We start from the raw sequence: 72,089 nt of genomic DNA on the forward strand, positions 1-72,089 counted from the left end.
CTTATATCTACTGAGATCTTTATTGCCCCCAGGATCTAATCCTGTGAAGAGGGATAATAACAAGAGCAACCATTAAGTTGCTGGGAATTAAGCAAGAGAATACATGTGAAATGCTTTGCAGAGTGTCTGGCATAAAACACATGCCTAATAAATACAAAGTATTGCCTGATAGCAGATGTTGGAGCTTTTGATTGTAAATGACGGTTAACCTACATGGTCTAAACCTACCTTTATACAGTTCCTACCAAACACCTTCATTTTCTTGTTTGTTTCTGTGAACAGACTACAAACAACTGTATCTGTCCTCTTTGGAATCTTGCTTGCTAGAGCTCTCTTACCCATGTCTAGAACATTCACCACTTTTTTAGTTAATGGCTGAATTTGCTTGACTTGTTAACTTAAGCAGTCTTCTCCTTAGCAAAGTATGCTTTACATGGAGCCTTAATTCCTCTGCCCTTCTCTCTGAAATGGATCCAATTTCAGGAATCCTTATCAGAATAGGTTGCTGATGAGCCATAAGATAACAAGATGACTCAATGGTTGTGTTCTTGATATTCTTACAGGTACAAGTTAGAGCTTGCATATATTTTTCTCTTTCTTTTTAGTATGTCTGTATTACCCAGAGCATTGATACCTTCCATAGTAATTTTGTCAATTATGTTATAGTTATCAGGTAACTTCTAAGTCATTTTGAAAACTGAGAACCAGTTTTGAAGCACAAATATTAACATCTTCTGAGGGTGTGCCTATGCAAACTTAGTGGCTGATAAAGACCAGAGCATTTCTGATTCTCATAGCATCTATTGTATCTATTTTTAAGGTTAAAAAATGATCTTAACTGTTCTAGTAGGCTATGAGCTTCTTTATTTTTAAAGGTATTTTCTTTTCCTTTAATATCTCTCCACACAACTTTTCCATAACTGGCACACTATTATGTTGTCAAATTCGGCTAGAAAAATAATTTTCTTGATAATTCAATGATTTTTCCTAATCCCATTTACTAAATGCATTTCATTATCCCTGTCTTAGTATCATGGAATAGAAAACCCTTTTCCCTATGATATGAATGGACTGTATTTTTATGAGTTCAGTTCAGTTTATTATCTCTAGAGTAAATTTGAATATTGTTTTAAGAAATATAATACTTGATACTTAGTAATATTTGATACCTCACATAAATGATGCATCTGGGATTTTATTCAACACTTAGCTCAATATTTGCATCTTTTATGGGCTGTGCTTCTTGCATGTTCCTAAATAATTCTCCTAACATTTCAAGAAAAATACTTGCTTTATTTCCTAAGTGATGAAATTGAAGAATAGAGAAGTTGTTCCTATCATCTTAGATGGACTCAATACTTAGAGCAGGGATTCACGCTTAGGACTCCTGATTTGCCTTGTTCTTTGTACTAGACACACAAAACTTATAAAAATGACATTTATGTTGCTGGTGCTAATCTACAGAATCTTAAATGAAATGATTGACTTTGAACATGCACTTTCATTAAAGTTGGCCTTTCCTATCACTATCACTGATCCTGGGAGAATGTCTTTTATGTGCCCAGGCATATAACGATGTCACTTCTAAATGATAGTAATGTTAAAAATAACATTTTTCAGCAATGTCATTCCAGGAACTAATCTATGGCGTAATAACAATCTTTAGTTTGATGCTTTCTGAGCTCTGAAGAGAAAGTGCAGGATTTAATATATCATGATGTCCCCTTTACTCATTTCTTTCAACTTTTGGTTTAGTGCTTATAAATAACCTATAGTGGATTTGCGAGTGATGCTTTAGTCATCAAATTTGGTGGCATGATCTAGGAGCCTGCTGAAAGATTTTATAGAATGTTTTACATGCTGAAGAGTTCTGGTTGTGGATGTCTTTATGTGTCTATAAACCTTGTAACCTGGTGCCCCTTATAACACTGGCATTTAAAGATAGGGCTAATTCATATTTTGTTGGCTACCTATGTTACCAAGGTTCTATTTTATATAAACCTTGAAACCTACTAGTTTTGGCTGGGTAGTTAATAACAACTTGGTCTTTTGAAGCCCTGTGATAACAAATTTAAAATAACTTGTGTATTAGGGTATAACAGAAAAACAGATCTCTAACAGGATGTGTGTATATACATTCATATATATATATATATATATATATATGAATTATATATATGAATATTGTGTGTGTGTGTGAATGACGCACACAAACACACACACACACACATATACACACATGCACACACACTGATTGTCTTTAAAAGAAATTGGCTCACATGATTTAGGGAGTGAGCAAGTACCAAACCAGTAGTGTAGGCTGGAAACAAAGCAGATGTTGATGTTGTAGTCTTTAGCCTGAAGGCAGAATCCTTCTTTGAAGGGACCTCAGTTATTTTCTCTTCAACTGATTGGATGAGGCCCATCTGGTCTCATGATTTAAATTCAACTACATTTAAGAAAGTTCTTTATAGCAACATGTAGACTGGTGTTTGAATATTTAGGAATTCTAACCTACCCAAGTCAACACATAAATTAACCATCACAACTGGGTTCTAACTTCTTGTTTATTTTTTAAAATTATTTTTAGTTATATAAAACACTAGTTTACATTTGACATAATTACAAATGCATGGAACACAATTTGCTCTAATTCAGTCCCCAGCACTTCCCCCTCCCTCTTCCTCCCCCTTCCACCACCCTTCTCCCATCTCTCTACTGATATTTCTGCAATTTATCTTTTTAAATTAGTGTATAATGGATATACTTTATGTTGTTATGCACTGTGATATTTCATGTATGTATATAAGAAAGTTTGGTCAGATTGACTCTAACTTCTTATTTTGATTTCTTGTAATAACTGGTACCATTGATTTTCAAAGTTTTCCTGTGGTATATAAAAATTTCAAAGGTTTTTGTGGTATATATACAGGTTAATACAATTTAATATAAAATTAGATATTTTGATTTGGAAGTACACCTCTTTTCACAGTGGTATTCTCTATTTGAATTCTTTTAGGTTAGTGATAATAAGATATCATTAAGCCTTTTTCTTTAACTTTTGCTAGTACTATAGCTAATTAGTTCAAAGTTCAAAACTTGATATCCTTCTACAGTAATAGGAAGGGAAAGTAGTCTTTGTTGAATAAATATTTAATAGTATTTCTAGAAACTTGAACCTGAATTTTCATTGAAAATATCCTCAATATTCTCATTTAGGAATTTCTCTTAATGAAAACACCATTATTTGTTAAAAAAAAAAGAAAAAGAAAAAAGAAAACGAAAAATTTTGTAGTTGTAGATAGACAGAATGCCTTTTTTATTTTTATTTTTATATGGTGCTGAGGATTGAGCCCAGTGCCTCATATGTGCTAGGCAAGCACTTTGCCACTGAGCTACAACCCTAGCTTAACACCATCATTTTTGTGTTTGGAAAGTTCTTGAATCTTTACATTTTATTGCATTCTGGCTAGTAAACATTCAGTAAATATTATGTATTTTTCTTATAGTAAAAATTGAAATTCTACTAATAATAGAATATTTTGATGTGAATAATTCAAATTATTTGGGAGAATATTCTTATCTATTTATTTATTTATTTTGAGATAGGGTGTTGCTATGTGTTTAGGCTGGCTTCAAATTTCTGGGCTCAAATAATCCTACTACCTCAGTCTCCTGAGTAGCTTAGAATAGAGACATTTGCCATCTATCCTAGCCTCTGGGTAATTTGTTTTTAAACTTCCTTATGTTCTAATGCTTCATATATTTAACATGTTTTAATTAAATCAGAAGAGCAGATCCTGCAAAAAGGACAGTGTGTCATAGCCCTGTGACTACTGATTCTGTCAAGTCAGGATAAGTCAGATAGACTAAATTGTTACATATGCAAAAACTACAGAACCTCAGTGGCTTAATAAACCAAGGGCTTGCTTCCTATTTCTACATGTTCAACATGGGTCAATCTGGGAGCTCTGCCTCATCACAGTAGCTGAGACTTGATCTGCACATGTTGACCTTTGGTCATTGTGCCAGAGAAGGGACACATGCAGGAGCCAGCATATACTACTACTGAAATCTTCCACCCACTTCTGGTAACCCATCCCACTTCTGTTCACATTTGTTAACCAGTGTATCTAATTGTACAGTAGGGGTGGAAGTTTAATTTGATTATGAATTTGAAACAAGGGGAGCAGGATACTTATAAATAGTCCTGGCAGCCACAAGCAGGCACTGTATCAGGTGTGGCTTTGTATCATGAATAATTTCAGCTTTAGTATATGTTCAAGTATGGCTAGTAAAAACATTCAATTGTTTTTCATGATGAGTGCATAGTTAAGCAGTCTCCAAGTTGGCGTAGGAATTCAATAGTGATATAAAGGGTCAGACTTTTTACCTATTTTTGTTCTGCTTTTGCTAGACTCATGGATTTTTGTCCTTAACCAGACTACCTTTTGGCTTCAGGAAGACTTCCATAACCATAAATTTCATAACCTCACATGCATGCCCTCAAATCAGGGAGGAGGGAATATATTTTCTCTCTACTATTTTGTTTTATTTGTTCTTTGGTCAGAAGGAAATTCTTCTTTAGAGAAAACCACTATGTTTTCTTAGTAGACTTTCTCTTCTTTTTCATTAGTCAGAACCCTGTCACCTGGCAACTCTTAGCTGGGAAGAAAGCTTAGAACCCCATCTGAAGAAGGGAACAAAAGAGAAGTATAACTTGTTTAGAAGATTACCATGGCTTTACCATCTTCCTGTTTTGGGGGCCGGGCACATGCATCTTGAACAAAATGCAATATTTAAAAAAAAAAAAACAAACAGAACATAGAACATGAGTATCTTACACACACACACACACACACACACACACACAACACAACACATACACACAAAGAAAAAAAAGAGAGAAAGAAAGAAGTCACCATAGGAGGGCAAGATTATTTCATCCAGGGGTTCAGGTTAGTAGGAAGGTAGCAATATATGAGCAGATCCTTCAGAAACCAGGATTTCAATATAGAAAAGACATTCCAGATGGAAAACATTAAAGACAAGGAGTCAGGAATATGATAATGCAGAGAAATAAGAAGGGATTAAATAATATAGAGTTATAAATGTTACACAAGACCTTGGACTCTTGAAGTCTTCTAACACTGGGTCATTGTGATCTGGTAGCAAAGAACAATTGCTCTAGACTTGGACAATCTCTTTTTTCACCACAGTTCTCTCACTTAGTACTTGTGAAATATTGAACAAGCTCGGTAACATCTCTAAGCCCCATTTCCTATTGGTTAATAAAAGGGAATAAAAAATGACATGTATGTTAAAATTAATAAGGACAAATGTAAGGGCTGAAATAAAATTGTAGTTATTTCTTGTTCATATAACAAGGTCATGGACTAACTCTACTCCCTATGATTCAAGTTACCAGGCTGAGAATAGCTTTGTCATTTTCAATATTTGCTTTCTACAGTCTCTCCATGATAGTTCTTCAGAAAACTTCAGTGGGTTCTAGGGACCATGACATGCTATAATGCACATTAAGCACCTAGCACAGCATAGCATCTGACACAGAGTAAGTAATAAATGAATAAATGTTACTGTTCTTTCTAAGCCATAGCTTAGAAGAAAACTTCATAGCAGAACCAAAACAAGTCTTAATCCACAAAAGAATATTCTATTTATTAATTTGCTGGGGAGTTTAAAAAAGGGAGCAGGTTGGGAAATAGAAGGTAGAATTTATAAAACAAAGGCCAGATGGAGCAGTCATACTTGCAATGATCAGGAATTTTCTGTACTGCTTGATCCTTAAATGTGAGCCTTTGTAGCAACATTAATGATAACTTTGGGGCATGAAGCTACCTTCATGTTATTAATATAAAACCATAATATACCCTTCCTTTTCTTGCTGGAGGTCTATGTCTTGAGGATTGTGTAAGCCTTTGGCTATGAAGCCTGTCTCAGAAGTCATAAGCTTCATGGCAGATCTTGTCTTGAGCTATTTCTATGAGAAAAGGGTTTTCCAGCACACTAAGAAGGAACCAAATTAAACCTCACAAACCAAATTGAAATAATTGACATAGTAACTACATCATACATTCGTTGCAAAAGGACAGGTTTATCATTTTTTTACATCCAGGGGTTCTGAAACTTTTTAAAAAACTTGCTGGTGGAAGAAGAATGAAAGGCCTGAGATTCTGCATAACAATACAACCAGCCTGGGTACCACAAACTGAGCAGGAATGCCCTCTACCATGTTGGCCCCAGGGTTAAAACATTGGCTTATGTTTTACTGGTGAAAACTGAATTGGGGCATCTAAAATTCAGTGTGTTTTAACCAGAATATTCTGACATGACGTTTGTGTGTGTGTGTGTGTGTGTGTGTGTGTGTGTGTGTGTGATGTTATTTTATAACTCAGAGTATTATGAATAGGCCTTAGTCACCTGTGTAATAAACTTCAGATATGTACAGATGAGAGTTAAAGTTTATTTCAAACAGTAAAATGTTTATTTCAACACATTCTGTCTTCCTATATCATAAAAGAAATCATAGATTTGTAGGCCACATGCCCGGGGCTGAGATTCAGCTGGATCACCACCCTGATAGCAAGGCTGGCTTCCACGTACACTGGGTGGGATGCTGCCTGATGGGGAGATGCCTTTACCTTCTCTGACGCTGAATAGTTTGACCACCCTCCCTGAGAGTTTCCTGAGGGCAGTGCATCAGTATAGCTTCCTTTCCTGTGCTCAGTGAGCTCAGCAATTTTCACAGTTGGCACTCCAGAACTTTGGGATTACATAGGAACCAAGATATTTGAATACATTGCATTGGGTTATATAGCCCAAGGATTCCTGTGAAATAGCATGGCTCAGTTTTTTCCTTACCTAGAACTCAAGAGATCCAACATCCCTAGGTAGATATGGCAGCCATTTTCCTCAGAGTTTAAGTCACTTTCTCAAAACACTGAGAAGGATGGGAGAAGAATATGCAGAATTTTCTCCTGGGGTTGTGGAAACTTCTCCTGTCCCCCCGCACCCCTCTCTCTCTTAAGAAAGATCTCTTTTCAGGGACACCAAATGTAATCTCCTCAATTAGTTGGGCTTTCCCCAATATAGGGAGATGAATTGTTTTCAGGAAGTCTGCTTTCAACATGCAACTCTACCTAAAAAACAATAACAACAAAAATACTCAAAAAAAGAAAGGTGGCCTGGAGGCTCTGGATGATGCTAGGGAGAAGAAAAACATAGTTCCATATCACAGTAAGGTATCTAGCCACATCTTTTTGGCACTCCTCTTTTGACACATACACCCCATGCTCCCATCCTGGGGAGGATACCTGTGACTTCTGACTGGTAGCTTCCCTTTCATTTTCCCTCCCGTAGTTGAGATCCTGAGGTATCATTAATGTCCCAATTGCCTAAAAATAAGTTTCCACATGTGCCCTGCATGCTAAGTGGTTCCTGCTTTCACTTATTTGATCCATGCTGGTTTCCTGATTGAATCCCTGACTCCCTTCTCTATGACATTATATGAATTTCTCTATGTCTTATTCAGAAGGAGAATTATTTTCATCCCTTCTTTACTGGGTAAAAGAATTGGATATTTGCCTTCTTGGTACTTCTTGTTGTTGAGAACTGCTTTTAAGATGCACAGTGAATCCTGTGTTAAGGCTGAAATCCTGGGATCTTTCATGCATACCCCCTGGAGGCGGGGGCCCTGAAGGTATTCCATAACCTACTTCTAGTTTTAAGAAATTCTTTATTTTTCTATATTTCTTTATCTTGTTTAATGTGTAATTCGAACACTTCCTCCCCTGACACTCACACTGGACCTTATAAAAGTCCTTAGTTCCATTACTATAGTACCTGAGAGAGAACTTTTTTTTTTCTTTTCTTTATTGACCCCCCAAACCAGAACTACAAAACAGATCACAGTTTTCTTGGATTTTTCCTACCAACTCTTCCATCTTGATTGTGGATCTTCCCTCCCTTTTAGAAAACACTACAACTTTGTTTAAAAAATCTGTCACAAATGATGCAGCTATAGATACCAACCCTCCTAGGTTCTCTACTCCTGGCATCTGCCCTGGGAAGTCTGCAGAGCTTATTTTTACATATTTTTATACAAGGCATGGTGCCAATAGTCTGCTTTTAAATGGCACATCCTCCCAGCACCTCTAGTGCCAAGAATACCACTGTCTCCAACATGTTCCTCTCCTTCTGTGAGGGGATTCTGAGCACCGATTACTGCTCATTTCCTGTCTACAACTGTCTGTAGGCAGCTTGTTCCTTGACTCAGCCTGGTGCCTCACTTTGAATCAGGCACAGCCTTCCTTTATTCTGTAGAAATACCTCTGCATCCCCAATCTCAAAGGCTAGCCCTAGTACAATGTCTTAACTGGTATCTAGGGTGGCACTGAGCCCTAGTACAATGTCTTAACTAGTAGTTGAGGTGGCACTGTTGAACATTTATATCTGCCAGCCAAGTGCCTAAACAGAGCACAAGATAACCGTTATTTGGGGTTTGAGTGGTCTCTACCAACCCACGTCCTTAGGAAGTGGTTCTCTTAGAGTACTTCTCCCATCATGTTTCAGAGTGTCTCGAGATCCTCAGCTGGCCTTATCCTTACCCTCTTAGGTCTTGGAGTCTGAGTCTGTAGTCAACTTGTGAATTCAAAAAGCTCTCTTTAAAATGATAGATTTTCTTTAAAAAAAAAATCCTCCCCCATTCCTTTCTTATATAGCCTAATTTTTAATTTGCCAATTTACCTTTCCCTCTGCCACAGGTTTTCTCCCAGTGTCTCCATGTTGATCGTGCTAGGATATCCCAGGTGCTTTCCCTCATTTGAAATTGTAGTTACAAATGCCCTGTTTTATTAGTTGGAGTTTAACAAGTGCTAGGATCAAGGAAGAGAAATGGAATACTTTATAGTTCTGATAATAAGGATAAAAAAGTTCTGGAAAAAAGTTTACCCTGGTACATGTACAATGCCTGCCCATAATAGTACTTAATATATTTTTAAGTGTTATGGTTTGGATATGAGGAATCCTCCAAAATTTTATGTGTTAATGTAGGAATATTCAGAGGAAAATGATTAGATTATAAGAGCTATAACCTACTAATCAGTCCATTACAATTGGAATGTACTAACTGAATGATAACTGTAGGGAAGTGGGGCATGGCTGAAGGAGGTGGGTCACTGTGCATGCTCCCTAGAAAGGTGCATCTTCCCTGTGCCCACTCCTCCCTTTGCTCACTGACAGCCATGAAGTTGGAAACTTCTCTCCTCTACAGACTTCCGCCATGATGTTCTGCCTTATCCTGGGCCTAGAGGAATGGAGTTGGCCTATCATGGACAGAACCTCTGAAACCATGAGCCAAAATAAGATTTCCTCTTCTAAGTTGTTCTTGTTGGGTATTTGGTAGCAGCAATGAAAAAACTGACTAAAACATCAAGATACTTCTAATTTTGAATAATGACATATGTAGCAAAGTGCACATATAAGCATATAGCTCAATGAATTTCTATAAAAGGAGTACATTCCAGTAGCCACCAACTGGAATGACAAATTAGAGATCACAAGTAACCCAAAACTCTTACTTTTGCCCACCCTAAGACTCTTTCCCCCAAAGTAGTTACTAGTCAGACATAAGGCATTTAACACCAGAGATTGATTTGCCTTGTTTTCAAACTTCACAAATGGGATCATGAAGTATGTGATCTACTGCGTCTGATTTCGCTTTCTTGGCTTCACGTTTATGAGAGTTATCTATACTGTTGCATGTAATTTGCTCTGTTTCATTGTATAAAAATACCATAATTTACTTAATTATTCTACAGTAACTAGACATTTGGGTTGTTCTTATTTGGGGACCATTATGAATAGTGTTGCTATGTGAATATATTTGTTTTTTGGTGAACATATACATGTATTTCAAAATTCAAATTATTGGAAGGTAGGATTTATGTTGAACATTACTAGATACTCATGTATTTAAAAGTCATTGTATTTATATTCTCATAAGCAGTATTTGAAAGTTCAGTTTCTTCACATTTCCCCAAACACTTTGTATTATTAATCTTTTCCTTTTAATATTTATAGTGTAAATGTGATGGTATTTTATTAGTTTTGTTTTACATTTTATTGACGGTTATTATAATTGAAATAATTTCATATGCTTACTGGCCATTTTTCAATGTACCCTTTCAAGCCCCGTGTCCATGTTTGTTAGTTATCTTTATTTTCCCTAAATATTCTTGATCTAAGCCCTTGTTCTATTTGCAAATGTTTAAATATTTTCTTCCACTCAGTGTCTTAATTTTACATTTCCTATGGCTGTATCTTAATGAACCTTGTTTTTAAATTCAATGTAGTTGACTTGTCAATATTTTTCTTTTATGTTTAATGATTTTGTGTGTCTGGGTCCTGTGTAATATAAGTTTGGGCATCTCAAGGTGGATAAGATTTTCTCTTGTGTTACGTTCAAAAAAGTTCATTGTAATTCCTTTTTCTTTTTTTAAATAAAAAGTCTATCAGGAATTCATTTATTTATGATATGAAGTATAAAAAATGATAATTTTCCCTGTGTGAGTATTTCACTGACCCAGCACAATTTGTTGAAAAGAGCATCTTGTTCATCTTCCATTGTACAACAGCATTTGAAATACATTGATCATCTAGATAGATGCCAGTTTGCTTATGAAATCTCTATTCTATTCCTTTGGCCTGTCTATAGTTTTGTGATTACCACTTGGTCTGAATAATTAGTTATGTAATATATCTTGAGAGTTGATTATATAATCATCTAGCTTTGATCTTTGATATCAGATTGGTTATTTGACTTATTCAACATGTCAGTTTTCACCAAAATTGCTTACTGTGACTGGAAAATAACTGATCCATTTGGGCAAAATTGACATCATTACAACATTGAGTTTCCAATCTATGTACATTATACCTTTCACCATTTGTCTACTCTTTTTATTTCATCTTTTATTTTACAGTAATGATTACAGATTGTGTCTATTACTTACACCACTCTTTACGTTTATCATTGATTCTTTGATTTTATTGTTGCCATTATACATTGTATCATTTGTTAAGCTTCATTTTCCTGATATATCCAAATATAATTGAAGTTAATATTTTAATGTTGAATTCCTATATAAAACCTTGCCAAATTCCCTCATCAATTTTAATAGTTTCTGTACATTCTTTTAGGTTAATTATGTATAAAATCATGTCATTTGCAAATCTTCACATGATCAGAGTTTTATAACTTTGTATCATTTTTTTTCTGAGCCTGCATTTTCTTTTTTCTCTGTTGGCTTATTACACTGGCTAGAGTTTACAGTGAAATATTGAATAAAAGCCAAGGAAATCATTGTCTCATTACTAATGGCAGAGGGAAGGATTTTAATACTTTATCAAATAGGATATTTGCTCCATATATATTTTATAGATGTCCATTGTCAGTGTAAGGATGCTCTTTTATTTCTAGTTTACCAAGAGTTCATTTTTTTTCTGTAACAGGTGTTCAATTTTATCAAATGTTTTTTCCGTATTCATTGGAATGATCATATGGTTTTTCTCTATTAGTGATATTCATTGATTGATTTTTATATAGATAAACTAATCTTGCATTTGTGAAATATGTTTTGATATATTCTCACCTCTGTGTATCACTATACTTAGCTTGCTGCAATTTTGTTTAGAAATGCTATATCTATGTTCATAAAAGTGATTGGGATGTAGTTTACTTGAAACCTTCATGTCTGTTTTTCAGGATAAGTATTCTACTGACTTCAATAGCTGAACTGCAGTAGGCTCCCTCCTTTCCTATTTATGGAAATGTTTGTGTTTGCTTTGCTTTATCTTGAACTAGATTATCCTATTGAAGAAGATTTCTAGTTATGGATTTTATTTCCTTAACAAGTCTGAGAAAATTTGTCTTTTATGTGGGCAGTTTTGGAAAGTTGTTTTTCTAATGAATGCCTGATTTATTAGTTTCTACTTTTTTTCCCTCAGCTTAATTTGCTCTTCTTTTTGAGATTAGTTAATAAAGTTTCAGATTTTCAGCATTTTATTTCTCATTTACACGTCTATACATTTACCACCAAATATTGCTTTAGTTTAATATGGATTTTGATGTTGTGTTGTTATACCATTCAAAACACTTTATTTCCATTATAATCTCTTATTTCCTCTTTCATTATTTAGAAGTTTGTTACTTGCTTTCTGACAAATTGGAGATTTTCCCTTTTTATTTTTCTAATTTAGTGTCAAAATGGTCAGTAAGCAAATTTAATTTTAACTTTTTTTTGAGACACATAATGCTTTGTTTTCCCTCTTTAATGCTTTATACTTCCTTGGAAAGAATGTATTCTTAACAGTTGATGTAACAATCATTTCTACTATGTGTAATTTGATATTAAATTCATCTACTGAGTTCTTAATATCCATAATATTTTTTTTTCAGTTCTCAAATTTCAACTTAGAACCTTTTCTAGATTCCTATTTTATGGTATATTCTCCTTAGCCATTTTATTAAAAGTATTAACCACAAATATTTTAAAGTATATTTCTGATAAATTTGATATCTGAATTAAGAGTTCCATTGTTTGTTTTTCTCTTGGATTTGGTCTTTTTTCCTGTTTCCTGGCATGCACAGTAATTTCCCTGAATGTGTGTCTAGAAATCACACAGATGATGTGAGTTCCAGTTGGTGTTCTCTTCCTTTCAGGATTCTAACTCAAAGTCCAGAGTATGTTTCATGGATGTTGTTCCTTGGTTGGCCCTTGACTACAATTTTCATGTTCTTTACTCAACGAGATGTGAAAAGCTTGTCTCATCTTAATAGCTGCAGAATTTGGGGTTCACCACACTAATCTTCCCCTCCGCTCAAGTGTCTTGGCCTCTAATCTGGGCTGTTTTGAAAGTTCCAAACTCGAAATTTGGGCTTCTGCATCCCTTTGAGAGTGGAATACTTCAGATTTTTAGGCTTTCAGCTATAAATCTCTACTCAACCTTTTCACTTCTTGGTCTTATTCCACTTACCAATCAGCAAATGCTATGAGATGAGGTAAAAATCACCACTAAATACAAGATTCTTCTCATCATACTTTCCCATTCTCAGAGATCTTGGACTTTCAAGTCCTGGCTACTTTTTGATATTTTCAAACATTTTTTTAAATTTAATTTTGTAAAGATTTTCAACTTTTCCCCATAGTAACATCAGAAAGAGAAGGTGCTCAATACATTTAAATTTCCGTTTTATTTATTTTTTTTTTGTAAAATAAGGTCATAATGCCTTATTTACCTCAAATACATGTTCATCCAGCCTTAAATAATGTGATTATTTTTTGTATTATAAAACATGAAAATTCAAAAATCACTATCTTCTTGAATATCTTCTTGAATTAATATTCTTTTTTTTTTTTAAAAAAAGTTTTAAACTCCTTTTCTCCCTCATGGCTAATTTCTTATAAGAGCCATTTTTTTTTCTGGATTTAATATAGGATTTTAAGGTAACATTTTGACATTCATATCTTAAGTGACATATCATGATTTTCATCCTGAAAACAAAGAAATGGAGAGGTTACAGTATTTCTCTTGTCCACATTATGTTCCATTGAATAAACACAGGTAAGTCATGGGAAATGAAAATTTCTCCCTTTATTTTCTTTCCATTTCTTTTGTTCCCCCTTGAATACAAAAGGCTGTTTCCCTGACTCTTGCTGTCATTTGTTTTCTGTGTAAAGTAATGAATTTTTCTATTGAAGCCCACCACATTCACACTATTTTATAGGACCTGAGAATATGCTCTCTGCACCTGAAAAATCACAATTTCCTCACTGTTTTCCAGACCTGGCATGTTTTAATGAAACTGCTTGCACAGAAGCCGGCACGTTACCTTGCTTCACGCCTTTCATGACATTGACGCTTGCCTGCTCCATTTCCTAGGTCCTCCCTCTTCTTTCTGCTTCTCATGACTCTGTTACCTTTTCTGTCAGTTATTGCAGACATTGGCCTAATCATCATTTGATAATCAGTAACTTGTAACATTTGAAATATAAATAACCCAGGAGGATTGTCATGGTCAACAAAGTCCTGGAATGAGCACCCTCTGAAGGTGTGGCACGTAGGTCCTGCATTAGGTGTCCCTGGAAACACTGCATCCACCACCAGATTTAGGTCACATCACTGGATCTTGTAATCTGAGTTTCTCAGAGAGTGAGAGTTTGTGATTCCATAGAAAGCCAGAAAAGTGAAGTTAAGCATCTGAGAACTGCTCCTGCTCAGTTGTATTTATGTTGATACCTTTGTGTTTTTCTACCTTGCCCTGGCCCTCTCAGACCTCTTCCTGATGGATTCTATTATACTTCATATACACATTTATTTTGATTTTTACTATTTAGATTGTAAATGATTGCTAAAAGGTCCAACTTCCACCTTAAAATGTGAGTGCCCTCGGGGATCAGCATAGTGTCATATTTATCTTTATCCTGTAAACACTTAAAATATGTTTATTGAATGATTAAAATGAAAAAGCTAAATGGGATGTTCATTAAACAAATCATGAGGTGCTTCTGTGACATGCTTTGGAAAATGTAATAATTATTATAATTACATAATACTGAATTATTTGTCTCTTTCCTCTCTTCAATTTCAGGACACATCTTTAGTACATCAGAAACTTAGAAGATCCTTTAAATTCTGGGTACTGAGACTGTATGTGGCAAGGTATTGAAATTCTGCATTTTGTGCTACTATTAACAAAATCATTATATTTTTTCTCTGTAGGCATCCTCAAATAAGTAAAAGGTAGAATAAATAAATGTGCTGCACATATCTTACATGTTCCTGAATAGCTCTGTGCAAAATGTCTTCTTTTCATGAATCTTTTTGGCTCATTTATAAATTCCTTTGTTCTTAACCTACACGTAAGGGAGTAAATATTGACCTATTTTTGTTTTAAGTGTGTATATTTTATACTTAAACACAGCAGTGTGTGTGTGTGTGTGTGTGTGTGTGTGTGTGTGTTGGTGACTATGATATTTTTCCTATGTTTTGGGGGAGAAGAATGTGACTCCCTTTCATAGAAGTTATTATTTCTTCCAACTTACAAAATTTTAGTATTTTTAGTAGAACATTTCTTATCCTAATGTGAGGTTGAAACATTCTGGTCATGGTGGATATTTGATGACTTTTCCAGAGGCATTCATCAGTGCTAACAGCCCAAGATCATCCCATTGCTCATATTTCTGGAAAGCAGATATTCCTCAGGTCAGAGAATACCTTATAAGTTCAGCAAATTTCTGGGCTTGAGCTTAGGTTGTAATTCTTATTGCTAGTTTTCATTTTTAATTTTCTAACTCGAGATGAAAACTAATGCAAATATAGATAAGAATTATTGTGGTGGGGCACAGTGGCCCACGCCTATAGTCCCAGCAACTTTGGAGGCTGGGGTAGGAGGATGGTGAGTTTAAAGCCAGCCTCAGCCTCTTAGTGAGGCACTTAGCAACTTGGCAAGACCCTGTCTCTAAATAAAATGCAAAAAAGGGATGGGGATGTGGCTCAGTGGTTAAGCACCTCTGGGTGTAATCCCCAGTACCACAGACACACACATACAAAAATTATTGTACTAAGCAGTAAAGTTTGTTGGCAACTAATTGATAAGTTGAAGGGAATTTAAAAAAAAATTAAATAGATAATTAAAAAATTGGAATACAGATATTTTATTAACAGTGAGATCTCAAAGCTATAACGGAAGAGTATATGTACTTGGGCAACTTACCTATTCGAGTTTCTGTGTCCTAAACTATTAGAGCCAAACATAATATTCAGAAATTTGTTCTTTTAGTTAAACTAAAATTAATATCTTCAATAATTAGGTACCTCCCAAAAAGGGTCATATTGCTTTACTTTGTATTTTCTCACTTGCTTATATTGTCATGCAAATTAAAAAATGAACAAGGGACCAATTAGTTGTTAATATTGGAAATATTAATAATAATTGTATCACTAATTTGGTTTCATGCATTATGCAACACAATATGCGTTGCAAATGCTTGTAACCACTGTGGCTTGATAGGCTGAGGCAGGTGGATCGCTGAGTTCAAAGTCAGCCTCAGCAATTTAGCAAGGCCCTAGGTAACTCAGCAAGAGCCTGTCTCTACATAAAATATAAAAAAGGGCTGGCGATGTGCTCAGTGTTTAAGACCCCTGAGTTCAATTCCTGGTACAAAAAAAAAATTAGAATTAGTGTTGGGTTTTCTCTGTAAAATGATATATTAATTAATTATACCTTATCTCCTTTCCAAGAACTAAACCAACTGAAGAGTGTATGATATGAGAGGGAATAAAATAGCAGTTTTTCAGTCATAAAGCAGAGCTGGTTAATACAACTACAGATGAGCTCCTGGCATTGTATCTGCCATCCCCCTTCCCTGCCCTGAATTTAGACCATATTCTTCACTGGCAAGTAGATGCACTACTCAGAGAACACACTTTCCCAATGGCACAAGAGAATTTTGGTCTTTTCTATAAATTTGAGGCCAAGGATTCTTCAGATTCTGAATATCTTGGGACTTCAAACCTGCTTCCAGAAGAAAAACAGTATACCTACACAAGAATATTCATATTTTCAGGAGAATGTTGTAGCCCTGCACACACAAGATGTCATGTATAGCAGGTGGGGACAGTCAATAATAAATGACAGTCACTAATAAATGACAGTCATTAATAAATGACTTGCAAACTTAAAGCAATAAACTTATTGCTGATTATTACCACAGTTAATATTTCTGAATATAAACTTCCTCTTCTATAGTATTGTGTTAATATTGTTGCTTTGGCTATACCTTGGACTGCTATGAGGATTAAACACAATAATGTACCTGAGAGCTCTTTGTAAGCTGTAAAGCACTGCACAAATGAAGGTTACCTTTATTGATTTGTACTTTGTTAATCCTCAAACATGAGTTAGTTAATGTTTAATGATAAAATTTGAACTACAAAATCTGTTAGGAAATGCTGGTGTAAAGCAAATAGAGGTTGAGACCATAATTTCAGATGAACAAAATGTGGCCAAGAGACTGATTAGACTAATTGAACATTACACTGTATTGATTTTGTGGTTTCTTTCTCCTTTCTAGCTCAGAATGCAGAGAAGCTAAAAGGTGCGGACATTGGAAAACATTTGTGTAAATCTAATTCATCAGCTTGATGGCTCTCTTGCTACTCAAAAAAGTGTTCCTTGGACCAGCAGCTTGGGCATCACCTGGAAACTTATTAAAAGTACAGAATATCAGGTTCTACCCCAGATCCACTGAATCAAAACCTGCAGTTTAACAAGCTTCAGAAACCTTGCTTTTATAGAAAGTTAAAAAAAAAAAAAACAGTGACTCGTTGCATCACTTAAGATATGTGCAATCACTGGATTTCTATAACAAACTAGAAAACTTCTCCTTCAGTAGTATTTATGATATACTTTAGTATATAATTCCCATGTTCTGTAACAATGATTTTTCTGAAAAACAAAAATACTAATAATCTGGGCAAATGTTTTGATTTCATATTTGTTTTTATTTTTCTCAACATATTTCCCCACTCATTTTCAGTGTCCTCTCTGGAGTAATTTGTTTACTCTATGATCATATTTTGAACAATGATAATGTATCAAACCTTCTGCTAAATTCTGAGTATTTAATGGAAATAGAGACAGCATGGGTTTTTATATTGTGGTGCTTATAGTTTAATGGGGGGGAGGGGATGGGAACAAATAAACACACAGGTAGAAATGGAGAAAAGAGTTCTGAAGGTAACAGGGGATAATGTGGCAGGTGCCCACTGTCTGAGGTGGCAGCATTTCGTCCACTTTGAAGGATAGAAGGCAGCCATTCAAGAACTCAGCAGAGGCAGTACTGCTAAGTCCTCAATGATGAGAAGAGCTTGGTATATTCCAGAAGCTAAATAATGGCAAGAATGGGTTAGAGCAGCTGGATGGTGGTTGATGAGGCAGAGCTTTACAGGTGAGACTTTATGTTTATCACTTGAAGTGCATTGGGAAGTCATTAATGAGCATTAACCAGGTGGACAACTACATTTGAAATAGGCCTGATTTACATTTGGGAAAGGATTACTGTGGCTGCTCTATGGAGCATGACCTAGGCAGAGAAATGTTAGAAGACTGAAGAACAATACAGATGACTTGGATGAAGGTGATGGATAGATACTAAGAATCTTTGTTTGTACTGGAGGCTGTGCTATAAGAGCCATTCCTTGTCACCTTTTCTGTTTTGCATTTCAGACTGCTTCCTTGTGTAGCTCACTTCTATTAATACAGGCACTGGCTGGAGAGTGAAAGAAGGAAGGACATCTCTTCAGGTGCAGCATTTTACCCATGGCTCCAGCTCACTCCTGCTGGTTTGCTCTGTTTCTACCTTCTACCAGATGTCACTAGCCTCCAGGTTCTTGTAATACCATGTCCACCCCTGGACCTGATACTAATCTTGAGATTGCCTAACCAACTTCTGTTTAGCTTTTTAGCTCTTCCATCACCTGTATAACCAATTACCTACATTAGATTTCCTTTGCTGTAAACACATAGTTTTCACCTTTCCTGTTTAGATCTGAGGGATGTAGAAGATAAGAAGTAAAGAAAAAAGAATGACACTCAGATTTTAACTTTGATCTCTTGAGTGCAGAGATTGGGAAAAGAACAGTTTTGAAAGACAAAAATATGCAGCTCACTTTTGGACATACTAGTCTTCTATTCATATGCAGACATCTAGAAGGTGATTATCTATACAGGTATAGAACTCATACCTAATTCTGAATTACAAAGCTTCAAGTAATCAGATATTGATGGTACATGTAATCATAGGATTGGGTATGATATCCAGAGAAAGATATAGAAATAAGAGAAAATGGATTTAGACTGAATCCTAAATAATTTGACCTTGATTGATAAAGGAACAACTACAATAGGATCTAAAAAAGAGATGAGATTTCCTAGATTCATCATAGTATAAATGGTAGAATATATAGGACATATTGACCATGTACCTTTCAAGTCTTACAAATTATATTGTCAAATGAAGTATCAACATGTGAATGACAACATAAAAATTAATAAAAGTAGTTGTAGGCCCTAAAAATACACAAGAAAGACAAAAGGACAAGATGAGTTCTATCATAATTAAAAGATAATTTGGCATTCCTGGCTGTGATTTATATTTTATATGCCCTGGGATAAGAGTAGGATTATAGCCTCTTTGGGGTCAGACTCACTAGAAAGGCCCACGTCAGTCCAGGAGGCTTATGTAACTAAAATCCAGTTTATTCTCTTCTAGCTAACCTATATACTTGGTTTAGAGCTATCTTTACTATAGGAAAAGAGACCATAAACTCTTAACCAGTGGAAGAGGGTTTTTCTAACATATAGGTGTTTTCTGTCACAATAATAAAATACTTGAGATAATCAACTTATAAAGACAGAAGATTCACTTTGGTTCTTAGTTTTGGAAGTTCCATCCCATGATTGATTGGCCTCATTCCTTTGGCCCTGGGACAGACACTCATGTCAAGAATTTGTGATGGAGGAAATCTGTTTGCCTTATCATTTAGGAAGCAGAAAAGAGGAAAAGCAAGAAACTGGTTCTCATAATCTTTCTTTTAGGACATATCTCTAAGGACCTTTTATAAGGTCACATCTCCTGAAGTTTTCAAAACCTCCCAATAACCCCACCTGGGGACCAGTTCTTTAATACATGAGCTTAAAGGGACATTCACCATCCAAACTATATAACTATGCAAAGACACGTGTGCCTCAACAGTGCTTTGGACAGGGTAGGACTCAGGGTACTGGGCCATGAGCCTCAAGTATAGGCCAAACAACCTGTGATATCAACTCTTAGGCAAAATGCAGGCTATACTGCTGAGGAGAAGAGATTTTAAGAGCCATTTTTTTCTTAACTATGGTTCTTAGAATATGTATATTTCATGAAGTTAAATGCCAGGACACTTCATTAAACTCAAGAATTCAAATCTGTAGGAGTAGTAGTATCCAGGATTCCAACCTCTTAGAGGTATATCAGGATATTTTTATGCACATTAAAAGTAGAAAACTACTCTAGGACATTAGGTTTTCAAAATGATACAGTCCTGATTTGAAAGATCTGGTGGACCTCCTTTATGGAGACGGAAGGGAGAATCAGCATTGTTTCTGGAGCTTTCTTGAGGGTGGAGGTGGATATAAATCTCTAAGGGATCCTAACTTATTCCATCATACTCCAGTTATCATCTCTCTCCTAAAAGTTCTCTCAGACAATTGATAGGAAAGTGAACTGATTGAATTAATGAACACTTACAGGTAAACTTTTTTTCTGGCAGAATCAGGATATTGATTTAGAAAATGGAGCATATTTATTTATTGTGGGAAAAAATTACATATACAGGAATTTTTCCAGATTAATCTAAAAAGGACATATAAACATTTAATTCTCATTTTTTTTAAAGAGAGAGTGAGAGAGGAGAGAGAGAGAGAGAGAATTTTTTAATATTTATTTTTTAGTTATCGGCGGACACAACATCTTCGTATGTGGTGCTGAGGATCGAACCCGGGCCGCAGGCATGCCAGGCGAGCGCGCTACCACTTGAGCCACATCCCCCAGCCCTCAATTCTCATTCTTGTGTGTGTATGCATGTGTGTAGGTAAATTTAATGTATTATACTTAGGGTCTTTTTTACTGTGGAATATTCAAAATAATAACTTGTCCATTCTTAAATTTTCACAGTACCAATGCTTTCCTCCTGGACACTCCCCCTGCCCCATCCTAGATCAATGAGGTCTTCTCCTTAGAGCAGCCTTAACTGATCCACTGTGACCCTGCTGCTCTTTTGCATCCCTGCCATAGTACCTTTTTCACGTCCTCCAGGACCCCAACTCCAGTCTGTATTTATCTGGATCATTTATTTGTTTACTTTCTGTTTATCCTACCAGAATGTACATCATACTAGAACATGAACCTTACTTTACCAACTACCAGAGATCCAGTACCTGCCTTAGAGCAGGCAATCAGTGTACATTTGCATTGTGGATAAGCACAAAGAAATGGACTTCTACTGGAGGAAATTAAGACTGATAGATATACGAGTGAGTCTCCTTTTAACTTTGTATTTGAAATGATGATTCTTAGAGGGGTGTTGTGAGTTAAGCTTGCATTAGTATTAGGGAAAAGTCCTGGCGCCTTCCAGAAGTCAAGGTTAGAGCAGTAGACTTAGAAGTCTCTGGAAAGTGTTTCTAGTTAAAGCATTCTGAATCAAGAGCCACAGAATTTGCCGGGATAAGTGCCTTTTTCAGTATTTTAATTGCTAATTTGTAATGAGGACCCATGAAAGCAACTGTGATGTTTGCTCAGTTTCTCTGGGCTGCTCAGTGAGCCTACTCCCCCTACCTTCCTAAAAAAGATGCATGTCTAGAGGGAAGTAAAACAGCCATTAATCCAGCAAGATATTTGTCCTCCTTTCTTTTGACATTTTATTGCCCTTTAACTCATTTGTGAAAGATATCAAAGCAGAATCAGACGAGGGAATAAAAGGCCTTTTCATTAAAATGGCCGATCTGCATTAGATCTCTTTGTTCTTCCCTGTAGACAGTCTTTGATCAGTACATGAGGAAAGAATTTATGGAGAAAGAAAATTAGGTAAATTTTAAATCAACCAAGAAAGTATCACAGAAAAAAATAGCCCAGATTTTATTTAGGAAGATAAGCTTATTTTGAAGCAGATATCATACAATTATTCTGAGCGAAGAATATTAAAAAGGCTAAAAATAGGAATGTGTCTATTAATGGTATATTTGGTTATTTGGAACATAGGAAAAACAAAGGTAACTTCCACTCTGCAGGGCAGGGAAAAATAATAAATGCTCTTTTTCTCTATCATGTTTTAAATCTCTTCCTGTTATAATGCTCCTTTCTGATAAGGGACTTGGTAGTTGTACATATAAAAGAATGGTGCTTGTGGAACATAGTTGTGACATTGGGAGATTTTAAAATAAGAAATTTTGGATTATGACTTGCTGTATAATTAAGTATTTTCATTTAAGTCCTTTGATTAGGATATATTTCTATGAATTTTTAACTATCTTCTAGTAGCATTAATTAATTCTAATTAAGTTATAATTGGGAAACACAGAAAAGCAGGAAAAAGGAAAAATATATTCACTTATAATAACTTGAACCAACAATGAACACTGTTGATATCTTAGTATATTGTCTTGTATTATGTATTTTCTTCTCTGTGTAAGATGTGTGTATTTTGCATCTGTATATGTATGCACCTATTCACTTTTATATTAAGCCCACGTATGTAAATTTCTTCTGGCACATGATTTTGTAAAACAAGGTCACCTTCCTATATTTCAAAAATAATCATCAAAACCTAGTATCTACAAAGTCCTCTTTGAGATATAGGAGCCTAACAGTGATCAAAATCCAAGAATGTCTGCACTCATGGAATTTATTTGGAAGTGAAGCAGTAGTTTTCAATGCCAGCAATTACAGTGTTTGAGATCCTGACTTTAGTTTCTTTCCAAGGGTCCCATAGTTTTCCCTGAGGATCCTTCAAGTTTGTTTTATGGTCAGGAGTGAAATCATTATCCTTTATCAGCTCCAGTCTCTTCCTCATTTCATCTCACCCATGTGGGATGATGGCCCTCCTGTGGAGGTGGGCTCTGTGCTAGCCTCTACATCCTTGGTGCTCACCATGGGTTCCCAGAGCCAGATTGAGCAGGTGGCTCTTTGGGGAAGCTGCAGGATTGAACAGTATTGCACAATCTAGTGACTTGGAGCCAGGTGATGGTTTCAAAATATTTCCCTGTATGTTGAGAAGACACTGAGCACTATTGCAGAAGACGATGGTCTGTACATAATGTCCAAGTAATTTGGCTCTTGCTTCAGCCTTACATGCCCTCCTCTGTACCACAAAGCCCTGAAGTTAACTGGAACATCATTTTTGCAAGATTTTACACTCGGTATTAGTGACTTGTCAAAATATTCCTTTCAAACACTTAATCTACTTGAAAAGTGTTCTGATTAATTACATTTTCTTTATCTCATTACATTTTATATGCTATTTTAGCTGCTTTGTTATATCAGAACCCTGAACAGTGACCTTAAAGTTTCATGCCGTAATATGATGCTTCTGCTGCCATCACTGTACTTGAAAGAAGGAAGAGGATTAGTCCTTGTCTTCTCAGCTGAAAGGCAGGGCAGAGCCTTTTCTTTATTCCATACAACACTGCCATTATTTGACACACACAAAGTCTATTGAGGTTCAGAAATGCATGTTATAAAGTAAAACATGGAGAATAATGTATGAGGTTCTTAGATTTAACTATGATGGAGGTCTATGACTTCTGACAAAGGGAACCCTGGTCAGTAAATTCTCTTCCTAGCTCTTATTTTGCCATTTCCCCCCAAAGTTCTGCTTTTTTTCTTTTAAGGACATTGTTCCCACATCTTTCCAAACACCTGAAATCTCTCTCCAAAAGTGAGCATATTCCCGTTGTATTGGCTGTCCTTTATCTTCATGTCTTGTCCACATCCCAATTGTGAAAGGCTAGTGGTTTAGATTCTGAAAAGGCCAAAGAAAGTTCTCAGAGACAGCCTAGGAGACATGTTTTATTGGGGAAAGCTTACAAGAGATCAGTGACTGCTCTACAAAGAGTTCAGTGGTGACAGACTGACAGATAGTACCTCCATCTCTCAGATACTTTGCCAAACATTCCTTCTCTAAATCATGGTGTTTCATCCAAAGGTGGGCAACTGGATCAGTGATATGTATCCAGTGCACTCAGTTCTGCACTTGTCCCCACTCACCGAGTATTTTATTTGTTAGGCTTCAGGAACAGTGACATCATCAACATTGGCTGGCTTAGTTTGCTTGTATGACCAGAATCCCAAGGAGCAACTATGCTGGTACACATGCAAGAAAGCCACTTTCTACAGAAAACACAGCTTGCTCTGATTACCAGTCAGTGTCCTTCGATGTCTTATGTATCTGGACTTTATGGCCCAGGCTGAGCCATTGTTCCCTTAACTGGGCAAGGTTTTTGAGTACTGAAAGAGGACATTCAGGGACATGGTGTTTTACTATACCCATTTTCTTCAGGGATAATGCATTTCAAAATTCTAATTTTCTATGCTAGAATTGTCCATATTCTAATATAATATATGTCATATAAATAAACTCCCCTTTAGGTGAAACTCCTTTTGTACACATGATTGTGTCCCAAATCTCTAACAATGCAAGACAATCAAAACAGTACCTCTAACACTAGTATATATTGAGTTGTCAAGTCTTAGACATAACTGAATACGTAGAGCATCAGAACTCTAGTGAAGCTCCTTTAGTTGGTCTCATTCCCTGAATGAGTTGGTCATCCTGCATCTGAATGTCCGCATCTGCATGTCCTCATCCGGTGTTCAATTCCAGATCAGATTTTCTATAAGCAACTGCTTAAATAATGACATGTACATGCACGCAAGAAGAATAAACAGAACATCCAGGCATAGAATATGCTAAATCTTTAACAGCAAAGAACAATTTTACCAAAGAAATGAAAAAAAAAATATTTCAAGACAAAACTGCTAAAAATGTGCATAATTTACATAACATTTTCAGCATAAATATTACCGTTCAGCAGTCAGGTAAATATCAGCGTCACACGTTTCTCCAAGGCAATCACTGGGGACTTAAACATTTGTGAAACTGAATTCACTCAAGTGAATTTCTCATTTTAAAAAATTTTTAACGCATATATTTAATATTTATTTATTTTACAAAATTCACGTTTTACTCAGTATTGAGTTTTGTCTGATGAAATTTCACTTAATATGTATTTTTCTGTTATTAAGTATTTTTTAAAAATCTCATTTTAGTGGCTGTATCCATAATGTAGATGCGCATTAACTTATTTATCACATTTCTTTTGTTTAGAGATTTGTTTGTTCCCATCATTTCTTCTTTAAGCTTTAGGATCCATATACCACAAGCTTTGCCTGCTTTGTTGATTTTATTTCCCTTAAGACAAGTTCTTATGAGTAGAATTGCTGTGTCAAAAGATGTTATGATTGATCCTCAGGAAAACATATCTCTATTCCCCTGCCCCTCCTCCCTTACTCTTTTTCTTTTTGCTTTTTTAAAAAAATTATATTGTTGTAGTTGTTATTATTATTATACTAGGAATTAAACCCAGGGTGCCCAACCACTGAGCCACATTCCCAGCTCCTTTTTTAAATTTTTTTTATTTTGAGACAGGGACTTGCTATGTTGCTTAGGGCTACACTAAATTGCTGAGGCTGGCTTTGAGCTTGCTATCCTCCTGACTCAGCCTCCTGAAGTGCTGGGATTACAGGTGTGTGCCACCACGCCCAGCTAATGTGTCTTTTTCCAGGAATTTGTTGAGTTAATAACTTATGATCTTTGTTACTAAGAAAAATTTTTCAAGGCTACCATATTGCATGGAGGGAAATGATAATATCTTTAATTCTCTTGCTAAAACTCCCTCTTGAAGCAAGTGGTATTTACTTTAAACAATGGACATTTATTGATATTCCTTTAATTTATATACATTTATCCCATGAAATTACAATAAAAATTCTGTTTCCAGCATAATGAAAAGTGACTATAAAAATCAAACTCTTAGAAGAGCAACATCTCACTGTCTGTGGCTGGACACAACTCTTAGAAGTATAAGCAGATTCTGGAGGAGGTCTCTGCTCATTCTTCAGGGATAGTTATTGAAGTAGCAGGTCTAAGAGCTATTTTATTTTGGCCAGGAGTGGGTGTCAGCATTGGAGGATATGGGATATGTGTTGGAAGCTGTAATATTTCCTGTGCAGTGCCCTTCCATGCTGATTACCATGTGTCATTTACTCACATCTGGGGCTTGTATTTGATTTGCTTCACAGAGTTTTGCTCTTCTTGTTTCCAGTCATTCACTTTCCTCAATCTTCTCTTCATCCTCATCAAATTTCATTTGTAGCCACATTGATGGCACCTCTAAGTTTCATTAAAATTTTGATTTTTATGGGTTCTTTGAAACTTTGATGGAGTAAACATTTGAAAATTCACATACTTCTACAGTCATTCTCTGTCACCAGTCAGTGATGTGGTTTAAAAATGAACAGGCATGACTTTCATGCTACCTATGAATACTCACTCCTTCAATAGATAACCAGAAGTAAGAGCAAAATGCCTTAAATCTTGGGGAAATTCTTTTGAGCTTGGTCTCTATTGTTGTTCTGTGTGTGTACACATACACACATGTATTTTAAAAGCAATCATACACATAGTAAGCACTAGGTATATAGGAATTCCTTTTATATTCTGACACATTTACATTTTTATTTAGTAATATAAATTTTATCTTTTAGCCTAGATGTGAAGGTTAGATACCCTAAAACTGCTTTGTTTCAGATATGGTTATGTGCAAATTTTATGCTACAAAACTTCATGTACATTAGTATCTTCATTTTACATATTTGAATATGAAGAATGTTGGTCAAATTTCATGTAGATTAATAAATTTTCTGTGTTTTCCCTTGTCCAAGCAGTCCTTATGATGACTATGCTAGTCTTGAGCACTACTACTTCCCAGTCAATATTTTGAAATTTGAAATTTTTAAATGAGGAAGACCAATAAGAAAAACATGGCTTATAATTTTATAACAATGGAAATGAAAATGAAAACTGCAATTAGCAACCATTCAATGTTTATTAGATCAGCAAAAATTTACACTACAAGATAATTGACATAGAAATGGAGATCCTTTATCACATATACAATGTAGTTGGCAAGTAGAACTGGTAATATGTGACAACTGGGTGGTGTTTACGTATATGCTCATTATTTTAATTCTGGTTATTTGAAATAATGCACAATTTATTTTTAAAAATTAATATTCTTGTCTATTTTCACTAATACTTTTGTGGTCCAGCGCTGTGTAGATTTTATTCCTGGAATCCTGCCCAGACCACTGTTGACATTCTCGGCCTTAATTCTGACCCACTGGTTTTATTCCAGCCTATCACTTAATACTACTAGAAGGAACATCTAATTTCCTCCTGTAGTAATTCCACAGTATCTGTTAGAGTAATTCCAAGCCTCAGTTCCTAGCATTTAGAACCAATCCAAATCTAACAAGACTGCTCATTTTTATATTCCTTCTCTTTCATAGGAATCTTCTACTTCAATTAAGCACGGTTACCCGTGGCTCACTCAGTCTATCATTCCAAAGCCTACTGATTCATCAGGTACATTTCATCCCATAATGTTTCTTTTCTGGCTACTTGAGCTCTTGCTGATGTTCTTTCTTAAGAGTTTGTATGATCCACAAAGTCAGGATTATAGCATGTATCTCTTGTGTTGTCTTAATTTTGCTTGCATAATTTGGGTACAGATGTTTAATTCTGTAAGGGACAGAAAATGTCTTATTTTCTTTTGTTTAAATCACAAAGCTAACCCACACTAAATTCTTTAAATTAGCTCTTGTTCCATTTCAAATGGCCTTTTGGCCCTTAGCTCAAAATCTGAAATATTCTTGACTTTTATCAGTTTTCTACCCCTCATTTTCAAACAACCACTAAGTCTTACTTTGCAGTTTCATTAATCTATTTCCAATCTCTGTGCTTATCTGTTTTCTCTGAGCATCCTTGTATAAGTCACCATTACTTTACATAGATGGAGAAGACAGGAATTATAATATCAAAGCTCATACATTCTTGTGAAATTACCACTTGATATTTGTAGAATGGGCAGTTTTGCTATTGTTCATTAACAAGATTCTATTTACCTTCTCTGGTCTTCTCTGTATCCTTAATGAAGCCAGAGTACACTTTATAAAATTTAAATCAAACTTTGGCCTGAAGTCCTTAAATGGACTTCGATCATTCCTACAGGATCTCAGAGGCTAAGGTTGACCTACAGAGCCTTGTGTGAACCATGGAGCCACCTCTGTCTTCTCCAGCTTTACTCCATGCCACCCAGTACCCAGTTGTGGGCATTCTGACTTCTTTCATTCCTCGGGATTCTATGTTCCTCATCTCCTCATGGCTCCTTTGGCTCAGGCTAATATGTGTCTCTAGAACCCATTGCTGAACATCAACCTTCACACTGCAGGCTCTGCTTACTTTTCAGACCTTATGTTAAATATAATTTTGTAGTGAACCTTGCCTTAGCTTTCTCCTACCTATCTCACTCAAACTAGTATAACTTCAGGAGTTCTTTGTAGTTCTGTGGCTAACACAACTGTAGTGTAGTAGATACTGTGTGTGTGTCTGTATTCATTGAAAGTGTTCTTAATTTGTTATTTGGTTTCAAATTCTTAAAATTTATGGGAAATGTATTTTTTGCATATTTCTGTCTACTTACCTCAGTTACCTATCATTTGTTATCATTTTATATTCAAAGAGTGGAAGAAGATGAAGTAAACAGAAACACATTTCTACAAAGTTCAGAAAAATTAGATGGAAAAAACTAAAAATATGAGCATATTCAATAACTTTTTTCAATTTTTTAAGTTTCAAAATATAATTTAATCCTTAATAAGTAATGATTTATTTTTTCAAGTGCAACTCAATGTATTCTGGGGTGCCACTGACTATTTTTCAAATAGGAGTTCATGGAGATTGAAACGGAATTGAAATATTCACTAGAGTAGCATTTAATATTTAACAATAACAAAAATAAAGCACAATCTGATGCTTGACTCTTTCAAACCAAGCACCCCTACCATACTCATTGTTTTATATTTTTTTAACCATTTTTTCCTGTTTGCATAGGAGTACTCAGTGTTACAATAGTCCTACCCTGGTATTTGAAAACAATAACAATCACATTCTCAAAATAGAAAAGGACAGAGAAGGACAATCCACATTTCACACCCTGCCATGTTCCAGCAGCTTTTGGTGATTAATGATAATGGCCATTTGCTCAAAATATAGACTCAGTTCACAAATGGGATTGGAAAACAACTTTATGATAAATGTGAAAAATATATTATTCTTCTATGCTATATACCTTTTTATACATAAAATAGAAGGCACTCTTAAATTCTATTTGCACATAATAATGCATGAAATTACAGCTTTTGTAATGCTGTGTAGTGAAAGGAAGTGGATTGATTTGGTCAACCTAGGAACACAGACTATTTTCTTCACAACTCCAAGAATTATGTTTAGTGATACCTTAGAACCTGCAGAGTTTTTATAAAGGAAATACTCTATATTACATATTTATGGATCATTTCATGTTTTTTCTACTTAGTATGAAAGAGCAAAGTTTCAAGTTTCCTTCTTGATGCATATCCCACAGGTACCTACTTATTTACATACAGTTTATGATGAGGTTTTATAAGAAAAAGGTTAACTGGATCAGAAAAGAAATTATCAATGAAAATTGGATCCCCTTTGGGAGTGATGCATTTCTTTTACTCCTTTAAATTGTGTTTTACCTTCTTTTGGTGAACAATTAGCTCCCTGAGACCAATTTTGTATATGATGAAATGTTCCAGTTCTTCATTGAGGGAACAGAAGAAAGTCAGTTCTCAATATTTGATATGCATCTGATTGTTCCTCTAATAAACTAAATGTAATTAAAAATAGAGCAGGGCCATTGCATTTTAATAGCTTGGAGTCTTCCCTGTGGAAGAGTCAGCAAACAGTGAGAGAATATGAAGATTCAGCTCCCCAGCACCTGCCAGGCAGCCTTTGTCAAGATTAACAGCATCACACCAGGTTATTAGAGGAAACATAAATACTTTTGAGGCTCTATGGGTAGTTACGATATCACGTTTTATTATCTTCTCCTAAAATGGAATTACTCATTGTAATAGCTTGCCAGTCACAGGCCAACAAACATGACAGAAGAAATCCTACATATTGGAGAAAGGGTTATAAAGAAAAGGCAACTGACCTACAGAATGTTTTTAAGGACACATTATTATGGACTTGTAATTATCATAACTGAAGTTTTATGGCACTTTACATCTTCTGGTACAGGCAACACATTTGCACGTTGCAATTTGAAGTGGGCATAGCTGGTATTTAAATTCCAAATTGAATAAGGAAATGGGGATGTGAAGAGGTTGAATGATTTGCCCAAGAGTCCTGCTGCTTGTGAGTGCAGAGTCGAGACTGAGCTGCAGTCTCCTAACATCACAGTCTGCTTTTCCTGCCAAAGTTCAGCAGCACACACTGTATATTCTGCTCCCTTCTGATCACAACCTTCTTGGTGATAGAGTGCTGAAAGATTTTTTTTTCCAGAAATGATACAAAGGGATTGTAATTTAATAAGTGGCTTTGTGGAAATTGGGAGACTTCTATGTTAGGTCTGGGCTACCTGAGAAAATACAAGAAGTCACTCTGTCTATAAGTGAAAGAGAAGATGATGCATTAGAAATCACTTTTTTTTTTTAATTTTGGACTCTATTTTCAAACTGTACTTTATTATCAAAAAGTGGGTTGGAAAGATTAGGGTTATAACTCAGTAGTAGAATGCTTACCTAGCATGCACTGAGGACTGGGGTTCAATCCCCAATACTGCAGGGAAAAAAAGAAAGGAAAAAAAAATAGTGGGATGGAGCTCTCAGGGGGAATGGAAGCTAACTGCTATATTCAGGAACTCAGTATGTTTCCAGGAGAGAAAACCCAGTGATGACATGTTTAAAATCTGCTTGTGGTCAGCAGGGAACATGAAAATTTCAAGTCAAGATTTCTGGACTTCACAATTTACTAGACTAAATAATATCGTGGCTCAAGTTCTGACTGTGTATATAACAGTACATGAAGGCTTATTCCATTCATTAACATACAAGCCATGACTGCTCAGTACACCTGAATTCTAGACCATCCAGAGGGAAATGATTCATTATGGTCCAGTTAGTCCAACAGATCTGCATTTGGAAAAGTGCTCAAAACACAGGATTTCTGGCAGAGAAATCAGTCCCTGCAGTAATTCAAAAGAAATGAAACATTTTTTGTGCTCAAATCCTTTACTTCTTCCATTATATGCTCAAATTTCAGCTAGGGTTTCCTCTTATAATCCCATTTCTTTGATTGAAATTTGCCTAGGAATAAAGAAAATTTTGGTAGTTTTCTTGCTTATAATTTCCCATGATTTAAAATTGGAAGATTTTTCTATTTAAATCAGATACATTGTTGAGTTTTAAATGTTAGTGCTTTCAGTCCTCTGCTCTTCTATTGACAGAATGATATTGTCATTCAAAGTCCATTTTGTATTTTCTTTTGGATATTATCTTTCCAAGCTACAATATGAAAAATTCTTTATAAAGACCATTTGGTCTTTCCACTGCTTAATTTCTATTCCCAAACCTACATTTATTGGTGGATAACATGCTATTAATTCTTTATTCAATCTGCTCATCTTTGATGAATAGCTCTCCTAAAACACCCTTTTATTTCTGGAAGTCCTTGGGCAAAAAAAAAAAAAAAAAAAAAAAAACACCTCTTTTAGGTTTGTGGAGAGTCTTTCCACTAGCATTGGAATCCACTGTGTTGTTTACTCTAGTTCCAAGTGATGACCTCTGCTGACAAAATCATGGAAGTGTTCTGATACTACCACTGCAGGTTGTCTTCTCTATTAAGTCACTAATATTTGTGCATAGAGTGCTTCCTCCTGATATTCCCTTCCATGCTGTGCATTTTCTGGGTACCAAACCCAAGCATTCATCAACTCTTAGGGCACATATTCACTTGAGATGCAAAGCTATGCATGCCAGAGCGAAGAGAAGGACCTTCTCTTCTTTTACACCATGGAATTCAGATGGGAATCCTTGGACCCGAGCCAGTATGCCAGTTCTTAGGCAAACATCATTTCATCTCTATTCTTGCTATGGTCCTCCTTCCAGCCCTCATCTGTTATAAACGTCATTGCTGAATTCCAGTGCTGGACAAAGGCTATCCAAGACCTCACCCCGACTTTACCAGTCACCCTCTTGGTCTGGCTATATTTTACAGAAAAGGTTTCCCTTTCGAACATATTTTATGCCTAAAGACTTCCTTCTTCAATAAAATAGATTTTGCACTTTAAATGACTCACTAAATGTGTGAGCTGAAGACTGACATTGATAGAGGGATGTTTTAGGAGAAGAGAAGAAAATGGCAAAAACTACACTTCTATAGATGCTGTCTGTGAGTAGTCTTTTTTTTTTTTTTTAAGAAAAGCATTCTAGATTGGGAGCAGAATAATATACATTTTCTGCTTTTGACTTATGTTCTTATTCTAAATGCTCCAATTTATGCCATCTGTATTTCATCACATGTCTGCCTAATGTAGCAAACAATAATGTGGGCCTAGAATCCTGTGCTATCACTGTAATAAATAGTTTAGAGCGTACATAAATGTATCACCCTCTTGGTCTCTAACCCTATGATTTATTCATTGTCATAGTGAACATCATGGATTTAACTGTACAATTTCTAGTGAAGATCAATATTTTGAACATGTATTCAGGAAGATCTTCCTATAAATTTCCATTAAATATGTAGGATGTAGCAAGTTCTAGACTTTACTACTTAGAACAAAAACATGTTGCCTTTATACCTTAATATTTGTCCTTATCAGTAAAAATAAGATCATACATATTTTTGGAAATTTAATTGATCAAACAAGTATTTTGTTCCATAATTCATAATTTTGAATGAAACACTGAGTTGACTCATTGAAATAGAGTAGTACACCAATTCTGGTTGGTCTTAGGAACCAGCTTAGTAACTGTGGACACCATTTCCAGTGTCTTTTAAATATATTTATTCTTATTAAGAGTTTTTTATTATAAACTCAGGAGCTTTCAAGAAAACATTCATAAATGCTCTTGATCTGAAATCTAACTTAGGTGTGAAATGCATGAATAAATAAGCACTCAATGTTTGCCACCAAAAATGAGGACTGATTAGTCTGGCTAGACTTTTTAATTTTTTTCAAATTTTTATTTTTTTCTTTTGCTCACTAGACCAAGTAGGTTAGATTTTAATATAGCATCTTATTTTCCTTGATTATATTCTGCCCTTGAATTTTCCTAATATATATATTATAAACCCATACCTTTTATAAATAATATGTGTATATGTCAGTTGAATTTTGTATCTGTGAAGTAATGGAGAGTAAGCTAGACCAGCAGCCCCACACCAAAGCAAGTATACTAACAGATGGAGTGCACAGTATGAAATTAGAGAATAAATGGCAGGATTTTTTTTAATGATCCATCTGGAATCCAAGGGTCAAGATCATCATTTCTGACACTTACACAGACCACGGCCTCACTTTACATTTAATTTCTAAGGTGACTTTCTATTCTTTTTTAAAAAGGTTTCATTATAAGTAAAAATTATTTAAAAATAAACAGTAAAGAATAAGTTACAAATTAACACAGAGTAAATGTTGCATTATTATAGGATAATGGTTTATACTTTAAGAAATAACATTATAAATTTCTTTTAGTATGTTAAAAACTCATTAACAATTTTATGAATTCTTAAGTACATTAACAATTCTAAATATACTATGTCATGTTATACAAAACTGCAAAAGTTATGTATTAGGATAGGTTACATTGATGTAACAAAGTGACCACTATACTGCTACCAAATTCAATGGATTATAGAACAAAGAATTGTGCCTTTTTGTAAGTGCCTATAGTAACAAGATGAGTGTTGTTACATCAGTGGGTGGCTCTGCTCCATGAAAGCATCAAAGGACTGAGGCTGCTGGCTGCTAGGACAGGTCAGATAATTCCCATCCTACAAGGATGAGCCCATCCTAGTCCCTGACACCTGGAAATATGTAACTTTACATGTCAAAAGGAGTTTCGCAAATATGATTAAGTTAAGGATTTTGAGATGAGACCCTACTTTACTCAGATGAACTCAATATAATTATCAGGATCTTTATTGGAGGAAAGTGTCAGAGAAGGTAATATGAAGGAATGGAAGTAGAGGTTAAAGATTGAGAAAAACCTTTCAAGATGATTCCTGGAAGAAAGGATCACAAACCAATAAGAGCAATTTGCCTCTATAGTCTGGCAAAGGCAAGGAAACACATACTCCCTTGAAACACAGAGAAGGGATCAGCCCAGCTGATCCTTGACTTTAGCTCAGTGACTCAGTGTTAAGTTACTAATTGTTGGCAAACTGTTACAGTAGCTTTAGAAAACTGATTCGTTGGCCAACCTGTAGTCCCAAGGAAGGTGAGACAGAAGGATGGTGAGTTCAAAAGTCAGCAATTTAGCAAGGAACTAAAACCTGTCTCAAAAAAATAATAATAATAATAATAATAATATGACTGGAGATGTAGCTCAGTGGTTAGGCACCCCTGGGTTCAATCCCTGGTACCAAAAGAAAAAGAAGGAAAAAAAAAAGGAGGAGGAAGAAGGAGGAGGAAGGAAACTGATACGTTGCTTTAGCTTGGACTTCAGAGCTTGCTGTGGTCATTGCCACTTCACCTAATGGTAAAGGATAGAGAGCAGCAGGTCTGGGAGAAAGGAACAGGGATCCTACCCCTTTAAGGATCTTCCTAAAAATGTCTCACATCATCTTTACTCATAGAAAATAAAGAGAATTCAGTTGCATGGCCACTGGGAAACTGGGAATTGAGAATGTCTGGTTGCTATTTGAGCACAAAACAATATTACTTGGAGGAAAAAAGAACAAATTTGAGGAAACATGTAGGGGGTCTACCATAATGGGGTCATAGTGCATGGTGATTACTTTATCTGTGTTGCAGTGTAAGACATGTAAAATATGTAGGGAAGAAATAAGTTGCCAACAATCACTCATAACTAATCACCAGCTATTATTATTTTATCTCTTTGATTCTGTGAAGAAATAATTTGCAAAACATTTCTCTTATAAAAATCTACCAATAATTCTTCTAAGATTAATAAATTATTTTTTTATTTGTTTTGTACTGTTGGTAACATTATTAATTCATTGTATGTTTTTCTCTTTTATTTTGGGTAATAAATTTTAATTCTACATAAATTTTTGAACGGAGATAGTAAGTATTTTAGCTGTCAAATTTCCAGCCTTTATAATTCATATTTACTCTGCTTCTGTAATTCCCTTATTCACTTATTCATTCATTTAAAAAAAGTTACAACTACTCTATACAATTTCTGAGAACACTTTAGTAAGCAAGATGGATCTGGTTTTGCCTTCATAAAACAAAATATTAGTATGAGAGCCATTATATAAGCATCAATCACTAACTGTGACTAAAACAAAAATGAGAGAAGTATATCTTGTACATAGCAGTAGATATTATCCAGAGAGAGTCTAGTCCTTTGCTCAAAGCAGATATTTTAAGCAGAAATTTTGTAAAACAAACAAAAAATACCCAACTCAAAACATTATTTTTTTCTCTTCAATGAAGATATATTTTTTAACATGGATGAAATTTGGTCAGATGATATAATCCAATTTATTCCAGTTTGAAATGAATCTCATTCCTTCAATTCTGTTCTAGTTATTATTCCATTTATCTGTTCCCCTATTTCATGGCATGACTTTGAGAGAATCTTCTGTTTATAAATTAAGAAAATTTTCCAAATTTTGAATATTTATAATATATAAATGTATATTACAGTGTATACACAATAGGTATATGATATATAAAGTTGATATCATATAGATATATTTCATATAAATATTATATATCTTTTTGTATATGTTGGTTTACATGTGAGTAAAAGAGAACCTGTCATTGTAGATCTCAAAAGAGTTTTTAGAAAAGCCAGGGCTATACACACAAGTGCAGTAGGACTCATAAAATGATGTGTAAGAACATAAGGTTACACTATCTTCTGGCTTATGTCCAGTGGCTCTTCTCTTCATTGTTTTTCTGTGTAAATGTGTAAATGTAATCCGGTTTGGTCCTTACTTCTCAATATGATAAGAAATGTCTCCTCTTTCTTGTGTTCTCTTCTCTCTTCAAGGCGTCCTGATCAGACAGGCCATCATACACTAAAACTTGGTCATTAGGGTCATTCACGATGACCAGGAAGTTCCACAGGTGGTCCCCCAATACAGCCAGGTGGGAATCACTGTTTCCAGGCACACCCATTTCCACACAGTGTCTTGGAAGGCAGAGGGGTTTTGAGAAATTGGGAAAATCACCATATGAAACAGCAGGTGGAGCAGCTGTCGCTATGAGGTCCAGTGAACTTTCCTAGAGATAGATGCAATATTAGCTGGCCTCCAAGGCCTCCTTTTAGTCACAATGAACTCTTGGAAAACTCCCAAATCAAGAATATAATTCGAAGATCTCTGCTTGAGGGAAGCCAGGTATCCCCTTTCTTAACAGCCACACAAAACTCATCAATTTTTCTCTTAACAGGAATTTCCTCTACTGAGAGATCTTTTTTTCTTGATAGCAGCAACACCACTTCTCATGTTTCAAAAAATGATTGTTTCAAAGAACCAGGAATGCTAATACAAGGTGGGAGTCCTTGGTAGACTTAATTTTAAAATGGACGATGCCAAGGTCTCGGCTTGGCACAGAATCACGAGCCACCACACACCTTGTAGATTCAAACAGCAATCCTTTATTCCCGGACTCACACCGGCCTCTACAAACACGTTCTGGTCAAATCTCCAATAAGCCGACACCCCCAATCACCTACTCCACGAGGCTTTTTTCCAAATCCCATTTGAATCTCACGAGAACTCAACGGGAACAAGCAGCAGGAACACCCTAATCCCAATAATCTTCAACCTCCAACTTCCCTAAAACCCCTATTGTCTTAAACCAGGAAACGCCTTAAACCAGGAACACCCTAAACCCAAGGACCCGGATACTTCCTCAAACCTGGATCCACCCTGGATCACCTTGAGCCGGGTCATCTTACTAAAGCATACATGCAAGATCACAGCAATTTCCAAGGCAAGTCCAGTTAACATGGGGTATGCTGGCAAGGAAATATCGATGCGTCATTCCTACTTGGCAATGGCCCTCAGCAGGACGAGAAGCACCACTGCAAAGAAAATACACTTTTTTTGTTTTTAATTGTCAGCTTTCACTGATGTGAGGGGAAGTAATTTCACAAGACCATGTGCAGGAACATGAAGGGGGGAAAACGTGTGTGTGTGTGTGTGTGTGTGTGTGTGTGTGTGTATGTGAAAGAGAGAGGGTGGGGGTATGTGGTGTGAAACTTAAATTTTTATAAACCAGGTTAATTAATGAACAATAAGTTATATCTGAGTTTACTAGAATCATGATGCATATCCTCAGTGTATATTTCTGCCTTAGACCATTCAGGCAGATATAACAAAAATACCAAAGATCAAGTGGCTTATAAAGAATAGAGGTTCATATCCTCCAGTACTGGAGGCTGAGAAGTCTAAGATTAAGGCACCAGCAAATTTGGTATCGGCTGAGGGCTGGCTTCCTGGTTCATAGATGGCTTATCTCTGGCTACATTCTCAATGTTGGAAGGTGTGAGGGAGATCTGTGGGTCTCTTTTACAAGGATGCTAATTCCATTCATGTAGGTTCCACTCACAGGACCTAATCACCTCCCAGAGGCCTGATCTTCAAAAATCATCATATTGGGGATGAGGTTTCAGCATACAAATTTTGGCCAGAACCTAAGATTCAGTCCATAACAAACAATAAGAAAAACTTGGAAGCACTGTATGATGATAAAATCATGTGGAGACATCATGAGTTTTACTTGCCAACTCAGTAGCTTAAATAATGCCACAGTTCATTCTTAATCCGGTGGGAGAGAGACACTTGCATCCTTGGGATTACAGAGGAATTCATGAGGCAAGTGTGATTACTAACGAAAGGGGAAAAAAGCTGTTTCATAGTGCCTTGAGGAGTAACATCCTTACTCTCTAAGCCCTTTGGTCCCACACAATCCAGCAGCTCAACTTCCGTTATTCCATAATCTAGTATGGGCATCTGCAAAGATGTCAGAGCCCTGGGGACAGGTCGAGCTTACTTCCATTTACTTGTCTCCCTCGTTGGTCTTGAGACTTCCTCAGAGCCATTCCCGATGGGCTGCAGGATACCTCAGTTTCTATAAACCTTTCCTCCCTTCCTCAAAATTGAGTATCATTCTCATTTTTCTCACGTTATTACTTTATTTTCTTCTCTTTCTGCCCTCCCTCTCTACCCTGGACAAGAATAATCTCTTCAATGAGCTATTGCATGCAAACTTCTCAGAGAGGAGTGCGTCTTATTGAAGAAATAAAGAAGGGGTTATAGCAAAAACAAAAGAAAAATTGATATTTTAACATATTATGCTTCCACAACTGTATAACCAAAACACTTTAGAGAGTTTATTCTCTGTTTCCTTAAGTCATTCCTAGCAATGCTTCATTTCTTCTGAACTAAAAACTGCTGGAAATTTAAATCTGCTATTACCAGTTAAATAAGGAAATTATCAATTTTTTCTCTAGTTGTTTTCACCTAGGGTGGGGCTCATGCACACCTGTTCATTGAGCTCAGTGTGTAGCACTGTGATAATTTATTTCTAGTGCTTTCCTAAAAGCATATTTGCAGGCAGAAATTCCATTTAAGTAGAACAAAAAAGCCCTATTACATTGACATTTTCTTTACTGACTGAAATATTGCAGAATGAATATATTATAGGCACCTAGGAAAATTGCCATACCTGAAATTATGAATATCTAAAGTATTTTCTGGCATTATTTTGTTAATGGAACATTAATGGAAGAAGGTAGCAAAGAAGTTTCATTAGAGAATTATCAACAAATGACTTCAAAGGCTTTCTTTGGTAGGATTATTAGTGATTAGATTTTTAAATTTTTTTGAATATTTGTCTTCCCTATAATATCAGCTCTCTTTGTCTGAATATCAGCATGTTTGCCTAACCAAATTTTCTAATATATTTTTAGGATTTTTCCATTTGGCAAGTGGCTAACATTAAGCATTATTATGTGGCTCATATATTAAAACTGAGCCTCAAGGAAAGTCTTCTTTATAATACAATATGAGTATTTTTCCACATTGGGAAAACCAATTAGAGTATTAATAACATATACAGATATGATCATAAAGATTTATTTCTAGAGAGAGGGAGGATAAGTTTAGCTTAAGGAAAAGAAGTGATATTAACAAAGGGGCTTCTAAATAGAGGGAGAATTTGTGGAAAAAGAAATACATTCTCCTCAAGAAAAACTCTGATCCACCTGCAGCATATTATCAGAATGCAACTATATCCAAGATTCCATAAGACACATGGTTGGAAGGTCAATATTTAAGTGGATAAATAGAAATAAAATCTATTTTAACCTATAAATATATTGTCATTACTATATACTGTATGTTTTTGAGTGTAATGAGTGAGGGGACTCTGAGGTACAGTATCTTGAGACATGTAAACAAAGGGCCATATCATAGTATAGCTTGCTGTTGGACGATTGTTTATATTGTAAATATGTGCGTGTGGGGTTTAGGGGATCCTGAAGAATTGGTTTTGTTTAATTTCTGCTTCCCTTCTGCCCATTATTTCATCAATTTCAACACACACATACCCATCACCTATAAATTTATAACTGTAAAGTTATCATTTTCTCCTTTTACCAGTGTATTTTTTTCAAAAGGAATCATTAAGTTCAGCCCCCATCAAAGGGGAGGTAAATTAAGCTTATCTGGAGGTAAGGATCTGAAAAATTTTTAATTCACATAATGTTTTGTTTTTGTGAAAAGGAAGTGCAGACGGAATGTTTATTAGTTCACTCTAATACCCAAAGCTATGCTTATTCATATAAATTCTCTGATAACAGTAAAATAATATTATTTTCATTTTATGGATTCATTGGCTGAGTTTCTCACTCAGGATGAATAAATTCTCATACAGGCTACTGCCATTATCCCCTAACACACCACCTTACCTCATATTAAAGGTAGACTAAAACCCAAATTTTTCAACTTTTAAGACCCCTTCTTATTACAATATGCCAGAGAGTATTTGATATCAACACAGTTTGAGAATGGTGATGTTGAAGTTGATATTAGATTTCTTCACTGTAAAGTTTATAATTTTCTCCTTTTACCAATGTATTTTTTCAAAAGGCATCATTAAGTTCAGTCCACATCAAAGGGAGGTGAATTAAGCTTATCTGGAGGTAAGGATCTGAAAAATTTTTGTGGTCATGAATTAGAATAATTATAGTTATTAATCTATTGGGGGAAATGATACTTCAAAGTTATGCAAATGTACTGATTCTCCTAAAGTTTTACCTACTAATTTTTGTATTCATCAGTATATCTTGTCTCCAGAACATCTTACATGGGGAATTTTAATGGTAGTGTTCTGTTTTCTACATTTCTTTCATAATTATTATTATATAATTATTTTATTATATAATTATTCCATAATTATATAATAAAATAATTATAAGGGAAATACTTATTTATCCTTTTTCCCATCTTGCATATCACTGTGCACTGGCTAAAATGTGTGTGAGTCCAGTGAAACAGAACAGATTCATAAACAACTAACTGCATGAAGTAGATTTCTTATTTATGAATAAGCATCATGGAACAAAAAAGTCTAGGATTCATTGTAAGCTTGTCCATCAAGGCTCAATAAAGCCACCTGAAGCAGATGAAATCTTGGCTATGTGTTCTCCACTTGCACCATAGCCAAGGGACCTCAAAAACCCAACCTGGGTTATGATGCTCACGGGTCACATGATTTCCCAGGCAAAGTTTGAAGGACATCCTGCTTCCGGGAAAGAAAAGAACAAAGTCTGAACTGACCCAGGCAGGTTCTCCCTTAACTCAAGATTTCACATTTTCCTGAGCTGGGCAAGCAGTTCTTCCCTATCCCAGGATATTGTATCCCAAGTACATTTGACAATGTCTTGAGAACTACAAGCCAGCAAGGGGCAAGAATAGGCACAATGCTACCTGAGTACCATCTTGGACCCTTCTTTATTATTTCACCAGTTATTTATGTCAGGTTGAACCCAGCGATATTTTGTATTCTCTCAGTTTCCTATCAAAGTGATCAATGATTCCTTTGTAGCCTTTGGGAACTCCCACAGTTGACTCCCTTGTCTTTTTGCCATTATGTCATTTGTTCCCACTTTTGAGTATTTCCTTTCCTTCTCGCACAGCAGGATGCTCATCTTCTACTCTGTCTTGTTCCTGTACTAGAATCAGCCATTTTCTCAAGGAGCCCCAGTACCTTAATTGAAGAATGTTATTTGGAAATCAAGATTTGGATGTGTTCTGTAATTTTTAATGAACTGATTTTTTTTTTATTATGGAAATATTTGTTTTTTATGTAGTGAAATTTATTAACTTCTTAGTTTCTGCCTTTGGTTTGATTCTCAAGGAAAAAGCAAACAAACTTTCTTAACTATGTATACATGAATCATTACCAACGTGTCATTGAGTAATTGTATTAGTAATCATACAGAACTATGATGTTATTTAATAAGAAGTTCAAGATAATCCTTGTTTCTCTCTTCTGTTTCTAGGGAAAACAGCAAGTCATGTTATTTGTTTTACCAGCAAGTAAGCAAAACTGTAAGTCAGGCATGCCTTCAAATTTTGTGCTCAAATATAGTTTCTTTGCAAAGAAAGCTTAAAGATGGAATGGTGGCAGGTATATATTTAGCATTTGGCATGTGATTCCAAGTCCTCTGTCCAAAACCTATTTTTAACAGTATTAGATAAGATCAGATCTCTTGGGCCACAGCTTAAAGTCATATAGAAATCTACTTCTCCTTGGTGGCTGATGAAGTTGTATTTACCTTCTACTTTCTGATATTTAGTTGCTTATAAGAAAAGTCATGGTGTGGGCTGGGGTTGTGACTCAGTGGTAGAGTGCTTGCCTAGCATATGTGAGGCACTGAGTTTGATTCTCAGCATTGAATATAAATAAAATAAAGTCCACTGAAAACTAAAAAAGTATTTTAAAAAACGTCATGGTATTATGCTGAGGATTTAGTGGGCTAAGAAGGAAAGGACTTGGTGTTTACAAAATATTTTCTGGAAACCAGGATTGGTACTGGGGCAATGTTAGTGGGGGTGTGGTTTACATGGCATGGTAAGAAAAAGTGAATGAGTGTATTGACCAAAGAATTTCTCTAAGACCTGTCTAGTTAAATGGACTCTATTTATTACTTGTATGTTTAAGCATACATTTAAAATAAATAATATGTATTATTAATATTGCTTGTAACTTCTAATATCACTGATCATTGGCTTTAGCATCTATTATACTAAGAATTCTTAAGATAATAATACACTAAAGTATTTAATCAAAATATTGAGAAAAGTAAATATGCTAAAGTCATTTTTTGCTGAATTCTGGCATTGTTTTATCAGATATGCTAAATGAAAGACTTATTTGTTATCACTTGAGATTCTGTTTAGGTTTCATGTATGTGTACACATATACAAAAATATATATATGTATACATAAATATGTGTACATAGAGATAGATATATGCACACAAAGTATATATATGAATATATATGTGTGTGCATATATATTTTAGAGAATACTTATTTTTTCATTGCTTATTTATTTTATTCAACAATATGAATTCTTAGAGACATTTCCCTATTGAAGTCTATATTTCTGTTTGTTTTTAAAATGTATTTGACTATGTTTTCTTGGTCTTGTAGTGCTACTTCTCCAGATTAGTTTTTAGTGTCACTCTATGGTTAAAATATATATTTAAAATTTAATATATGGAGCAATGATACTTTCCACTGTGGAAAAGTCCCCCCTCTCTTATTGCTGAAACTTGAAATAATCAAAAGTTCAGCTAAACTGATAAAGAAAAATTATATCTTATTCCCCTTCAGATTTCTTCTCTGATTAAGCATTTATTTTTACATATTAAAGTTGTCCCTTCTTTCTTCTTAGAGAAAACAGCAGCTCATTACTTAGTGAGCACCTGTAGATTTCGTTGGATTGAGGTTTCTCATGGGATGATGCTTTGCTCCTCCAGAGCTACATATTTCTCTTCACCTTCTCAATAGCTGTATCAGATCTCAGTATAACTCAAGCAAGGAAATGTAGTCAGACTTAGAGCCCATCACTCAAAAAAGGAGATGGAGGCCTGTTCAGAAAGAATCCCTGCAACATGGTTGTAAGAATTGACAGTCAATATTACCAAATATAATCATTTTTCAAATGAACCTGCCTGTATCTATTTATTAAAGTAATACCCAGCTACTTTGGGTTGTATGTGGCGTAAACACTACCATTGATGGGCCTGTTCTTAGGGTGGAGGCAAACGGGCTAAGTAATAAATAAAGTAAGGGCCAAGTCTAGCCCTCTTATCTCTGAACACATAATCAGGTTGGATATTCATAGCAGTCCTAGCACTCACTAAATGTGGAAGCTCTTAGAAAGTAGTAAATCCAGGCAACAATATAACAATCTAAATGTGTTAGAATGGCAGGGATCAGTGTCATTTTCAAAGACTTCAAAGGATACATAGGTAGTGGTGGCTATTTAATCAGTCATTAATTCATTTATATACCACATTTACCAATAATGCTTTTGACTACTTAATGAGTGAATGTCCTCCAAAGGCTCAAGGATTACAGTCTTGGGTCCCCAGTGTAGCAGTGTTCAGAGATGGGGCTTTGAGGAAGTAATTTGATCATGAGATTTTAATCTCATCTTTGGATTAATCCATTGATGGATTCAGAGTTGAATGAACTATTGGAGGGTGGCAGTGGTTGAAGATGGTGGATCCTTGCAACTCTGCTCCACCAAGCCCTTCCTGCCATTATATTCTGCCTCAACAGAGGCCCGCAGCAATGGAGCCAGTCAAATATGGACTAAAACCTCTGAAACTGTGAGCCAAAATAAATCTTTTCTCCTTTACGTTGTTTTCTTAGATATTTTGTCACAGTGATAGAAATCTGATTAACACACATTTCAAGGAAGGGAGGGTTCTGCAGCATTTTCAAGTAGCAATGCAAGCAAGCTACCCCTCTATTTGGGCTGTATGACCCAATAGATTCAATGGTACTGTAGGTTTCCATGGATGATAAACTGTGTGGAGTCTGTCAAGTTCAAATAGGAGTTCAGTAGCACTTACCCATATGGTCCTAGTGTAAAACCATATATATTTCTTTAAAATATTTTTTAATTGTAGATGGACACAATATATTTATTTATTTATTTATTTATTTACTTTTTATGTGGTGCTGAGGACATGTGTGAGGCAAGCATTCTACCTCTGAGCTACAACCTCAACCCAAAACCATGAATTTTGAGTCAGATAAACACTGCTTAAAAAGCAGCTCATGGTATGCTCCTGGGAAGAGTAAAACTATAAACCTGAGCACGTGCCATCAATTGACATGACATTGCAAGCAGAGCTATCCATCACGGGTGTGGAACTGTCATATATCCACCAATTTATAAGAGATTTAGGCACAGTGGTAAGAATGAACTGGGAATAACAGGCAGTGGTGGATGACTTGGTTGTTCACAGCAGGCAGGAAGGAGCCTAGAAGAATATGGATGAACTCTCAGATTGTGTTCAAGGTGTCATCTTTGTTTTTTATCTCAAAGAAAACATCTGCCGCACATAATACACTAAGCAACCAGGTAGATAAACTGACTTTTCCGGTAAAACCCAATCGGTCTCTGACTTCAGCACCTGTTCACATTGTAGGTTTGTGAGCAGAGTATCCATGATGTCTGAAATGGATGGAAGGTAAATAGTGGCCCCTCATCATGGAGTCCCTCTTAAGAAGGTTGATTCTGTTGTAACTCGGTCGACTAAGGTTCCTCTTCCTATCTCCATTCCTAGTAATAGCATTCTGTGGTTTTTGGCACAAGTCATGGCCTAATGAGTGTATGTAATTAAGGACTTTGACCCCTTGAGCAAAAGTTTTGTTCACCCTACTGATAAATTAATCCAGACCAGTAGATACACTGTGTAAGGGTGGGAGCAATTTAGATCCCATCTAGTTGTGCTCATAGGGTGAGCTGTAGCTCTCAGAAATGTAATCAATTCACTAACCCTTTGATTTAAGTTTTATTTTTTTAAATATATTTTGGCTGGCCAAAATACTGAGCAAATACAATAGAGGGGATTTCATGTGAGGCAGGAGTAAACTGAACAATGCAAGGGATAATGTGCAGCACATCCTCTCAGGCTCATCCTTACAGCTCACTTGTTCAACCTCTTTCCATTACCACAGTTCACCTGAATCTCTGGTACCCAGAAAGTTGGCATCTTTTTAAGTTTTTGACTGTTACTTATTTTAAGTTTTGACTGTTACTTTTCCTGCCTCAGGGTTTTCTCAAATTTTTCGGGACCTCATTTCTCTGTACTTAGGTAGCCTAGAAATGTTCGTATGTGTGGTGGTAAGAGTTATCCACCCTGGAGACAGTCCTTAATAATGGAAGATGGGAGTTCTGGATAAAGGACCCAGTCTTCCATCATTCAGTGAGAATGCTGATGCATGTTATACCTGCTTTCTTAGGTGGTCCCTTTAGGATTTAATACTGGGAACCTAAAACATTAAATTTCTCAGAAACACGTCTTTTCTATTTCTCTCCATTTCCTATCATTTTTCCCTATTGGTCATCTGTGTTTCCTAAATTCTTGCCCTGGAAGCTGATTTTGTGGTGGCCAAGACTTAGTGAAGTTCTCACTGGTGTTTAAACATAGTAAAAATAGCCACATTCTTGTCATTATCAAAATAAAGTTATTGGGTTTTCCTTGACGATATCATAGGGAAGTAGTTACTAATCTGCTGAATTTACTGTGGTAAATATTTTGTCCCTTAGTCCTTTGAGCATAGAAACCTGATTTTGGCAATACATTACCTTAAAATATATATATATATTGGGCATTATGTATCTGCACTACCACTATCCTCACATTTTTTATTGACTTCAGTATATTCCTGCTGCTATTCTCATCCAGACCTTTTTGGGCATCTTAAATGCAAGCAGCCACTTCCATCAGCAGCATCCCATCCTTACAGCTCACTTGTTCAAGCTCTTTCCATTACCACAGTTCATACTGAGATCTCTGGTTCATTAACAGTCTGCCTCCTGTGGCTTCACCATCCAACACACTTTTTAGCTACATTAGCTTTTTCCTCTCATCCTACTCCTTTTGGAGTAGTCTAGATTTCATGGTCCTTCATGAGTATTCCTTTGAAAAAGCTCAGTTACTCCTGCTCCTGACTAGCTCTTAGGAATTCAGTTTGAAAAGCACAAACTCAGGTGGATCCCCAGAGTGTATGTGTGCGTTTGTATGACGTGTGTGTGCGTGTGTGTGTGTGTGTGTGTGTGTGTGTGTGTTTGCGCGCATACAGGATTAGTTGTGTTTTCTGGTAGCTGATCATCGGAGATATTTTTTCATAGTAGCTAAAAAAAAAATTACAAAACTGAATGTGATAAACCTTGTATTTATGATTTCATACTTAAATGATCTCAATACTACTTTGTCTTGTTTTGCTTCTAAGTTAACTCTTCCATTCTCTGATAATACTGTTGGAAATTCTTTATACAAATGAACCCATTTCACATATGACCTTATTGATATGAAAATGTATGCTATATTATGTTATATTTTGCATGTTAGAAAAAAACAATAATTTTACATATAACTACATAAATATATATAAATATATAGGCTATTACCATATTTGTATAAACTATTACATTTATATAAACTTACTCTATACAAACTATACAAAAATTAATGTCACTATTAAGTGATGAGTAATGGAATGTTTGTGGCACAGTGGAATAGAGACTATGTATCTTTATTATAAAAAAAGCTATTTAAGTAAAAATAGCAGTGTAATATTTTCATGGAGGTAATGCATTTGACACAAGGACTAGAGATCTATACATGATATGTCATGTATAATGGTAAACCTGAGTTTGCAAGATTCGTGTATTCTCTCATTTTAAACAAATTGATATTTATTGGTACTCCACATATAAGTCATCAGATTAACAAATGAAATTAAGCAAGGGGTGGGGGAGTGAAGAGAATTGAGGGTTCAGTGATATAACATTGTCAGCCAGTTTTCAAAATGATCAAGATTCTTAGTCTATTAGTGAACTGATCACTCAGCTGAGTGTTGTTCTGTCAATTTACTTCCTTTCTTCTTCTTTACCCTACATTTTCAGGGTAGGCTAAATTCTTTCTTTTATGTATGCCAATAATTTAAAATAAAATATCAACAGATTTCCTTGGGAGTCATTCAGTTTTCCTAGTACACCTTGCCTACTTCTGCCTTTGAAGTTGTGATTTTATACTTTTCTTGAAAGCAAAATTTGTTTCCTCTTTTTTCTGAAATTTCAGGCACTGCCATAGCAGTATCTAAGTAATGAGGTCTCCACTATATTTTCTATGCTTTTATCCATGTTGTTTCATTCTAGAAGATTCTTCATTTTTCTATATCACTTGTAGGATAGAAGCGCATTTCAGGAATGTTCTTTCACCATCAAACAGCTAAGTCTCATTCTTTCTTGTATCTGGCATACTTTTATTACTGAAATAATTATATTTAACTGCAGTTTTCTTTGTGAAAGCCTTTGAGGTCAGAAACTATATCATTCATTTTTGTACCCACAAGAATTAATGAATGCTCATTGTATATTTGTTGAATTAATAATTATGTGCATTGTAAGAATAAACATTAGTAAAGAATCAGCATAGGCCTGTCATTCTCCTAGCAGAAATTTGACATTGAGCTATAGTTTAAACCATTTTCAAGAGTCTCTATAATCTTAAAGCAATATTCCTAAAATCCAAATGGCTTCTGAATGGTTTCCTTATAAGCTCATAGAGAAAAATATCAAAAGGGTCCATGAACTTCATATGTTCTGTTGAATATTTGCACAACTTTTAAACAGTGTAATTTTCTAGGCTGTATGTGGCTTCCAACTGATTATATCCTTGGAACAATTATTTATTTTATCCATATGGAATAGCCAAGACAATGTGTTCAATATATTCTACAATAACAGACATATTACACTTTACAAAGCATCTTTTATTCGCAGATAATACAATGTTATGACATAAATAAAATTGTAGAGCTTGTGAATTTCCTAATTTGGCATCAACATTGAGATATAGACTAATCTAAGGTACTGCCCTTTGGATCTTGTCATAAGACACTTGAGAAGATGGATAAGGCACTAAAATATTTTAGGAAGGTAGCATGTGACCCAGAGTAGTTTTATATATGGTAGTTTATATGTGATAAGTTCCTCAGGCTATTAATAGAAATATGTGCTTCTGAAAAACAATTAATGATGAAAAAGAGAGAATTCAGATACAATAAGAAAAGATGCCGTTACTCATAGATAACCACTCTTATCTACATATATGTCAAGACCCTAAATAAAATAAAATCAATTTTTTTGTCTATTGCAATTTCAAGAATGCAGTTATACTTATATCTTTTTTTTTCTTATTTTGTATAAAGGACAACTTGTCCATATGTGAGTATATATTCTCATACACACAGTATACTGGGTATTGCTGACCTTATTGGTTGGTTACCTATCTAATAATTCTGTTTTTCCTTTTTTAAAGAAAAACTTGATTTTTTTCCCCCCAGATGTGGTACAGCCATGTGCTACAGGAGAAATGGGACCACTCCTTACTTGTAGGAGTTAAGTCTTGGTTGGTAAAAAGCCAGTCATGATCTGGTGTTAGAACTATGAATGCAAAAGAAATTGTAATATATTGAATGAAGCCAAGAGTTTAGGAAACTTTTGAGAAAGATGATTTTCTTTTCTTTTTAAGAAGTGGCATGAAGATGTTGTATGCCTTTTGCATGGGGGTTCTTGTGTTCCTGACTTTTATTTATTTCAGACTATCTTTTTAGGAGTGTATGTGATGAAGAGTCTTCAAAGACAGAGTTTGGGAGCATGGGACAGGTTTGTGTACTATTCAGAATAACAAATATCTCCCTCCAGCACAAGAGTCAGGTGGGTTTTCTTAAATTCAGTAATAAAGGGTTATGGTTATAACAGCTTAATATCAGTATTCCTTTCCTCTAAAGTAGCCCACCCAGAATCCATGGTCTTCCTCATGTTTCTCTGTGGGTATTGTAGCTTGGGGAAATAGTTTAAACATGATGATACGGTGGCTATTGGTTTTGTTTTGAGAAATAGTCCATCTCTCTCTAACTGACTCAGGGGTTTCATCTGTTCTGTCAGCATCTATGACACTGTGGCAGGCTAATTCGCTAGCCAGCAAATGGTGCCAAATCTCAGATCCTCTACACTTCTTGGCACTCTCTTTCCCACCTTTGGCCATTGGACAATGTCCAGTGACAATAGGAGAGCAGAGCTGTGACAGTCATCCCTGACCACAAGTCCAAAGAAAGAAACCAGTTCTGCACATGGCAGAACAAAAATCATGGAGAGAACGTCATTGATGATGTTTCTAATTCTGTAATAAGAACTTCTCAAATATTCTACTTCTGTATTCATTTTAGTTGAGATGATGCATCTCTTCTCATTTTAAAATCATTTGACTCAGATTTATTGTTAATTGGCAAAAGTAGTTCATCTAAATCACCAAGGAATGCAAAACAATTATGAAGACTTGTTTGCTTCCACCAAATACAATAACATCTAACATTTATTTATGCTTGCAGCGTAATAAATATTTTAAGATTGCTTTAAGATTTAACCCTTCCAGCAAAAATTTGATCTTATTATTTTAAACACAAAGAATCTGAAAGTTGAGAGGTAACTGAGAAACATAAAAATAATTCACCTGCTGAGTACAAGAACGATTCAAATCCAGGTCCACCAACATGTTTTTGAAGTTTATGATCCTAACCCTAATGTGTGATCTCCCAGGTACTTAAGATATTCAGCATTCATTGACACTTCCTTTGTTCCTGACTCTATGCTCAGCATCATGTATTCTTCTTTAAAAAAATGCTGGGATAAATTTGCACCAATCATGTAAGCTACCATGCACATGAATGCCAAGAAACATTCTGTCAGGAAATGGATTCTTTAGTAAGTCCCCAAACAGTAATTTAAAATTTGAGCTCTGCTTGGGTTTTCAGACCATAACTAAAAATTATATGCTTTCTAGCTACGACTGAATATGAAGTTGTTGTGGATTAATATCATCAATATATTATCCTCATAATTTAAAAAAAAGTTTGTCTTACTGATAGATAAGCAAAAAAGGGAGAAACTTATCTGTAATCAACTCCTTACTCAGTGTTCCTTTATTGTATGAAAGCTGCTCCAATCACCTCTGAAACCAGAGATAGAAATGATTCACAGGACTGTTAGATTCTAAGCTTTATGTTATCAGGGACAGGGGTTGATTAGTGTTAAAGGACATCATTATCACCTAGGTGTGTTTACTGTCTCCAACACACTCAGTTGTTCTTGTGAATAAATAAATAAATGAAGTCAAAGGAATTAAAATTGCATCTTCCTTTTGATTTAGAATATTCCTTTGTGGCACTACAAAGAAATTCTAAGTGGGGGGAAAATAAAACAGCCAAGTATAAAACCTGCATGAAATGGAACATTTATTAGTATCCAACTTGCTAATTGAACTATAGTTGCTTATATTTGGCTGTTCTGTATGATCATTAAATGATTTTCTATTACAACTTATGAGTATCACAGACTGACAACATATAGCTTCCTGTGATAGTTAAAAGGGATGGATATAGTCAACAGTGATTTTAAAGGGTTGGAAAGAAATATTTGAAATTTTAAAAAATGACGACTAAAATATCCTGAAGTTTTTCTTTGTGTATCTACAGGGCTAGGCCTGACCTCAGAAAATAACCTACTTCTCAACTGTAATATAATTTTTAATATAAAAGTTATTTGTTATCACTCACTACCATGGCCCAGAAGTGAAACAAAATTCAAATACATTATCCATTGTAATATAGGTTTGACATGTATTTCCCCAGTGCAGTTGTTTTCCAGGGAACTTAATCCTAATTATTTAAAACTTTCAAAGTCAATAAATTACTGGAGAGGAGCAGAAGGCCTGTTGGTGGATGAAATTTCTCTGTGAAATGAAAGTTGTCTCACCTAGTAAGAAGTTGAAACAAGGTATCATTTAATAATAGCATGTAATATTTTTAAATTACTGTTTAGAAATGTATTGCCTGATATTAAAATGACTTTATATAAATGCTGTGTCCTCAATTTAAAAGGACATTGGTAAACCCCCTAGGACTGAGCAGGCCTTTTCTCAACCTAATTAAATTAAGTGCTGTGTACAGTGCCTCTCTGCAAAGATTAACAGAACGCATGCCTTGTCAGTTTAAGTGTTGCCTGTGGCGGTATTTTTTTCTAACTTAATTAAAAGCTGTTCTTTTATGAAGAACAAGCTTGCAGCATAATTCCTCTTACATTTACATTTCTCAATTCTGTGTGGGAGAAAGGGGAGAGTGATGGGAAAAAAAGAGAAAAGAAACAGGAGAGTGATTCAGTTGTAAGTGTAGCACAGGAAGTCAGAGACACTTCCTGGTTATCAGGAAAATTTAATTTCAAAAATGAAAATGAGTAGAGATGAAGCAGGTGTCTGGGAAGGTGCGATTTTCACTGTGGTATGTTAGGCCAGATCTCTGTCTTATGCTCTATTAGCATCTTTGCTGAAATACAGGGCATTTGTCAAAGAGGTCCTTGCATCATACATTTTCACACATTCAAATGTCTATTCTACTTTCTGGTCCTTCTAAGTGTGTATTTGCTACAGAGACAGAGGTAGATTTTTTTCAGTCTGGTAGCACATGCAAAACTCAGTGGGACTCAGCAGTGCCATATTGGAAAGCCTTTTGGTCCCCTAAGTACAGGTACAAAGTCCGCTCAATAACAAATATCCTGAGGATAGGTGTGGGCCCTTAGAGACAATGTAGACATTCCTTCAGCTCTTAAGTGTAATGGAGTCTTGACTGGGATTAAACAACATACAAAACCTTGAAATGCACAAGACCCTAGATTCCATCCCTAGGACCACAAAGAAAAACAACAGTGAAAACACCTTAAACTATTCATATTCTTGCTATGAATTTAGAATATTAATTTGTATTGTATATATTTGTCTTTTTTTAGTTTTAGAAGTCTATATATTCTGACTACAGGAAATGCAAGAGAAGAAAATAAAGATGCTAAAGATGTAAAGGAAGTATCACAAATGTAAAAATGTAAAAAGTAGGAAAGAGAAGAATTAGAAACACCCTATTATAAGATACATGAAACAGCATGACATCAATAGCACTGTGGTATTATCTGAAAATGGATTTAGGTTACTTAAAATGCATAGTAGAAAGTCTAGGAAACTCACTGAAATAAGTTTTAATGGAAGTATAATTTATAAACTTAGGAGAAAAATGAAATTGTTATAAAATACCAGAAAAGGTAGAAAAGGGGAAGGGGAAAGGGAATTAAAGATAAAAATGTAACACATAGGAAAGCAGGTAGGGTACATATCAATCCAACTGTATCAATAATCCCTTTAAATATAACCATGTGATGAAACAAATTAAAAGACAAATCAGAATGGATTAAACAAAACGATTTTTTAAAATTCTAATTAGTTATACATGATAGCAGAATGCATTTTGATTCATCGTACACAAATGGAGCACAACTTTTCATTTCTCTGGTTGTACATGATGTAGAGTTGCACCACATGTGCAGTCATATATGTACCTAGGGTAATGATGTTCATCTCATTCCTTCATTGTTCCTGCCCCCATGCCCCCTCCCCTTCCCTTCTTCTCCTTTGCCTAATCAAAGTTCCTCCCTTCTCCCCATGTGCTCCCCATTATGGATAAGCGTCCACTTATCAGGGAGAACATTCGTCTTTTGGTTCTTTGGGATTGGCTTACTTTGCTTAGCATGATATTCTCCAGCTCCATCCTTTTCCTGCAAATGCCATAATTTTATTCTTTTTTAATATTGAGTAATATTCCATTGTGCATATACAACACAGTTTCTTTATCCATTCATCTCTTGAAGGGCATCTAGGATGGTCCACAGTTTGAGAAGTGAGCTGCTGTGAACATTGATGTGGCTGTGTCACTACAGTATGCTGATTTTAAGTCCTTTGGGTATAGAATGAGGAGTGGGGAGCTGGGTCAAATGGTGGTTCCATACCAAGTTTTCTAAGGAATCTTCATACAGCTTTCCAGAGTGGTTGCACCAATTTGCAGTGCCACGAGCAGTGTATGAGTGTACCTTTTTCTTCACATCCTTGCCAACACTTATTATTGCTTGTATTCTTGATAATTGCCATTCTGACTAGAGTAAGATGAAACCTTAGTTTTGATTTGCATTTCTTTAATTACTAGAGAAGTTGAACATTTTTTCATATATTGTTGATTGATTGTATATCTTCGTTTGAGAGTGTCTGCTCAGTTCCTTAGTCCATTTATTATTTGAGTTACTTGGGGGTTATTTTTGGTATTTTTTGAGTTCTTTATATATCCTGGATATTAGTGCTCTATCTGATATACATGTAGTAAAGATATTGTCCCACACTGTGGATACTCTCGTCACATTATTGTTTCCTTTGCTAAGATAAAGCTTTTTTTTTAATCCGTCCCATTTATTAATTCTTGATTTTATTTATTGTTCTTTAGGAGTCTGATTAAGGAAGTCAGGACCTAATCTGACATGATGAAGATTTGGGCCTACTTTTTCTTCTACTAGGTGCAGGGTCTCTGGTCTAATTTCTAGGTTCTTGATCCACTTTGAGTTGAGCTTTGTTCATGGTGAAAGATAGTGGTTTATTTTCATATTGCTGCATATGACTTTGCAGTTATCCCAGCATCATTTGTTGAGCAGTCTATCTTTTTGCCAATGTATGTTCTCAGTGCCTTTGCCTAGTATGAGATGACTGCATTTATGTGGGTTTGTCTCTGTGTCTTCTATTTTGTACCATTGGTCTACATGTCTATTTTGGTGCCAATACCATGCCATTTTTTATTACTATGGCTCTGTAGTATAGTTTAAGGTCTGATATGGGGATGCCTCCTGTTTCACTCTTGCTAAGTATTGCTTTGGATATGCTGGGTCTATTATTTTTCCAAATGAATTTTATGATTGATTTTTATATTTCTATGAGGAACATTGTTGGGATTTTAATTGGAATTGCATTATATGTATAATGCTTTTGGTAGTATGGTAATATTGACAATATTAATTTTTCCTATCCAACAACTTGGGAAATCTTTCCATCTTCTAAGGTCTTCTTCATTATCTTTCTTTAGTGTTCTGTAGTTTTCATTGTATAGGTCTTTCTTTTGTTAGATTGATTCCCAAGTTTTTTTTTATCTTGTTTTGTTTTTGTTTGAGACTATTGTGAATGGGGTAGTTTTCCTAGTTTCTCTTTATGAGAGTTTTGCACTGATATATGGAAATGCATTTGATTTGTGGGTGTTGATATTAGATCTTGCTACTTTGCTGAATTCATTTATTAACTCTAGAAATTTTCTGGTGGAGTTTTTTGGATCCTCTGAATATTAGAATTATGTCATTGCCTAATAGTGATAATTTGAGTTCTTTATTCCTATTAATATCCCTTTTAATTTCTTTCATCTGTCTAATTACTCTGGCTAGAGTTTCAAGTACTATGTTGAATAGAAGTGGTGAGAAAGGGCATTCCTGTCTTGTTCCAGTTCTTAGAAGGAATGTCTTCAATTTTTCTCCATTTAGAATAATGTTGGCCTTGGGATTAGCATAGATAGCTTTTTACAATGTTGAGGTATGTTACTACTATCCCTATTTTTTCTAGTGTTCTGAACATGAAAGGGTATTGTATTTTATCAATGCTTTTTCTGAATCTATTGATGATCACATGATTTTTATCTTTCTGTCTATTGATATGATGAATTATGTTTTTTGATTTTCATATATTTAACCAACTTTGCATCCCTGGGAGGAACCACACTTGATCATGGTGCAGTATCTTTTAAATATGTTTTTGTATGTGATTTGCCAGAATTTTATTGAGAATTTTTGAATCTATGTTCATCAGGAATATTGGTTTGAAGTTTCTTTCCTTGATACATCTTTGTCTGGCTTAGGCATAAGGGTGACACTAGCCTCATAGAATGAGTTTGGAAGGGTTTCCTCCTTTTCTATTTCATGGAATAATTTGAGGAGTATTGGTATTCTTCTTTGTAAGTCTTGTGGAACTCAGCTGAGAATCCATCTAGCCCTGTGCTTTTCTTGGTTAGTAAGCTTTTGATGGCATCTTCTATTTCATTTCTCAAAATAAATTCTTTAAATTGTGTGTGTCCTCCCAATTCAGTTTGGGCAGCTCATATTTCTCTAGAAATTTGTTGGTGTCTTAGATATTTTCTATTTTATTGGAGTGTAAGTTTTCAAAATAGTTTCTAATTACCTTCTGTATTTCCATGATATCTATTGTAATATTTCATTTTTCATCATGATTTTAGTAATTTGAGTTTTCTCTCTTCTTCTTTTTGTTAGGGTGACTAAGGATTTATCAATTTTATTTATTTTTCCAAAGAATCAGCTTTTTGTTTTGTCAATTTTTTATTTGTTTCTTTTGTTTCAATTGCATTGATTTCAGCTCTGACTTTAATTATTTTCTGTCTTCTACTTTTGGTGTTAATTTATTCTTAATTTTATAGGGCTTTGAGATGGAATGTCAGGTCATTTATTTGTTGACTTTTCTTTTTTTTTCCTTTAATGAATGATTACAATGCAATGAACTTTCCTCTTAGCATTGTCTTCATAGTGTTCCAGAGATTTTGGTATGTTTATCACTATAATTTAACCCTATGATTTTTTTTAATCTCCTCTCTGATGTCTTCTGTTATCCATGCATCATTCAATGGCATATTATTTAGTCTCTAGATATTGAAGTAGCTTCTGTTTTTTATTTTATCAGTAATTTCTAATTTTATTCCATTATGATTTGATAGAATGCATGGTACTATCTCTATTTTTTTTTTGTATTTACTAAGACTTGCTTTGTGGCATAACATATGGTCTATTTTAGAGACGAATCCATGTGCTGTTGAGGAAAAAAATCTATTCACTTGGGAATTTGATTTGTAGGTGTTGATCTTATATCCTGCTACTTTGCTGAATTCATAGCAAATCCCATACAAAAACATATTTAAAGTGTCCTGTAAGCCTCTTGTACTTGATTGTTGATGAATAAAATATTCTTATTTATCTGCTAAATCTAAATTATTGATTGTATTATTGAAATCTATAATTTCTTTGTTTAGTTTTTGTTTGGAAGATCCATCCATGGGTGAGAGAGTTGTATTAAAGTCCTCAGTATTATTGTGTGTGGTCTATTTTATTCTTGAAATAGGGAAGGGTTTGCTTTCTGTATATAGATGCTTCATTTTGGGGGGCATAAATATTTATGATTATTATGTCTTATTGATGTATGTTTCCCTTAAGCAGTATGAAATGTCCTTTTTAATCCATTCTGACTAACTTTGGTTTGAAGTCCACTTTATCAGATATGAGGATGGAAATCCCTGTTTGTTTACACAATCCATATGAGTGATATGTTTTTTTCCCATCCTTTCTCCTTTAGTCTGTGGGTGTCTTTTCCAATAAGATGAGTCTCTTGAAGGCAGCACATTGTTGGGTCTTTTCTTTAAATCCAATCTGCTAGTCTATGTCTTTAAATTGATGAGTTTAGGCCATTCACATTCAGGGTTATTATTGAAATATGGTTTGTATTCCCAGTAATTTTGGCTTGTTTTGGTTTTTTACTTGACTTGGTTTCTCCTATAATTGGAATATAATTTTTCCTTTAGCGTAGTTTCTCCTGTTGCTGATTTTTATTATTGTTTTTCATTTCCTCCTCATGGAATATTTTGCTGAGAATGTTCTGTAAAGCAGGTTTTCTCACTGTAAATTCTTTTAACTTTTGTTTATCATGGAAGGTTTTTATTTCATTATCAAATGTGAAGCTTTATTTTGTTGGATATAAGATTATTGGTTGGCATCCATTTTTCTTTCAGAATTTGGTATATGTTGTTCCAGGATCTCCTAGCTTTGAGAGTCTGTGTTGAGAAATTTACTGAGATACAAATTGGTTTCTCCCTATATGTAATCTGAAACTTTTCTCTTGAAACTTTTAAAATTCTATCCTTATTCTGTATGCTAGGCATTTTCATTATAATGTGCCTTGGTGTAGATACGTTGTAATTTTGTGCATTTGGTGTCCTGTAAGCCTCTTGTATTTGATTTTCCAATTCATTCTTCATGTTTGGGAAATTTTCTGATATTATTTTATTGAAGAGATTGTGCATTCCTTTGCTTTGTATCTCCGTGCTTTCCTCCATCCTTATAAATATTAGATTTGGTATTTTGATGTTATCCCATAATTCTTGGAGGTACTGTTCATGGTTTCTTACCATCTTCACTGTATGGTCAACTTTCTTTTCTTTTTTTTTTTTTTTATTGGTCGTTCATAACATTACATAGTTCTTAATACATCATATTACACGGTTTGATTCAAGTGGGTTATGAACTCCCGCTTTTACCCCGTATACAGATTGCTGTATCACATCAGTTACCCTTCCATTGATTGACATATTGCCTTTCTAGTGTCTGATGTATTCTGCTGTCTGTCCTATTCTCTACTATCCCCCCTCCCCTCCCCTCCCCTCCCCTTTTCTCTCTCTACCCCTTCTACTGTAAATCATTTCTTCCATTTGTGTTATCTTGTCTTGCCCCTCCTTTCCTCTTATATGACATTTTGTATAACCCTGAGGATCGCCTTCCATTTCCATGCAATTTCCCTTCTCACTCCCTTTCCCTCCCACCTCTCATCCCTGTTTAATGTAAATCTTCTTCTTAAACTCTTCGTCCCTACCCTGTCCTTGTTTACTCCCCTTATATCAAAGGAGTCATTTGGTATTTGTTTTTTAATGATTGACTAGCTTCACTTAGCATAATCTGCTCTAATGCCATCCATTTCCCTCCAAATTCTATGATTTTGTCATTTTTTAATGCAGAGTAATACTCCATAGTGTATAAATGCCACATTTTTTTTATCCATTCATCTATTGAAGGGCATCTAGGCTGGTTCCTCAGTCTTGCTATCGTGAATTGAGCTGCTATGAACATCGATGTAGCAGTGTCCCTGTAGCATGCTCTTATTAGGGCTTTAGGGAATAGACCGAGAAGGGGAATAGCTGGGTCAAATGGTGGTTCCATTCCCAGCTTTCCGAGAAATCTCCATACTGCTTTCCAAATTGGCTGCACCAATTTGCAGTCCCACCAGCAATGAACAAGAGTGCCCTTTTCCCCGCATCCTCTCCAGCACTTATTGTTGTTTGACTTCTTAATGGCTGCCAATCTTACTGGAGTGAGATGGTATCTTAGGGTAGTTTTGATTTGCATTTCTCTGACTGCTAGCGATGGTGAGCATTTTTTCATGTACTTGTTGATTGATTGTATGTCCTCCTCTGAGAAGTGTCTGTTCAGGTCCTTGGCCCATTTATTGATTGGGTTATTTGTTATCTTATTGTCTAATTTTTTTGAGTTCTTTGTATATTCTGGTTATTAGGGCTCTATCTGATGTGTGTGGAGTAAAGATTTGTTCCCAGGATGTAGGCTCCCTGTTTATCTCTCTTATTGTTTCTTTTGCTGAGAAAAAACTTTTTAGTTTTGAGTAAGTCCCATTTGTTGATTCTAGTTGTTAACTCTAGCGCTATGGGTGTCCTATTGAGGAATTTGGAGCCCGATCCCACAGCGTGTAGATCATAACCAACTTTTTCTTCTATCAGATGCTGTGTCTCTGATTTAATATCAAGCTCCTTGATCCATTTTGAGTTAACTTTTGTGCACGGCGAGAGATAGGGATTCAGATTCATTTTGATGCAAATGGATCAAGAGTGTATATTTTGTCTTATTGTCTGTGATTCTTTCTAGTTATATACTCTGTTGATGATGCTTTGTATTGAGCTTTTTATTTAGTTTATTGTTTCCTTCTCTGTAAATATTTCTGTTTGGCTTTATTTTCAGAATCTTTAACGTTTAGAATAATCTTTTGCTACCTGGATTTGCTGTCTTATTTCTTTGTTGGAGTGATCAATTGTTGCATGTATTTGCTCTCTTATGTCATTGTCTGATTTGTAGATCATTTTAATTACATACATTCTTAACTCCTTCTCTAACTTTTCATCTACTGTGCTGTCGACGGCTTCTATTGTTGTATCATCTTGGTTTGTTTGGGGCACTTTCACAAAGTTGGTTTGCAAAAGGGTTTACAGATTCTAATGGTGGACAGATTTGGGGGGTGTAGGGTATGATGTTTATGAGGTAGAAGGTAAGAATATAGAGGTATTAGATCTTAGGAAGAGTGAAAGATGAATCAAAAGAAGTTGGATGTTTACAGGAGAAAAGAGGTGACCCAGTGCAAAGCTCTCTCCTGCCTCTGCAACAAGATGGTGGCTATTAGCACACCTAGCAGGGATACCTCTGGTGTAACCAAGTCTGCAGGGACCTTAGTGATGATCTTTCAGGCCCTGGCTGTTGTCCCTAGATGGAAACAGCTATGTCTGTGGTTGGTGGTGGCATAGTATCAAACCTGAGATGGCATTGAAGGTATCTCAAGATGGCGGCGACCACTTTTAGAGATGGGGCTGAACGAGCAAGTTGAATGATGACTTTGGGCGGCCTGGTCTCCACCAGTGTCAGCAAGGCTTTCCTGTGCCTGTCTGGGCTCCTCAGGAACCAAGCAAGGCTTTCCTGGCTTGCCTTGTCTCTCTGAGGGCATCAGGGTGAGGGTTGTCCTGGGCCTACCTGGTCTCCATGGGGGTTCATGGAACTGTCCTCGAAAGAAAGATCTGACTGTTTATGTATATAAAGATACATATAGGTTAAAAGTAAAGTAATATAGAAAGATATATAATACTAAAATAAATTCAAGCTGAACTAGCATAAGAGCTATTATTAAAGTTAAATAATAATGATAAAAGGCTTAATTCTTCAAGAAGATATGATACTGTTAAACAAGTATGAATTCAATAATAGATCATCAACAGAGGAGAGGCAGAAATTCATGGAACTTGTATAGGACATACAAATCTGCTATTATAGATGGAGACTTCAGCATTCCTCTTTCCCAAATGATGTACTCAGATCACAATAGACATTAGCTAGAAATTAACAAAAGCATATATGGAAAATACCCAAATGTGTAAAATTAAACAACACATTTATAAATTATATGAGTCAAAGAAGAAATCTCAAAAGAACTTCCAAAATATTTTTAAGTAAATAAAAAATACAACTTATAGAAATTTGTGGAATGAGCTTACAGAGAAACTAATTATATGTATGAATAAGAAGAAAGACATAGAAACATTATCCAGCTCAGTTTCCATTTTAAGGAACTAGAGAAAAAAGATCAATTTTAGAGCAAGAGGAGGAAAAAAAAAACAAAAATTAAGATAGAAATTCCTAAATTTGAAAACAGAAACGAGAGAAAATACCACCTATGGTATTTTGTTACAGGAATAAGAATAGAGTAAAATAGCATTAAAAAAGAAATAGTTGTCAAACTATATGAAAATGTAAATAAAACTTAAATGTGTGTTGCCAGGTGAAAGAGAGCAGTCCAAACAGTCTACATACTTCAGAATACCAGTTATATGATATCTTCTCATAGCTTGCCTTTCTGAGCATTTCAGTGATTTTGCAGGGATGTGGGGAGTAGGTGGGAGGGTACAACAGATGATGCACATTAGATTGTAGGGGGCAATGTGTCAACTTTGCATATATGGTAATGGTGGATATATGATGTTATACATTTGTTAAAACTTTTAAAGAGTGAAACTTAATATATTTAAAAGTGAAAAAAAAATCATTTTGAAGTTAGAGGATCCCAGTATAAAATACAACTTAAACAACACAATCTAATCATGTTTCAAATAATAGATAAAAGGTTCTGATTCCTGTAATTATAAAAATGAGTAGAGACTATAAGACAGAAGGCAAAAGAAACTTTAAGTGCCATATTCTAGTTGTTAAGGTTGTTTCCTATGGTGCCATGGGTTAACAATTTTGATGCCACTATTCCTGTATGATGGAGTTTTGCAAATTAATAAATGGATAGCAGGTGGGCAGATGGCGGGGGCTGGGATTTTCACTGATGGCTACTTAGAAAGTAGAATAATCCATGTGCCAAAATATTAGAGTTGAGATCATATTAGGAATTTGTATAGATATGGAGAGCTACATATCAACATTTTTATAGATATAAGCAGCAGATATGTCCTTGTTCTGTCAGCAGAGAGAGCCTGGAAGAAATGAGTCCTTAGCAACATCCAGATCTTATTTTGTAATAATGCTTTCCAATGACAGAATTCAGGGATCCTTGGGAAAATGGCTGATTCCAGGACTGAAGCAGGAAATATATAACATGAGCCTTGAGTATATAGTATTACCAGATAGTAAGTAAATGCTGAAAAAGGAAACAGGAGAAAAAATATGGGGAGGAGGAGGGGCCAAGAGGAGGAAAAAAGGAAAAAAAAGCAATTACAGGGCATTTCAAAGGGTACATTTGCAAAAGGTCCCAATTGCCAAATTTGGAGCAAATTGAGCAACAGAATTAATAGTAATATTGTATTATATATCAAAATAAAAAATAGATAGGCATGAGCCCATGCTGATATAAATGATTAAATTATTAAATGAAAGGGAAGAATTCTTGTTTGTTTTCTATGTAGAAATAGTATTTATGTAGATATTCCTCCCTCAAGGAGATGGTATATAACTCTCTACCTTACTATTAATTCCAACAGTCCTAAGTCCTGTTGATAGTATCTACTCTCAAAATAACATGAAGATATAAGGAAAATGGCTTTTAACCATCAAAATATTCCTTACAAAAATAATCTCAGATCAATTGCAAGAAATATATCAGATAAATCCCATTTTTGAGGGACATTTTATTTATTATTTGACCTAAACACCTCAAAACAAGCCTATCCCCCCTAAAGGAAAACTTGTAAATCTCATATTTGAGAAGAGTCTAAGGAAGTGTGGCTACTCCGTATCAAGTCAGGTCCTGGATGGAATTCTGGAAGATTCCAGGATTAAAGTTAAAAACTAAAGACCTCAATCAATATGGACTTTAGTTAAAATAATTTACCTACATTGTTTTGTAAATTGTAACAAATACCTCCTACTCATATAAGATATTAATACAAATAGTATATGGGATCTCTGTATTCCAACATCACACTATTTCTGTAATCATAAAGTTATCACAATAAATATTTTAAAAACAAAAGTTAAAAGTAGAAAAGAAATGTAATTTAAAGATTAGAAGGAAATATTTGGCAGATATAATCACAGTAGTGGTTACAGCTAATATATTTTCTAACATTTGTTATTTTAAAAAAAATCTGCTTGTTGAGTAGATGGAAGAGGTAAAAAGAAAAGATAAAAATGCTTAACAACTCAGTTTTACTACCTAATCCTATTCTTCTGACATAGCTTCTGGTGTATCAGCATAAATGAGTAACAGATATAAGACTTGGCTATTATCCAGCATTAAGGAATATGTGGTTTTCAACACAAGAATTCAGAAAGTAGTTCCTTCTTCAGGTTTGCCAAAATATCTACCAGGAACAGTCCAGAAATGAGTTTCAGCACACATCAGAAGGCGGCAGTATAGACAAATGAAAACCAGTACAATGTTCAAACCTAGGTTCATCCTCTTTTCAGGAGGAAGAAAACTTCATTTGGGGAAGCCAGTGTAATCACAGATCAATTCTGCCTTCATGAATGGCAAGACCATGAGTCATCTGTCTGTCATATTTATTTTGAACTTTACAGATCTCATAAATTAATGCCCTAAGGGAGAGAGAGTTACAGATTTGGTTTTTCGAATTTTAAAAAGTTTTTTTTTTCCTGAAATGAACATTTATTTTGCAAATGCTATTTCTTGTCTATTTTTTCATAAAGATGTTATGATGAATCTCTGCCCAACATTACATTTCATAATGACAGCATCTTATTCTGTTTTGGTTCCAACATTGCCTGCCATAATTTAAGAAAGGAAGAAATTAGTCAACAGTAATTTTACAGCAATAAAGGCTACCTTGTGGAAGGTCAGTTCACTGCTTGATTCTTTTTTCTCAACATAATTCCAGCAACAAGAATTATGAAATACTTGAAATTATGAAAAAGCTGGATGTAACAGTCAAAGAAAAATCACTTCCTATACATTATCAGTCTATGTACCACAGTGTTATACATAGAACTTGAGTGAGTAACTCTGGTAAAATGGCTACTAGGAGCATGTTGCGTCCTAGGAGTCAAATGCTATGAGGTTTTTTTTGTCCTACCTAAGAAAAAGAAAAAAAGAAAAGAAAAAAAGTCATCTAATGTGTTGTTTTCCCAACAGTTTGTGTGACCCCAAAACATACTATAATATTTTCATTATTATAAGAAATTTCATTTATGAAATTAGTTGAAATGCTTTTCTTATCATTGTTGGAGTCATTTCAAAAAGGATTTTAAATTGTACCATTACAATTGATATCTTATTGAGGACCTTGTTGTTTGTGGTGAATTTAACTCTGGCAAGTGACAATTCTCAAGAGTACTAGAACTCATTAGATAGACTTTATGCGACAGGTACTTTATGTTATTAACTTATTTTCACAAAGCTTTATGAAATAGTCTTAGTTATAGTTTACAAACAAGAAAACTATAGCCAAGAGTGATTAGTATGTTCTCATCATGATCACACAGCCACAAAGATATGGTCCCATGCTTGAAATTGGGTCCAAAGCCAGAAATAAATAAATTATATATACAATTCATACCCAAACTATATGCTATATGTATATTCACACACACCGATACTTGACTTACCATGGGGTCATACCAGGATAAACCCGTCATGCATTCAAACTATCCTAAGTTGAATATAAACTTAAGTGAACTAATATACTAAGCAGTACACTGTAGAAAACTGGTTGTTAACCCTTGTGATTGTGTAGTTGACAGGGAACTGCAACCTAAAATTAGAAGAGAATCATACTTATATTTTAAGCCAAGGCAAAGATCAAAATATAAAATTTGAAGTTTGGTTTCTATTGAATATGTATTGCTTTCATACCTCATTAAGTAAAAACAATCAGAAATTGAGCCATCATAATTTAGAGACTATCTGTATATATCCTGGTTTAAGATAAGAGGAAAATCTGGATTTCAAATTTAACCAAAATTAGAAGTGTATCTGTCAGCATTGACTGAGTATATGTAATGTGCTCATCTATAAATCTTCTACCCATAAAGATGTTCCTGATGTTCAACTAGAGGAGGCCACCGTGGAAACACTTCCTAGGAGGTCAACATTTTAAGACATATCTCCCATCATCTGTACCCTATTTTAGACAGGGGCTTTCAAAGAAAAAATAAGAATATATTCAGAACTTGGTTCTCTGTGCATCTACTCCATTTTCACTTTTTCCATGGTAGTTTGTCTTATCTAAACTAGAAAATTAGATCAGATACCCAGTGTATAGGTAGTTAATGAATCATATTTTCAATGTCTGTGTGTGCATGTGCGCGTGCTCATGATTTTATCTCAACTTTTTTTTGGTCTTTTGTCAAAGGTGTACTTTTTTGTTTTATTTTTTAGATGACTAGGAGTAGCTATAGTTTGCTATAAACAAGTGGTAAAGCTTCTCTCATAGATGTCTCTTCTTCACCTTATCAACAAGTAGGCTACTAGTTACAAAATGACATTTCAAATTCTTTTAAAGGAAATCTTTCAGCAATGAGATTTATTTTAAGGCACTACAAATATGTTGTATTTGTGCATGGAACTTGCGCTGAGACTACAAGGTGAATAATATATGGCTTTCTGTTCTTGAATTTTGTGCTATTGTGATGCAACAAAGCATATTTTATAAGTTTTGAACTTCAATTCGGCTCTCTAAATACCTCTACTGTTAGAGTATGTAAACACATAAAATAGTTACTTGTTCAATGACAGCTGATTGTATACTACAGAGCTCAAGAAGGAAAGGAAACTTCTACTTTTCTTCAGTCACTAATGAGCAGGGGAACCTAGATGGGGCATTTTAATTTCTGTGAGTCTCGGTTTAGGTCTCTCCTGGTAAACTTAGGGTTTGTTTCCAATGGCATTTGAGACTGCTCCTGTACAAAAATCAGAAGGTCTGTGGTTAAGATATATACTTAATTATATATGCATAATTATTATATACACATAATTCACTCAGTCTAGTACTCGATACCTATGTGATCAAGAAAATATCTGCTTACGTTTCAATTCAGTTAACCCTGTGTACAATTATGTGGCCTTTGGGAGCAAACTGTTTTTTTGTTTGTTATACAAGGTACTCTAGTATATTGGACCCAATATAGAAGAATGAGGTTGGTTTGATTCTCATTATCATTATGAACAAAATCAGTGGCTTTGTATATAATACTTCAGAGTCTCATACAAACTATCTAAATAATAACAATATGCCCTGAAATTAATCCTTTTTTTCCTCAAATTTAGATTGCGTAGATATAGCATTTTTAAAGATGTTCCCATGCAGTTCTACTTTGTTTCATAGATTCTTCAGCCACAATAATCAGATTTCCATGTGATGGAACTAACTAATGCTGTATTGGAGGTGACCACTGGTACTTAAATATTTCAAACAATTTTCAGTACATATTAGTTTCTTCATGTTTCCTTCTGCTCCTCCTTTTTCTTGAATCCATTGGCCTTTCTGGATTTGTAACACTGCACTGCAAACTTACAGTAATAAGTAACTATGTAAGTGAAAGGATATTAAAAAGATTCTCTTCATTTCAAAACCTTGAAAGATATTATTGAAGTCTAGTTTGTCTTTAATACTAGATTGACATTTCCTCAATTATAAAAATATGCCACTTATATTCCCAGAATATATCTGATTTTAAAATATCATCACTAATTAATTCCTAGGTCATTTTTCAATAGTTCATTTAACTGAATCCCATGATATTTTTCTTATCTACACAAACAGCACAGGGTTGCTGCAGTTGAGTATGGGGACAATGAAGATTTGAAACTATAAGGAACAGTTTTGAAGAGACTTGTTGACATCCACTTTTCTTTTGACATTGCAGAGATGACAGAAGAGTCTTGCATTTTAGTAGAGGTTGCAGTATCTTATGCTCAGGGACACTTGAGTACCCTGTTGTGGTTTGGCATTAAAACAAATTCATTGATGTTCTTCTGTAGGACTACAGGCTGGCCTTTTGTTCATTATTGTTATATTTTATTTGTATAGATATCCCGCCATGCTCTGTGCTATAAATAGTGATGTTTTTATTGTTAGTACCGTACACTTAATAAAACTGCAGTTTTCCTGGCAATTAATTGTGCTGACAATCAATGCAAGGCTGCAGGCAGTGTGTTTATGTGCTGAGCTTTTGATGAGTGAAGCCCTGAGAAGGCAGGATGTCAGAATTAAACGCTCTGCTCAGACACTCTGTTCTTGGATTGACCAAATAATGGTTGATTATAGACTGTACCCAGACCTTGTTATGTTTGTGTGATATAGAATATTTGTTCATATTTAAGCAATAAAGTTAGCATTTATTTAGGATAAAATAGCATGCTAAAATTATTCATATCTGCTTTTTCTCAGAGTAGTCTATTTTTTATAAACTTTCCTTCATATGAAGTTTTCTAACAGTTTTTGGAAAGCTTCCATCTTCCTATCTGATGTTACAGAATATATGTGTACGTGTATGTATATATCCGGACATATGTATTCATGATTTTTTTGATAGATACTTGCTACATACATAGTTTACCTGGGATAAATGTGGCTGGTGACTGTTTTTCTCTTCTTCTTCTTCCATGTACTAAACAGTATTCTTCTATAATATATAATATGTACCTCCTGCCTCACTGTATATTTAATCTTTGTACAGTAATCTTGGAAAATGACTAATAAAAGTAAAAGAGTTACTCAAAACTATTTATCATACAATAAATAGTTTTGAGTAACTATTGCCATTATAAAGTATCAAGTCTGTTTATAAAATATAAATGTAAGCTATTATTTGAATAAGTATAAATTATCCATCTCTTATTGGTGTTTTCCTCAAAATATCATTTAGATAATAGTTTATAGAACTTGGTCTTTGCCTGTTAATGCTTCAGAATCAATATGCAAAATTTGGCTTACACTTAACTCCCACAGTTTTGTTTATTAGACATGAATTTGTATCAAATAAATCACTTTGGACACAAAATTCACGTTTCAGTAATAGAAATGATGCTGAGGCTCATTTTCTTTTTTGTACTGGTGATTGAACCTAAGGGCTCTTAACCAATAAGCCACATCCCCAGCCCTGTTTTATATTTTATCTAAAGACAGGGTCTTGCTAAGTTGCTGAGGCTGGCTTTGAACTTGTGATCTCCTGCCTCAGCCTCCCAAGCTGCTGAGATTACAGGCGTGCACCACTGCACCCAGCTTCTTATTTTTTTATGTAGCTCTTAAAATATTTTCATATATACCACCCACATTTACAGGAAATTATTTCTATATCTTATCACTTTATTGTGAACAAACATGGTTCATAATAGGCACTAAACCACTAAACAAATATTTGCCAACTGACTAAAGTGAGGAACAAGTTAACAATATCCTCACATAATGGAGCCATTCTAATATGCTATTTTATTACCTTTCCTTGGTAGAATTTGAAGTGACAATTTAAAATAATCCATATGGGAACTCCTTTGGTTTCCATTAAGGGAGTGTGAGAATTGGAAAACAGTATTGCTCCTAACCATACAGGAAAAAAAAATTTTTTTTGACAAATATCAAGTTCTTGTTACTTGAACCTACTGAAGTGGTGGAGTCACAGGGCAACCAACTGGTTCAAAATAAAAAAGAGATGAGCCACCTGCAGGGAGGGGCAAGGCATAAATTCTAGTTCTTCTGGGCAAGATGTAGCAGAACCTGCTGAGGGTTAAGTGAGGGTGATGGTAAGCTGATGGAAGGAGACAAGTGTGCCCTGGAAGAACTGCTGCTATTATAAGAGGTGTGCAGACCTTTTTGCATCTTTTCCTAACAGAAAGCCCATCAGATGATCATACACACAGAAAAACAAAATATCCTGAAAAAAAAGTTTTACTTACTGGAAAAAACTGAAAAAGGAGAACAATTGTGAGGAAGGCACAGAACTCTTCTGGGACCTTTTCAGCTTTTTCTCTTCTAAGGAACAAGATCCTCATCTGTGAGGGAAGGGGCAAATACTCTTATCCTAAGGGCTGGGAAATTCACTATAGCTAAAGGGAGAAAACAGGAAAAAACAAACAACAACAACAACAACAAAACCCTCCATCCCTTAAAAGGGGACAACTATCTACTAGGAAATGGGTAGTGAGAAAAGTAGACCCACAAGCCCCACAGGACATGTTATATGCCTAAAGTTTTAGCTGAATCACAGAGAATATCCATATACTACTTTCTATTGCCAGGCTAATAAACATCCAGTAACAAATGGCTTCACCAAATAGACCCTCCATAAGGTCCAGCACAAATGGTGGATGAAAGCCAAGTGTGTAGCAACTTTAAAAACACACAAATGAAAATAAAAACAAGAAAACCTTTTGGCAAAGAAGTTAGCACCCTAAACCCAAGACATTGCTAAGAGGAATTTGAAGTCTGTAATGTGCTAAGTGCACACATAAAGAGAACAAACTGCAAAACCAGTCTACCTCCTAATTAGATTTTCTCATACCCCTTCATTAAAGGTCTAGTTGAAATAAAGTGAGCCCATTTCCTAGGATAAACATTCTTGCCTCAGTCTTTATTGTCCTACTATTAATAAGATGTCCAGCTATTAATAAGAATAATATGAAACATGGAATATGGCAATAACTAAGAACACAGTCCAAAAGGCAAAGTGATCATTAGCACTACGCTCAGATATGGAAGATATTAGAACTATCTGACAAGGAAAACAAAATAACTATGACCAATATAGTAATGTCCCTAATAGAGAGGATAGACAATTAGCAAGATCTGCAGAGACATAAAGTAGGAAGGAAAATAAACAAGAAACATTAGAAATGGGAAGCACAGTAACAGTGATGAAGATCTCATTAAGATTCACACTGAAGAATCAGTGAGCAGGAATAGAAGTCTAGAAATAACATAAATTGAAGACATTTTAAACAGTGATAAAATAGTAACCACCATAGGGCAACTAGGAGCTCTAGAACAATATCAAGTGATCCAAAATACATGTAATTATAGAACTTAATAAGAGAAAAGGACAGAGGAACTATTTGAAAAAAATTTTTGGTTAAGATTTTTCCAAAATTTAGGTAGACACTAAACCACAGGTGACTATTACACCAAACAGGATGTCTACTGTTTTTCTGCTCTGACAAAATGACCTGATACAAACAATTTTAGAGGAGAAAAGGTTTATCTGATGGCTTACAGTCTCAAAGGTCTCAGTCCATAGGTGGCCAACTCCATTGCTCTGGATCCAAGGTGTGGCAGAAGAAAGTGGCTCAGGACATGGCACCAGGAAGCAGAGAGAGAGGGAGAGCTGTACTCTTCAGTGACAAAATGCATACCCCAAGGGCACACCCCCGATGACCCACCTCCTCCAGCTACACCCTATCTGCCTATAGTGACCATTCAGTAATCTCTTTCAGCAGATTTTTGCACTGATTAGTGAAGTATCACTTTTAAACTTTCTTGAATTGTCTCACACATGAGCTTTGTGGTGACATCTCACATCTAAACCATAAAATTCATCTCCTGGCCCTCAAAAGCTCATGTCCACCTCACAATGCAAAATGCATTTACTACATTTCCAAGAGTCCACATAGTCTTAACAGCTTTAGCATTGCACAAAAGTACAAGTCCAAAGTCTCCTCCGAGACTCAAGGCAAACTCGGAGTATGAGCCCCTCTCAAAATCAAAAGAAATTTGCATATATCCAATATATAAGGACACAGGGTGCTGCAACCAGTGCAGGCAATCTACCAGGTTCCAATGACAGGCAAAGGCAGATAAGAAAAAGACTCACAGACTCAGATTTTGAAGATAACAGCTGGGGTCAGGTGGAGCTCTGCTCTCTGATCCAGAAGCAGCTCTAAAGCAATCTTTATATATGTCTCATCAGACTAAAGACTATGCACCCATTATTCTTTGTATTCATGAAAGTTACAGAGTTAGCAACATTATGCAGCTTATTCCACAGTTATATTCTACAGTGCAATGTTGGGAAATTAGTGTAGCTCTCAAGAAAGTCCAGTGGCTAAAGTTACTATTATGTGGGCAGGTTTAGGAGCAGAGGAGCTGGTGAAACAATGTAGTTGTCTAGCAAGTTCCTCTATTTCCAGGAGCTGTGTGCCTAAGAATAAGGTTGAGGCTGATGTGACTCTAGCAGAGCGCCTCCTCATGAAGGGCATTACCACAGCAGCAAGGCATCTTGTACCTTTGCACAGAAACTTTCCCAAGCACGAAGCATGCCACAGCCATGAAGTCATCAGAGACCCCAATCCAGACACTGCTCTCCACAAGAGGGTAAACATTCCAATCCAAAAGGAATGAATAGGGGCATGTATAGAAGGGATGAGATCAAAGCAAGACTGAAATTCAGTTGGGTAAACAAGTGCAATAGCTCCATGTCCAGCATTGAGGGCACATGACATCCTGATGCTCCCTTCAAAGGGTTTGTGTAGCGCCACCCCTATGCCTTTGCTGATTGCACGCCATGTGGCTTCTCCGTTGGCTCATCTCTATTCAATTCCTGCAGCTTTACTACAGAGACATTCCACAGTACTGGCATTTCTTACATGGCTGATGCCAAGATGTGCTGCCATTTCAAGCAGTAGTCAAACCTCCAGGGTCCAGCAGTCTCTGCCTGGGTGGCTAAGCATGTTTGAAACACTTTCTAAAACCCCCTCCTTCTCCTCATGAAAGTATAATGTTCCACTGTTCTCTGTTCAAGGGGATTTTTACTTTTACAGCATGGGTACAGTCTTGCCAATTCTTGCAATCCCCTCAAGCTATTTTTCCTATTGTTTCTGGGCAAAGTAATTGGTATTTCTTCAGTGGCTGTGATCTCTTTAACTACACCTTCCTTAGCCTCAGTTTTACTTACAGTTTTCTAGCTAAACTTCCAAGTTTTCAAATCTTTCTGGTTTTCATTCTGCTCCTGATGATCACCATAAATTTGAAAAAAAAAAAAAAACTGCCAGCAACATCCATGCTACCAACTGAATGCTCTGCTGCCTTGAAATTTCCTCCCCCAGACTTATTAGTCCATCACCTTTAAATTCAGTCTCACAGAAAGAATCAGGACATGGGCAAAATGTAGACAACTTCTTAGCCAAAATGTAACAGGAATGGCCTCCAGTCCAAGTTCCAATTGAGTTCTCTTTTCTTGCGAAGACTCATGGACTCTGTCTTCATTGTCTACAGTCCTTTTGGCATTTTGGTTTTCTGAATCCCCACCAGAATTGCCCTTTAAGCTCTGCTTACAACATTCTAAAACTTCTCCAGCTTTCATTGCTAAGCTTTTCAAGATTCCTCCATAAATTCCAAGAAATTCTAAAAGCTTCTGGACCACATGGTCAGATTAGTTATAGCAATGACCCCACTTTTTAGTACCAATTTCTTTCTGTTTTAGTCAGCTTTTTCACTGCTGTAATTAAAGGATCTGACAAGAACAATTGGAATAGGAAATGTTTGTCTGAGGGCTCACAGTTTCAGAATCTCAGTCCATACATGGCCAACTTCATTGCTCTAGGCCTGAGATGTGGCAAAACATCATGGTGGACTAGGCCTGTGGTGTGGCAGAACATCATGGTGGAAGAGCATGGTTTAAAAAAAAAATGTGGCTCAGGACTTGGCACTAAGGAGAGGGGAGGGGGTGGAGAGAGGAGAGGGGAGGGAAGAGGACAGAGAACAGAGAGTTCCATTCTTCCAGGATAAAATTATCTCAAAAAGACATGCCCCAGACTCACCTCCTCTAACCTCACTCTACC

This window comes from Urocitellus parryii, chromosome 1 (assembly GCF_045843805.1).
Source record: "Urocitellus parryii isolate mUroPar1 chromosome 1, mUroPar1.hap1, whole genome shotgun sequence".
Classification (NCBI taxonomy): Eukaryota; Metazoa; Chordata; class Mammalia; order Rodentia; family Sciuridae; genus Urocitellus; species Urocitellus parryii.